The sequence below is a fragment of the Gopherus flavomarginatus genome, chromosome 12 (assembly GCF_025201925.1).
Source record: "Gopherus flavomarginatus isolate rGopFla2 chromosome 12, rGopFla2.mat.asm, whole genome shotgun sequence".
In the NCBI taxonomy this organism is placed as follows: Eukaryota; Metazoa; Chordata; order Testudines; family Testudinidae; genus Gopherus; species Gopherus flavomarginatus.
This window is the reverse complement of record NC_066628.1, coordinates 43251262-43323350: the sequence shown is the minus strand read 5'-3', so window position 1 is coordinate 43323350 and position 72089 is coordinate 43251262. Positions and strand designations below refer to the sequence as shown.

At 44.8% G+C, this 72089-nt stretch overlaps 1 long non-coding RNA gene across 1 annotated transcript; it reads right to left on the bottom strand.

The window, feature by feature from the left end:
* Positions 1-45369: 45369 nt before the first annotated feature.
* On the bottom strand, positions 45370-69184 carry LOC127033007 (uncharacterized). The gene is made up of 2 exons (XR_007768994.1): positions 68372-69184; positions 45370-46027 (listed from the first exon to the last, which is right to left on the bottom strand). It is a non-coding gene; the product is annotated as an uncharacterized LOC127033007 (long non-coding RNA).
* Positions 69185-72089: the final 2905 nt, after the last annotated feature.

Genomic DNA, 72089 nt, shown 5'->3' with positions numbered 1-72089 from the left:
TGCATAAAATCTAGCATCGTGGCAAATGAGTTCCATGATAAAATACATCCTTTGGTTACTATATGTCCTTTAGCAAATCAGTAGACCTATTGTGATAGGCAGGGGAAAGACACTGCATTGTGTATCATAGAGCTCCTCGTGTGAATAAGGGCTACACACATGCTTAAACCTTTGCAGGATTGGGCCTCAAAGTGACTGAAATACAGAACCGTTTTAAAAGCTGAATCGTGAAAACTGGGGAGCCCTAAATGAATAAACTTCTCTTTCCCGTTCTCTGAGGAATTAAACATTTGCCAAATATAATTATAAAATTAACATTCATGGGCAGAGAGGAAGAGAAATATTTTCCATAGTCGTCTCTGTGGGATTTGGATCCACATTTTTGGAGTCTTCCTTGGGGAGCATTTACATGCATTCCAGCGCGACTGTTTCCCTGATTGTAATCCATGATCTATTTAGCAGCAGTGCCTGATGGTTGGAGAGAATTCAGCTCCCTCCATTTGCTCTGGGACGCCAAGCCTCAGAGCGCATATCAAAGGCCTTGGTGGAGAAACCAGTTCCTATCACCCCAGTGCAGCTATGTGCTAGAGATGGGATTGAGCTATAAAGTGCCAAACTAGATTCTCAAAAGTCAGGGATGTTCTGATCTGGGGTATTTTTCTGCTCGTTATAAACATAGGTTGCCGGAGGTGAAATTTGGGTGTGTTTAGATGTGCTGCGAGCCCATCTCTACTGTACTAAGCCGCAGTTTACAGAGCACAGGATTTAGACTCACAAGACCTGGGCTCTAATTTCAGCTCTGCTATGTAATGTTGAGCTAATCATTTCACCTCTCTGTACCTCAGTTTCCCCATCTATTAAAGGGATATTCTCTTTAGGTTCTTTCACCAGGCTCCTCTGGGTGTTTTGTGACCATAATAATACTTACTCTTCCTTTGTAAAATGCTTTGATAATTCCAGGAGAAAACTGCCATATGACAGTACAGGAAAGTATTATTATTCGTTATGGTTAGTTTAAATTTTTCTGTCACCTTTTGTTCCCATTGAAAAGTTGGTTTATGACAAAAGGAATATTTTCACAGAACGTACCTGCTTTTTGTTGGGAAACCCATATCCGAACATTTTCAGTGGGAATCTTCTTGAGTTTTGGCATTTTTGGCCATTTATTTTTATTTTCATTTTTTTGATAAAAAAGTCAAAATTTCCCACTGAAAATTTCCACAAAAAATATTCCCCCCGCCCCACATTTTCATTGATATTTTCCATGGAGTGGGAGGGACATTTTCTGACCAGCTGTGTTATTAATACCACAGGAGCATGTCAGTTTATTTAGCTAGTGGTTAGCTTTGTTGCAGAGCAATTGCTGCAACAAGTCAATCAAAACCAAGTTTCTGTCCCATTGTGGAGCCCATCCTTCACAAAGCTGAAGGGTGACAGGGAGAAGGTCTTCAGTGAGTGCTAGAAGGGAGTGTCTCGTGTCTTCAGGTACAGATGAGCCCTCTTGTTCCTTGCTACTCCCCTGAAGTCCACTCGGGACTCCACTGTTGCCCGTCTAATTATGGTGAGAGGTGCCCAGATACAATGGTGATGGGCAACAGAACAAAACCCAAAGACAGACGCTTAAAATGTTTCTTTTTATTCACAACGCAAAGGCTGCAGATATCATAGAATCATAGGCTTTAGGGTCAGAAGGCACCATTATGATCCCTTCTGACCTTAAAGTCTATGATTATCTGATTGTCCCCAGGACCTGATCCTGCAATGTGAAGTACACAGCCCGACTAGTGCAGCCAGGTGCTACGCTTGGTAGGACCAGAGCCTAATCAGCAAGCTTGTCAGCCTACAAGATATTGTCTCCAGGGATAGATCCCAAAATAGATAACTACAATCCAAGAGAGAGACAGAGTGTGTGTGTATTATTTCCTTACAGATACTGGCTCTTTTCCAATAGCCACAGTCACATGGAACAATCTTAACACCATTCAATTGCCAGAATGGTGGCTGGGTACAGTTATCTAGCGGATGCATATCCCATACACATATTTTTTTGCTTATTTTACCAGGCTTATTTTAGTCTATCTTAAATCCTTTAGGAATCAGACTAAACTTGTACTAAGTCCCCCTTAAAACAAAATGAGTGTGTCCACTGATTTAAAACAAGTGTTTAAAAACTGGTGTGCAACTGTCTTATGTAGACAGTGCCTTAAAGTGTCTTGAGGCTTCATTTGCAAAGATAGGAGCTTCACCAGGAGAGCTAGAACGACCCAGTACTAAACAAACGCCTTTTCCACCCTCTCCAGCCAAAGCAGACAGGTGAAAGATGAAGGATTTGACCAGGAATGGGGCAGGGGGTTGTATAAAGGCTTGTTTACACACAAACTTGCACTGACTTACGTAAGCTGCCTTAGTTAAGCAAGTGGGTGGACCCTCTTCTTTCATTCTGTTTCAGTTTAGCTTAAAGCGATTCCTGATCAACTAACGCTGATGCAACAAGCCTAGGTCAAACTGAACGAAGCGTCCACATGGCCATTAGCACTGGTTTCACTGAAGTGGTTTAAAATCACACCTCAAGTTACACCAGTGGAATCCTGCATGCAGCCAAGCCGTACAGCACCGATTCTCGAAGGGGGCCAAAGGGAGTTAGGTATCTAAATCCCACTGACTGTCCAAAGGTGGGACTTTGAAATCTCAGCCTAAATCTTTCCCATGTTCTCTGTATGAAAAAACAGGCATGGGTGGCAAAGATTAAACAAAGAAGAGAGATAAAGGGCCTGCCTCTGCCTCCCAAATCTCCCACTGCTGGGTTCAGTGTAAGTTTTGGGGATGCAAAGAAAGGCAGAACCAGACCCCTCAGTCTGCAAATTCCCAGTGACAAGCATGGCAGTGAAGAGAGAAGCAAGCCCCAACTTTCTGTCCTAACCCAGATTAATCACAAAATGGAGAAGGAAAAACTAACCTGGAGGTTCAAATCCTGTTGTTCAAGTGAATTCATGGGAGTTGTCAAAAATTGAGAAGAGTCTTGCCTGAAGTCCTGAAGAACGTATAGTATGTTGCAGAAGATTTAATGTCTCGTTTACCTCCAGCGTCAGTGCACCTCAGGCACTGCCAGAGAAAGAGATCTGGCACCTCGATTTGTTAGCATGTTGCATTTGTGTCCCGTGACAGGTTGGGCTGGAGTGGCCAGGTGATCTATCACCTAAGAGCTTTTTTATCCAACCTTGCTGGCTACAGCACAAACTGCTTCTGGTCCTGTCCCATTTCACCAGGGAAGCTGTAGCATTTCATACAGGCAGCAAGGCAGGTGATCCATTGGGGACAGATCTATACTGCAGAGGGTCCCTTCCCTGCAATCTAGAGTGTTTGGTGTGACCCAAGGCTTGGATTTTTGGTTGGGCATCTCAGCTTCACACCTCTGCATGCTTAATCAGTTAGGTCCCTCTGCACATATGAAGGGCGATAGGGGGAGGGTTCTGAAATGACAGGCTGAGGAACAGGAGGTCCTCTGCATGCAGGAGGACCTTCAAAAATTGAAAAATGTGACTTTGTGTGACCTCACTGGCTACCTCTGGGTTGTTTCATCCTCCATGCCCCAGCTGTAACTGCAGGACCAGCTGTGGCAGGCTTGGTGGAGTTGGGACTGCAGGCTCAAGGTCTGGTTAGCAGCAGTGCTGAGCACCCATAGGTTCCATTCACTTCAGCCAGAGTTGTGGGTGCTTAGCATCTTCTTAGCTGAGGACCATGTCAGCTTTACCTGCATCTGGTAACAAGATTGATGGTGGTCGCTCTCCAGTGATCAGACAAGATCCTTTCACATAATAAATTGACAAGGAGATGGGTTCTGGGAATGGGGGTTGCAAACAGGCTTCAGGGTGTAGTGACCTCCCTGCCTTTCTGATACTGCTAAATTGGATGGAGGTCCCAGCTAGTTCCTGGTTAGCTGAGATAAACCTATCTGAGCGTGTCCCAGGATGGAAAAGGGGGAAGACCATTGATTTAGGACAACTGGCATTGTGCTAGCACGTGAATTTCACCCCCAGTGTTGCCAGCTCTCATGATTTTATTATAAGCCTCATGATATTTTTAAAGTCCCAGCTCCTGGCATCCTGTTAGTATGTGAGAATCTCAGCATTCATTCAAAAAAAAAGTTTCTAGCTCTTGTGGTTTTACAGAATAGCTTGAAAACATGACTCAAGCATAACCCAAAAGTTTCAAAGGCCAGGAAACAAATTAAAAAGTTGCCTTTAAAAATAATGAGATTTTTAAGGGGGAAAAAATGTCAGAATTTTTGAGGGCCCAGCTCATAATTGTTGAATGCTTGGGGTTGGCAATACTATGTTTATTTTCTGTGCTTAGATTATTTGTATGGCTTTGTGTGCATTATGAAAAAAGTAGATCACTTTGTTGGACTAGTGCCAAACCAAACTGTAATGTACACTAAAAATTCTGTAGTGGAGTTGAACTGAATGCAAAGGGGGTAAGCTATCACTTCAGCAGTACAGGCAGAAAAAAGTACATTACAGAAGAGGAGAATTATATGGTTTATTGCTTGTGTTTATGGCCAGAAAGAAAATACTATATTTGTATATCTATAGATCTAGATTCCCACTGTATATTGCAATTATAGAACAAAATTGAATTATAAATAAAGTCCACATATGCTGATTTATGAGAGAGTTATTTCTCAACCTTTGAAACGAGGCTTGGCCTGATATTTAAAACTGGTCATTTGCTGAAAGCAAGCCTGTAATTCAGGAAGGGGCAAAATCTGAAGTTTGCTGATTTGACTGCCTGACAAATGCCAATCCCTGCACAGCTCTGTTTCACATGAGCATGCAGGATTTCCCAGCTATGGGACATGAGGCAGGGCAGCTGTTTGGGGCATTTTGGAAAATGCACCTAAAGCAACATTTTTTTTTACATTAATAAAAAATTGAAAAAATAGTTTTGTGTTTTTCCCCTTCATTATTTTAAAAACCACAGTGGCACATCATTAAAATGGAAGAAAGAGTGAATGAGCGTTACACACTACAGCCATCAAAGAGCTCCTCTCCTGACTTGCTGCATGCTGCATACCCCTATAGTGAGCGGGAATCCACAAACAACTGGACTAGAGAGTCTTTAGCTTGTTGGGACAGGATCAGGGCCTATTATAACCTGTTTGTTAAAGGCAAGATTGTGAGCAATTTAGTCGCATTGCATAACTGCTCCCCTGTGTCCCATTAATATCTCGTCTTTTGAGGAGTCTTAGCTCCTCAAAGGTACTTAGGCACCTACATGCTTTTGGGGCTCTGGGCTGTCGGCCTTTTTGAAAATTTTACTGAAAGGGACTTGCCCCAGATATTCTGAGCCCTCACCCAGGGCCTCACCCATAAAACCTCCTTTCTGCCCATGGAAAATAAATTATAACTTCAGAGAGACATGTAAATTCCCAACTGCACAAAGAGATGCCTCTGAGGCTGAGGTCCCGAGTCTGTGGGGTGCAGCATTTGGGGGGGCGGCTGGGGTCTGGGCAGTGGGGAGGGAGCCCCTGGGGACTGGCTGCCAGCCTTGTGCCCTGGGATCTGCTCCCAGCTGTGGCTGCTGGCCGTGGCTTCACTCCTGCCCCCATTTGGCCACCTTACCCCTGTCAGTGTCCCCCGCCAAAAAAAACTCCCCCTGAGACAGGAGATGGGAGCGGCGTAAGGTAAAAAGTTTGGGGACCACTGCTTTAAAGAGAAAGCAAGAGCGGCTGGAATTCTCAGCTGCCGGGGGTGAAATAGGATTTTAAAAATGTAATGCTGAGTCCATAAAGAACCAAGGTTTGGAGTAAGAACTGCCTGTATACAGCGTATTCTGCTCATGATCCAGACGAAAGCAGCAGCAAGCAATTCTGAGTTCAAAGAAAGATATTCACCACTGTAGCCACTTCATCTCTCTCCTATGATGTGCCATCAGAGATTTAAAGGGCCATGGCTGGACAATACCTTGCTTTTACTCCTCCAAATGGGTTGGTTTTGTCTCTTTTAAAGGTTGGTTTGTGGCTTTTGCTACATGGCTATCACAGCACACAGCCCAAGTTTCCTTTCACAATAAATAGATATAAGTTGACTGAGCAGTGCCCCGGGGGCGGGGCTGACACTAGATGAAGCTCTGTCTCAGCACTGATTCGAGCACCTTTCGCTAACACGTTCCATCAGTGCTAGACTAGAGACTTGTCCGGCAGGGAGCAAGCAGTGAGTGAATCAAAGGAAGCATTTACCGTTTGCTCCTGTGAAAAGGGACCAGATAAATCAATAGGAACTAAATTACATGGCCAGTGGCAACGACTTTGGCAACTCTATTAAAATCGGTTGCCTCGAACTTGCCAGAGAACTTGTTTGCACTAAGAGTGAGTCAAGATTTTAAAGTGTGAGCGATGCTCATTTCTGGGACCACGTCAAAAACACAGGTGAGAGGAAGAGCTTAAAAGAGATAAAAATGCTGAAAGAGTCATGGCACATCGATGCTAGATAAATATTGGGGGGGGGGGAAATGAAAAATTAAATCAAATACAACTGAGTGTAAATGAGCTGATTAACAAACAAACCAATCAGTTTTAACCAAAGCAATAGCAATACTGCAGGCAGGGTCAGTAATGTAACTATTGGATAAGAAGCCAAATTAAATCAGCTATTGGAGTGTAATATGCCAGGCAGATATTATCACTGCTTTGTGGGTTGAGCTTTTAGGGAACTGGCACAGTACCAGTCATCCCAAGTTCTCAAAGAATTTGTCAAATGATCAACACAGGGTCACGATGTCCGCCGTGCTTGGTAAACTGAGGCATGGAGCAGCTATGTGACTTGCAAACGTGGTGTAGCGAGTCAATAGCAGGCCCAGGCATAGAATTCAGGTGTCCTGGTTCCTAAACGCCTAGTCTTACACTTGTCCCACATGTTCGACTTGGCTGACAGTGATGTCACAGTCATGTCTGTAAAACAGCTGGTTCCAGGCCCAGGAGAGGCTCCATGACCCTAGCACATTCGATTTGGAAAGGTGGAAGGGCTGGACCAGTGCTGTCTGCACAGCAGAGGTTCGTCCAGCTCTGTTCCAAACCTGCCAAGCAAAGCAGCACACGGAAACCCTTGTGGTGATAGGCGCTGCAGTATGGAAGGTATGTAAACTATGGAGTGGTTTTTGCAGATCCTGCCGCTATCCTGGCTCAGAGGCCACGCAATGGATGTGGGAGCTGGATTCACTTCTTACTGTCTAATCTGCTCTGGTTCCATATTTGGACCTTCCATTGCTATGACTAGGTAGGGTGACCAGATAACAAATGTGACAAATCGGAGGGGGATATGTGGGGGTAATAGGTAGCCTGTATAAGGCAATGCCCCACAATATCGGGACAGCTGGTCCCTCTCTCATGCAGAACCAGACCGCTTGTAGCAGATTGACTGACATCTTGGGGTACATCTACACAGCAAACCAAACAAACAAAACAGCAGCATCGAGTCTTAGAGGCCAGGACCAGAGAGTCAGGTTCACGCTCTGGCGCTAAGTAGAGCCACGCAGCTGTTTTGGCTCAGGCTGGAGCTTGGGCTCTGAAACACCTCCCTGCCACCAGGCCTCAGAGCCCAAGCGCCAGTCTCAGCTGAAATGGCTACATGACGATTTTTAGCACTATAGCATGAGCCTAAGTCTGCACACCCCTGGCTCTGAGATTCACTGCTGTGGGTTATTATTCTGTTTTTCTGTGTAGATGTATCCTTAGTGTTTAGTGCACAGGACTGGGACTCAGGAGAACTGAAGGCTAGCCCAGCTCTGTCACAGATGTCCTGTGTGGTGTACTAAGAACTGGTGGAATTGCAAACTGTCATTTTAAGCATGTGTGAGTGGCGGTGGGAGAGGGAGCGTGTTCCTGGTCCTGCTTGCAGGCTAGGGGCTCTGTAGTGAAGCATTTAGGGAGCAGCAGTCTGAACAAAGCAAGCTTACAGCAAGGTGCGGGATTAGTTATGTCTCTCTGCCAGGGCCGGCGCTACCATTTAGGCAGCCTAGGCAATCGCCTAGGGTGCCAGGATTATTCGGGGGGCGGCATTTTGCTGGGGGGGTGGCAAGCTGCTCTGGTTGACCTGCTGCAGGCATGCCTGCGGAAGGTCCGTTGGTCCGCGGCTCCGGTGGAGCTGCCGCAGTCATGCCTGCGGACGGTTGGCTGCTTGCGCGGCTCCGGTGGACCACTCGCAGGTATGCCTGCGGCAGCTCCACCAGAGCCACAGACCAACGAACCCTCCGCAGGAATGACTGCAGCAGCTCCACCAGAACCGCGGGATCAGCGCGGGGGGCAGCGAAATGGCCATGCGCCTAGGGTGCAAGAAACCCTAGCGCCGGTCCTGGTCTCTGCCTTAAGAACCAGCCTGGTTCCTGCCTCTGTGTTTTTGGGTTCGTGTGTATAATCATTCTGCATTCTAAGAAATAAAGTAGGCTTATGCTGTAACCTGCCACCAAGAGTATAACTAACGTTCATATCTAACGTGTCTGTGTGTACTCTGTGATCATAAAACAGTGTAACTTTGGGTAAATCTGTTTCCTTTTGTATTCAGAGAGGATAACACCACCCTGGTTGGTGTTGTGCGGCTTCATTTACATGTGTGAGAGCCTCAGCTAGAAGAAGCTATAGAAGCATAAGAACATAAGATCTGCCATGCTGGATCAGCCCATAGTTCAGATTACCCAGTATTCTGTCTCCGACAGTGGCTGACACAATGTACAGATAGGGCAATTATGGAATGAACCACACCTGTCTTCCATACCTGACTTTTGGCAATGAGAGCTTTAGGGTCACCCTACACATGGGGTTATGTCCCTGACCATCTTGGTAATAGCCACAGATGGATTTATCCTCCATGAACTTAGCCAGTTCTTTTTTTAACCCAGTTATAGTTTTGGCCGTCACATCATCCCATAGCAATGAGTTCCACAGGTTAGCTGTGCATTGTGTGAAAAAAATACTTCCTCTTGTTTGTATTAAACCTGCTCCTATTCATTTCTTTGGCTGATCGCTGTGTGAAAGGTAAATAACATGTCTCAATTCACTTTTTCCACACCATTCATGATTTTATAGACCTCAGTCATATCCCCCTCAGTTGTCTTTTCTCAGATGAACAACCTTCATCTTTTTAGTCGCTCCTTATATAGAAGCCATCCTTTACACTGGATCATCTTTGTTACCTGTCTCTGAACCTTTTCCAGTTCCACTATATCCTTTTTGAGACAGGGCAACCACAGTATTCAAGGTGTGACCTCACCAGAGAGGTATATAGTGGCGTTACATTTTCTATTCCTTTCTTAATAGTTCCTAACGTTCTGTCAGCCTTTTTGACTGCTGCTGCACATTGAGCAGAAGTGTTCAGAGAATTATTCACAGTGATGCCAAGATCTCTTTCTTGAGTGGTAACAGCTAATTTAGAACCCAGCACTTTATATGTAGAGTTGGGATTATTTTTTCCAATGTGCATTACTTTACACTTATCAACACTGAATTTCATCCGCCATTGTATTGCCCAGTCACCTAGTTATGTGAGATCCTACTCCCCATAGTCTGCTTTGGATTTAACAATCCTGAATAATTTTTTATCATCTTCCCACTTTGCCACTTCACTGTTCACCCTCTTTCCAGATCATTTATGAATGTTTTGAACAGCACAGAGTCCAGTACAGAGCCTTGGGGGACCCCACGATTTACCCCTCTCCCTTCTGAAAACTGACTGTTTATTCTTATCCTTTGTTTCTTCTCTTTCGACCAGTTATTGATCTAAGAGAGGACCTTCCTGCTTACCTCATGGCTACTTAGAATCCTTAAGAACCTTTGGCGAGGGACCTTGTCAAAGCCTTTCTGAAAATCCAAGTACATGTGACGAATTAATAGCAGGGACTGTGCAGTAAAAATCCAGACTGCACATAAAACACGTGCCCTGTCAATCAGAAGAATTTTGGGCTAGCTCTGCACAACAGGTCCGATGTGCACATCATATGGCAACAACTAATGGTTAGGCATACAGGCTGTAAAATCTTCAAGGCAGGGACCTTGGCCAAGATTTTTAAAAAATGACTAGCAATTTTGGGAGCCTCAATTTTTGGGTACCCAACTCGAGACACCTTTAAGGGCTGTGATTTTCAAAGGTTGGATGCTCAGCACTTTCGAAAAATCTGGCCCTTTTAAGGTATCTCAAATTGGACACCCAAAATCACTAGTCATTTTTGTAAATCTTGACACATTTTTTCATATGCCTTTGTACAGCCCCTAGCACATAGGGGCTCCAATCCGGAGTAGGGTATTTGAGCTCTGCTGTGCTATAAACAAACAATAAAAATACTCTTAGGAATGGTATCTAAAGAAATTCTTTCCTACTGAATCACTGCTTGTTTCCTGCAAAACAGAATTTTTTATTTTTTTTATCCTTGAGCAGGTTGTTGTAAACATCTTGAGAAAAGCACTAGCACAGCAGTGTTCATGTAGCACTTCAGTCTCGCCTTTCCTGCAACAAACGAGTGGAAGGTAATTCACTTTGAAGTGGTTTCTTTGGTTAAATTAGCTCACTACACTGGCTTCTTTGTTGTTTACACTTTGGAAATGGAATGTGGCTTGAAGAGCCCAGTGGCAGCCCGAGCTACCCTGAAGTAGACACGTGTGTAGACTGATTTTGCAAAGTAAGGACTGAGACATTGAGGTCAAGTGATTCTGGAGGACCTGCTGATTCTAGGCTGTCTCTTACCTTCAGACTGCCTTTGAGGTCTGATGGTGCTGACCTCCTCCACTCCCTTGGAGGGGAGGAGAAAGTCGTGAGACTGAACAAGAGGTTGAAGTGCTCAGCACTGCACAGAGTTAAGCCCTTAGGGTACGTCCAGACTCCCCTCTGGATCGGTGGGTAGCGATCGATCTATTGGGGATCGATATAGCGCTTCTCGTCTAGACGTGATACATCAATCCCCGAACGCGCTCCCATCGACTCCGGAACTCCACCAGGGCGAGCGGCGGTAGCAGGAGCGGTGCCAGGGTTTCTGACACCCTAGGCAGAATTCAGGGGGCAGCATTTTGTGCGCTCCCCACAGGGCGTGTGGGAGCTTCCGGTTCCACTCCCGTCGCGCCACCGAAGAAGAACCCTCCGCCGAAATGCTGTAGGCGACAGCATCAGTCATTGAGCTGCTCAATTGCCTGCCGCTGTTTTCCACGGCACATCGGCAGAAGGTCCTTCTTCAGCGGCACAACGGGAGTGGAACCGGAAGCTCCCAAGCGCCCCATGGGGAGCGCACAAAATGCTGACCCCCGAATCCTGGTGCCCTAGGCGACTGCCTAGGGTCGCCTAATGGAAGCGCTGGCCCTGGGCGGTAGCAGAGTCGACAGGGGAGCCACGGCCGTCGATCCCATGCCGTGAGGACAGGAGGTAAGTCGAAATAAGATACGTCGACTTCAGTTATGCTATTCCTGTATCTGAAGTTGCGTATCTTACGTCGACCCCCGCCCAGTGTAGACCAGGCCTTAAGAGTTAGCTCCACAAAGGGGCGTTCTGAAACACTGGGCCTGTTCCATGAATTCTCCAAACTAGTTAATATTTCTAAATATCCCTATGTATTACCTTTGTTATGGTGACGCCCAAGTGCCCCAGTCATGGACCAGAACCCAGCGGTGCTAGGTACTGTACAAACAGAACAAACCAATAGCCTCTCCCCCAAAGAGCTTACAATCAAAAGCCAATTTTGATGTTGCTAATGGGAGTCACTTGCCTTACTCCACAACCCTGAATGCTCCATTCTGCAGGAAGAATTAAAACATAATGGAGCAGATGTATCCTGGGGCTACTCCGTTCATTTCAGTGGCTGGATCTGGCCTGAGGTGTCTTCCTCCCATAAGCCATTTCCCAGCTGTCTCCTCAGATCATCAACCTTTTTCCGAATGGGCATTAGCTACTTGTATGTCTGGGGAAAGGCCTAAGAAGCACAAATCTAAAACCTACCTCCCCACAGCCCCCCACTGTGACATTGTTACAGCCACTAACTAATGAAAGGTATCCTAATGGGTTTGGCTACAAGTCCCTAGCTCAAATTCCTCTGAGTTGAAGGTCTGACATCAAGGCTGACTCCACTAGCTGCAATATTGTAGGCTCCTGATGACCTATTACTGACACAGAGAGTTTTCCAAGTCCAGGAGTTGATATTCAGTCCCTTGGGCTTCCTGTGTGCAACTGGAACGGAATTTAACCGGCAGGACCCTGATAAATGCTCAGATTGATTAACTCTACATGGTGGAGCTAGATTAAAAGCATATATGTCTGGAGTCTAAGGCCATGTCTACAGTAGCACTCATGTTAGCAAAATATTTGTTGCTCAGGGGTGCATGTAGGGTGATCAGACGTCCCAATAAAATTGGGACCGTCCCCATATTTAGGTGCTTGTCCCGATATTTTGCTCCACCGACAGCACTTGGCTTTTTTTTCTCCCCTCCTCCCCCCCATGTGTCCCAATATTTTCTCTCTCTCATCTGGTCACCCTAGGTGCATGGCATAAGTTTTGCCAGCATAGGTGCTCATGTTCACAGCACTATGTTGGCGGGAGATGCTCTCCCACCGACAAAGCTACTACCTCTCGTTGAGCTGGTTTTATGATGCCTACGGGAGAGCTCTCTCCTGTCTGCATAATGTGGCTATGTGAGCGCTCTTGCCTCTGACAACAGCACAGCTCGTAAATGTATTGGCCTAAGAATTCCAGTCATCTTGGGGCCTGATCCCATGCCCGGAGACATCAATGAGCTCAGTGGCTGAGGATCAAGGGCCATAGGAGACACACCTAACCTTGAAAACACTCAGTCGGCTTCAGTTCTGGAGCAGCTCTCTCCTGTGATGAGCAACTGTGGGTGCCCCTCTCTGTGCAGGCAAAATGTCCTCACTGGCAACCCTGGTGTGGCCCTGAGAGCAGAATGTTGCTTTCTGTGGAGCTTTGAGAAAATGGGAACATGTGCCAGGGAAACCTCTGCTGCTTCACATGTTTTCTGACTCATTTCTGGTTGTCTCCACCCCATGCTAAAGATGTAAGTCCAGCCTCAAGGAGTTCACAGAAGCTGACAGAAGGGAAGGGAAGGGACCTACCATATAAAGAAAATTGTTCAGGGAGGTGATTGGCCCCATCTGGGTGATACAAAATTATATTAACACAAAGTTATCTGTCGTCCCACGTACTCCTCTAACATGTCATTATCCATCTGCTAGTTTCCCATACGGGTCATGGCGCAGAAGAGGTCTTTCAGGAGGGACTTGAATGCAGAGGGTAGTGGAGTGGCCTGACAGATGAGCTCAGAAAGAACGTTCCACGATAGGAGACTGTGTGGAAGAAGGCACAGAGGCATTGCCATGAGAAGCTGACAGACTGGCTGCTGGGATAACAGGTGTCAGAGCTGCCCGGCAGCCACTGGCTCAGGATGGCATAGGGGGGTGTTGGAGGGAAGCAGGGGCATGATGGATGAGTGGTTGGGGGCTACTGACACCAATCCTCCAGAGGTAGACGGTCCTGCTCTCCCTAACACCAGGCTGGCGCTGAGTCAGGATCCATCATCTGTTCCATGGCAGCCCATCCCACTTTCTTTCACCCAGCATAGTTCAGAGGCTGGGGAAAACTGAGTCCTGTATTTATAAAAGTATATGTGGTTTCAAGGTTAAGTGAAAACCTTCCCAGTTATCATCCCTCGGCCTTATGCCTTGTTTTTGCAAGAAGCAAAGCCCATTGAAAGTGGAGGGGACTTTGGCAGGACTGGAGAGCCTGGGTTCGCTTCCGCAGTTACGTGAGTTCAGCACACAGAGGAGGTGCACAGAGCCAGCGAAGATAGCTCGTCGTGCGGCTGCGTGGAATCTAGCCCAGGCACAGGTTGTGCGACCTTTCAGACCAGTCCATTGCTTCTGCTGCAGTGTTTGTTGGCTGCGATACAGCACCCATGCTCGGAGCCCCCTCCTGGGGTAACTGGAATCTGGCGTTCAGTCCAGTCCATTTTCACAGCCCTCCTGCACCCATGGTTGTTATTAATGCAATATGCAGAACCAAATAGAATCTTTTCCATTCTTAATCTCTGGTTAACAAGCTTGTTAAAATCATTCGCTGCTCTGTTATACCAAACAGAATTTCGTATGCCATATTGGCCAAAGGCTGTGTTTGAAGTAGTTTTTAATCTCAGTTCTAGGACAAACAGTTACATTTTATCAGCTCTGCTGTAGAATAATTTATTTGCTGGTCTATTTTTAGCAACATCTAAGTGCTTCAATATTATTTTAAACAGGTTCTATGGGATTAAGTGGAACTAAATCCTCACCGGTATAGAAGGTAATTTAGGTCCGGATCCTGCAAAGATTTATCCATGTTTTACACATTGCAAGTAGTTGAAGTGATTTCAGTGGGGCTACACAAAGCGTGTAATAAAGCTAAGTGTATGGATGCTTTTGCAGGATTGTGGCCTTATGGTTGTTTTTTTTTTTTGGCCGCTTTATAGGATATTACAGTAGATGATGTGAAAATTTTAGAATCGCATCTCTTCCCCCACCAGGCAATTAACTATTTAGGGCACAGTTGTAAGTATAGTAAATTAAAGTCATTAAAAAAAATCAGCATTTGCTAAAAGTGACTGTATCACAGCATATGGGAGAATGCAGCATTTTGCCTGTAATTAGACTAGGAAATAACTCGGGTACGTCAGATTGTGTAATGTTGAAACGGTCGGCGACTGTCTGCTTTTTAATGGCTACCGGTATACGCTAATTCATTCATGTAACAAGCCACAGGTGCTACATGGGACTTCAAAGGGGTTTTATATGTTCGTGAACATCAGCTCAGATAACTCATTGCTGTAGGGATTAACTTTGCCTATAGGAAAGGCTGCTTTATAAATTGTGTTGCATCCCAGTGGAGAACTGAGAGAATTTCCCCCATGATATCTAACTGGATGCAGGGTGCGAAACCACTATTCCCTCCAAAAAAGGCTTTCAGTGGGGATTTTGAGTCTACATTGATTTATTTGATGGATTATTGGTGAAGCAGCTGATGAGACCTAAGGAGCTGAGTCCTTCCTGGCCTAGACCTCATGTGAAGTTAAACTTTGCCCAGTATCATTTTCAAATCTACTCTTTCCTCCATCTACAGCACCTGATCTTTCCATGTGATTTCAATGGGAGCTGGGGGCACTCAGCATCTCACTGGCTACTAGGGTGGCCAACTTTCTAATTGCACAAAAAAGAACACCCTGACCACATCTCTGCCGTGCCCCTTCCCTGAGGCCCCGCCCCTGCATCACCCCTTCTCTGAGGCCCTGCCCCATTCACTCCATTCCCCCTCCCTCTGTCGCTTGCTCTCCCCTACCCTCACTCGCTCATTTTCACTGGGTTGGGGCAGGAGACGGGGGTGTAGGAGGGAGTGAAGGCTCTGGCTGGGGGTGCAGGCTCTGGATTGGGGCCAGGGATGAGAGCTTGGGGTGCAGGAGGGGGCTCTGGGCTGGGGCTGAGGGGTTTGGCATGTGGGAGGGGGCCTTGGGCTAGGGACAAAGGGTTCAGAGTGCGGGAGGAGGCTCCAAGATGGGGCCGAGGGATTCAGAGTGTGGGAGAGGGTACAGGCTCAGGGGTGGGGCCAGAGATGAGGGGTTCAGGGTGCAGGATAGGGCTCCAGGCTGGGGCAGGAGGTTGGGATGAAGGGGGGGTGAGGGCTTTGGCTGGGGGCATGGGCTCTGGGGTGGGGACGGGGGTGAAGGGTTTGGGGTACATGAGGGGGCTCCGGGCTGGGCCTGAGGGATTTGAGGTGTAGGAGAGGGTTCAGGGGGTGGGCTCCAGAAGTAATTTTGGGTGCAGGAGGAGGCTCAGGGCAGTGGCAGAGGGATGGAGCACAGGAGGGGTTCAGGGCTAGGGGTTGGGGCATGAGAGGGGATGTGGGTCCAGGCGGCTCTTACCTCGGGCGGCTTCCTGGAAATGGCAATATGGCCCTCAGCTCCTAGGTGGAGGCATGGCCAGGCAGCTCAGCATGGTGCGCTATGCCCCTGCAACTCCCATTGGCTGTGGTTTCCAGCCAAAGAGATCTGCGATGCCAGCGCTCGGTGCACGGCAGTGCGCAGAGACTCCCCACCAACTGGACTTTTAACGGTCCAGTCACCAGTGCTGACTGGAGCTGCCAGGATCCCTTTTCAAGTGGATGTTTTGGCCAAAAACTGGAAACCTGGCAACTCTATGCTGAAGCCTACAGGCTTGTAAAACAGAATGTTTGTATTTCCCATTCCTGATTCTACTTAGATTTCAGAGGTCCCCACCAAACAGTTCAATTATGTGCCACTTAACCCCCACTTAAGGCCTATTTGATGTATGGGCCCCATGCAGATCCTATGCCCAATGGTGAATTTCACCTACAGGTGCTTCTGCTTTTCTACTGGGAAAATGGCATGGAATGGAGCAACTCCATAGACAGCTTAAAACATTCCCCAGCTTTTTTGCCGAGTGTCTTGCATGCTTGAATAATGGTTGTATCCATTTCTCTATTAATTTACCTGATAACAGAGATTTCCTCTCCAGGGAGCCAGGTTTTACAATGGGAAATGTCAGTGCCTAATTTGGAGAGAATTGATTTAATCCAGGGCCCTGCAGCATTTTACAGCAGTTGGCCTAGGGTCCTGGCCACCTACATGATCATCTCTCATTGTTCTCCTCATCTGAAGGTGTAAAATCTTTAAGAAGGTTTCGTTGTATCCAAGGGATTCAGTGAAAGCCATTTCATGCCCTGCCTGGCTCGTTGTGATAGTGTCCATGTATAGTTGGGGATGATCTGCATTTTATACCTTTTTTTAATAACCTGAAATCATAACCCATGAGCTTTCAATTACCCAGGAAGCTTGGATCTCAATGCAGACCGAAAAGAATAATGTGACTCAATTGACTGTGAAATCCTTCTCAGAGAGGTGTAATTGGGATCGTAAACATCCATGCTTTAATTTACTACCAGATTTAATCCCTACAGAGGGGAACACTTAGGGCTCAGAGAACAAGTCTGAAAAGAACTTCAAAGGCTGAGTTAAAAGATCACAGACAAGATCCTTAGCTATGGTTAAAGACCATTTGTTACAGATAAGGGGAGGGGCTTCAGTGGTAGCTTTAAACCATCTTTGTGTTTTTCCAACCCTGGGTAGCAATGGCTCCCAGAGACCTTTATGGTAGCCAGGGATCATCAGAGTATAGGGCTATTTCAGCCATGCCCTTTTTTCCCCATGGACCCCATGGACCCCATGCCGGGTCATGATTTTGAATTTCTCAGTTAATTCAATCTCCTAATTGTTCTGTTCCCGAGTGTGGGGTCAGCCTCTCACAGATACTGGGGTAAAGAGTTGAAATCCAGACGCCAGTTTTGCAACTTCAGTCCCATCTCCACTGCGATGGATTGAGAGTTGGGGCAGCTGCCTGGCAGAGGAGCGTGCAGAGGAGAGATGTGGTTTTCTGAAAGACAGATGGATGGGAATTTAAAGAACCCTAAAAGGTCTGAGGCTGTAAGAGGAAGTTGACAGGAGGATTAATGTCACCTCTGTGCTCAGGGCCAGCACCAGGAGCCATTTATGTCCCACTGAAGCTCTTTTGGGCATAGACCTTCTGCAGGAGACGTGCAATGAGGGACAGTGAACAGCTATAAAGACAGACACGTAGGAAGTGTTACAGAGTGATAAGGATGCCAAAATGGTAAATCAAAAGCAGAGGAAGGCTATAAAGCAGCATATACATAGTAAATCTTTTTAAAGGCTGCCAGTCAGACAAGAAGTCATTGAGGCCATCAGGGGGATGTGAACGGGGAGAAATTGCTGAAAACTTCAATTCCTGGCCTTGATAATTAAGGAAAAGAAACGGAAGGTTGCATACTGTATGGGAGCCTGAGAAGCGCGATATTTTCCTGTGTGTGTAAAGGGAGCAGGGGGAGAATATGAAAAAATTTTATGTTTAACCTAAGCAGACGGTTGGGTATCCAGACCTCAGCAGAATTACAACCTAGGAAGCAGAAGAACGTTGGGGAAGGATAGCTCAGTGGTTTGAGCATTGGCTTGCTAAACCCACGGTTGTGAGTTCAATCCTTGAGGGGGCCATTTAGGGAACTGGGGTAAAAATCTGTTTGGGGAGTGGTCCTGCTTTGAGCAGGGGGTTGGACTAGATGACCTTCTGAGGTCCCTTCCAACCTTAATCTTCTATGATTGCTAGGGAGCTAAAATGACCTCTGGCAATGGTATCTGGCTCTCGGTGAAAGTAGCAATACGATAGGATTGATGAGCAGATAGCTTAGTCTCCAGGCTTAAGACAGGAACCCCCCCCAAAAAATAAGTTGTGGAGGAAAAAAAGGGAATATTGCTAAAAGCACAGCAGCAGTCAATATTTGGAGGCCATTTTATGGACAATGGAGGAGGTCATCAAGTACAAGATGAATTTGATTTCTATGAGTATTTCAATAGGCTAAAGATAAACTCTTTGGGGCAAGGTCTGTCTTTTGTTTTGTGTATGTACAGCACCTTGCACAATGAGAGCCTAGGCTATGACTGAGGCTCCTAGGTGCTACCTCAATACAGATACACGCTGTAGAAACCCATGCAGTTCCCCACTGTGACACACTGCGGGCTTACAACACTCCTGCTATGTTCTCACCCGGTCATCGAGGTGAATTCCATTTAAGACAAGGAAAAGGAAATGCTGTTCTTAAGGTTTCAGGTTGGGGTATTCTAAAATACCCATTAAAAAGCTCCAACAACAACACAGGCTTGATTGGCTGTGGAGTCACTCGCACCTGTGCAAAGAGAGCGGTGGCTTTGGAACATGCTGTAGCATTTTACACCCACTGGGCACTAATTATGGCCAGCTGTTGTGTTGACAACTGCCAGTAGTGACAAACCGTCAAATTAAGATTCAAAGCTCCCGGCTGCACTGATCCTTCAGGGCTAATGCCACTGTTGAGTCGTATCCAGGAACAAGTCCCATTTCCCAGTCTTCTACAGTGTGGCCAGATCCTCCAGTTAGCGTTTGTGGGGGCATATCCATGGGTTTCCGTGCTGAGCCGCTCTATGATTTTTCCCCAGAAAATTATGGGAGAATCTGTCTGTCCTCCTGGGCACATGGGGGAAATTGTGGGCTGGTACTGGAGGACTAGCAGCAGTCATGTGATTTAGCCTGCAACCTCACTGCACAGTGGGTGGGTTACCAGCCCAAGTGAAAGTGAAAGCTCTAACTCCTGTCCCAAGCCACCCCTGAAATTAGGTCAGAAGTTTGTGTATGTGGAGAGGAACTAAGGGCAGTACTGGGTAAGAGCCTGAGATAACTGCAGTGAAGACATACACTCAGAGAGAAACATATTGGGTACATTATCTAGGTTTAACTCAACTAAAATGCATCATTGTAAAAAGATCCTGTTGTGTTAAGATGCATTCAGTAATAAGGCAACATCCATTTTGTATATTATCTAGACTGAGCTCTGCTTGGCCATCTGTTGGCTCATGTGCCAGGGGATGACCAAAATTGTTAGATACCTGCCTGTAGTGTTCCTCGTTATTTAAAGTCTCTTTTAGTCTAATATCCCCTGAAAGCCTGCAGGACCAAGGTGTCAGTTTTGACATACAGTACAACTTCAGTGTCTTAACAAATTGGTAATCCCTGTCTGGGATATATAGGCAAGAAAATGGGTGGTGTCTAGAATAGACTTGCTACAATTTTCTAAATTTGCAGGATTTAATATTAACTGATGTGAAACATTTCACTTTACATTGAGAAGTCCCTGGTACCTAATGCCTAAAATATCCTTCACCGTGTGAAAGAAGAGGCAGCAGTTTTCAAAATGTAAGCCACTGTGAAACCCCAAAACTCCAAGTTATTATTTTCTTTTCTTTTCTCAGCTGGTTTCCTGGTTGAAGTCACTTCCTGGTTAACCTGTTCCAATGAAACAATAAAATAGTGGGTGTTTCTAATTCACTGAGTAACAATGACATTCCAAAGCGCCAGCTGCTGCCGAGGGTAGAGGATTCAGTACCAGGGAGTTCATGACACCATTGCTAGGGTTGCTTTCGGAGGAATACCTTGAAGGGGAAGCCAGAGAACAATACTCTGATCCCTTCTGGAGTTGGGTCCTTGACAGGGCAGCCCAGGCATCTGTCATTAGTGTGCCCACAGTCCATGGATTCATCAGAGTGAGCTTATCCTGTACTCTTGGAGAAGCCAAAGACCTGGGGCATCAATTTAACCATGCTCGGTTTGGAGTTTCACAATCCAGATGTGTATCCTAAATTCACATGGTCTTGGCACCGGAGGAAAGAAGAAACCCACCCCTGTCAGAGAGAAGCCGAACGCTTTTCTTTTCTTGCTTCATTCCGGGCCGTTGTCACTGTACCCAACTTCACAACATCTGCAGCTTTCTTCTGGGCTACAGAGGGGATTATGGCTCCCATAATCACATAATAATTATGGATTAGTCACACCTGCCTCTTGGAACAGTTTACACTCCTAGGTCGATCCAGTCCCCATGAAAGTCTGCATGAATCTCTCCATTTATTTCAGTGGGCTTTGTGCCAAAGCATCTACAACTCCTAATGAAACAGGGGAATCATGGGTGCACAGTGTGTGAACTCAGCCCGGAGGCCTTGAATCCTGACTGAAGCCTGGAGGAGTTTTGCCTGAGTTAGGCCTTTAGAGATTAATCCAGGTGATCAATAATGTTGAATAATTTGGCCTGGCAGAGGGTTTGTAGTGTTCAAAGAGGGACTGTGAACTGTAGCGCTGCATCCATGAGCCATTGTAATGCTGTTAACTTGCAGCTCCATGGTAACTCGTGCTGACAAGCATGAAGGGAGCATAGAATTTACTTCAGTGCAAAGCTATCCTCAGTTGTGACTGTCTCTGCCAGTTCCCACTAACACAACAGAGTCCGAACGCAGATTGGCGGGAAGGAACAGAAGAGACCAGATGGCAGATGTCTATCTTTCCAGCCTCTTTCCAACTCAGAGGTCCCCATCCAAATCAGCAAGAGTTTTCTGGACGTCCAACATGGCTGGTGGGTATTTTTAGAAGCCAATCAATCAGTGGTGACTGTTTTAAGTTCAGGCAAGTCAAACACAGCCTGCAAAGTTACACAGAAACTCTGTGTGTAATAGAAGAGGCTGGTGAGCCTGGCTAACTGGACATGCTGTGCCAAAATCCATCAGCTATCAGTGCTGGAGTTTCTTTTAGAAAGATGTCTATGAGACATAGGAGTATAAACAGGCTGCTGATTGTCAAACACACACACTTTTTTTTTTCATACTGAGGCAATAAATTACCATTTGTGCTTCTATAGAGGCCTTCATTTGAGGATCTAAAAGTGCTTTGCGAAACATTAACTCACGCCAGTGAGGTTGTCCTTTTTACAGATGGGGAAACTGAGGCAGCACGTGTTTGTTCGTCAATGAGCACAGCAGGGTCCTGACCCTTGCTAAGACCTCTGGAAGCTACTTTAGTGTAAATGAATAGAACAATATTAATAATTGCACCCCATGAGAGCTGTGGGTGCTGAGCATTCTGCAAATTGGGCCCAACCTGCCTCAAATTGGGGACCCAAAAATTGATGCATCGTGAATTAGTGGCATAATATTTACTTCTTCCTCTCTGTGCCTCAGTTTAACCACCTGGAAGATGGGCTTCCTACGTATTTACCTCACGGTAGAAGTAGTTCTGTTCCTGCCTCTCCGCTTCCTTTTCCCCCTTCTGCTCACAATTGCAAGTCATCCTCCCTGTCTGGAGTCTGCACAGCTGCACAAGCTGTAATGCGTGGCATGATCTGAAGTTTGGGATTAACTCATGTTCCTGTGCCAGCTGGAGGGACCTACTGGGCTTTTGCTGATGCATCAGAAATATATATTTAGGAAGGTTTCCTTATAATTATCACATTATAGCTCCTTCTGGATCTCTCAGAATATAGTAAACAATCGCTATACTTGTTACAGGTCATGAATACATAAATTCATTCCTCTCTGTGAGGTCTGCTGTTAAATAGTGACTTAGTTTGCACACGTTTGCGCATGAACACACAGAGATCAAAGGAACATTCTGACCTTGCTCAAACCAGTGATCCGGTTCTTATAATTTACCCTGCTTTCCTAAAGTTGCTTTTCTGAATTGTAACAATGAAAGAGGCAAAGGACACCCATTGCATTGGCTTCGTTTCGGAGCAAGTGGCGTTATGTCCCATTCTCCAAAATACTTCCCACTTTCTATGAGTTTTACATGTCACTGCCGTGTCTCATTTTTCTTTTGTTATTTATACCACGGTACCGATTAGGGCCCCCAAACAAGGATCAGGACCCCATTGTGCTGTACAAACAGTGTTTGTCCCAAAGTGCTAGGTGTCATCCACGATCCAAGATATGGACACAACGGGCCAATGGGCTGGAGGTGAGTGGGAAAAGGAGTAACAAAAAGAACTGATTTCAGAGTAGTAGCCGTGTTAGTCTGTATCAGCAGAAACAGCGAGGAGTCCTTGTGGCACCTTAGAGACTAACAAATTTATTTGGGCATAAGCTTTCATGGGCTAGAACCCCCTTCATCAGATGCATGGAGTGGAAAATACAGGAGCAGGTACATATTTATTAAAGGATGGGGGTTGCTTTACCAAGTGTAAGGTCAGTATAATGAGATAAATCAATTAACAGCAGGATACCAAGGGAGGAAAAATAACTTTTGAAGTGGTAAGAGAGTGGCTCATTACAGACAGTTGACAAGGTGTGAGTAACTGTAGGGAGAAATTAGTATTGGGGAAATTAGGTTTAGGTTTTGTAATGACCCAAATGCTCCCAGTCTTTATTCAGGCCTAATCTGATGGTATCCAGTTTGCAAATTAATTCCAGTTCTGTAGCTTCATGTTGGAGTCTGTTTTTGAAGTTTTTTTGTTGAAGAATTGCCACTTTTAGGTCTGTGGTGAAAAAAATCACAACTCACCATCCGCCGTATATCTTGTGGTTTTCAGATGCCCTGATACAGAAGACATGCAAGGACAATGCAAAGGGTGACATGTTCCCCACTGCTACATGTGGCTGTTCAGAGGCTCTGGAGAGCTGCAGTACTATCCATCCCAGCAGGGCATGGAAGGCCCACATACTGCTAGATAAAGCCAGGTAGAAATTCAAAGAATACTTTGGTCCACACAAAAATGACACTTAGAGAAGAAACATTTCCGAAAAAGCCAGTTGTCAGGAGAAACCACTGACCATTATATTACAGAGCTACGTGATAAAGCCAATTCCTGTGACTTCGCCCATGGGTTAATTATTAGCGGTATGACTGAGTAGCCAGGTTAAAGAAAGGTTATCATGAACAATGGGACTTGGCTTCTCAAAGAGAGTGGCTGGTGAAATCATACTTCCCAGATGAAAATGTTAACAAGCAGTGGAAGAACTGAAATGTACCTAGCTGAAATAGATACATGAGAATAAAGGCACATTACTCAGGTGAGTTAATCTATCAAGGCTTGACCTTGAAGTCCTAAGTTTAGTGCCTATAGCCATTCTATGCTTAGCTTCAGCCTCGACTGCCACCAAAGGTGCTGGCTGTGGTCATTACTAGCCCTCCTTTACTATCCATTACTGACCTCCTTCCCCATCTCGTACATGACATTGTCAATGGCTCTGAAGAGTAGACAGCAGCATACCAAAAAAACCCCAGAGGTTGAAAGGTGAGACACAATTTATTCCAGCTCTAAAACACCCACTGCTCTGCATTGTAGGATAAGAACATGCTCCTGCTTTTCAGCTTTAGATCTTTATGGCAGTTTGCCTGTTGTCCTGTGTACACATACAGTGCTACAGAAGCCATAAAAATAACTTGATTTAAGAAATCTCCACTGCTGAGATGTGAGCCACATTAGCGTTTCTCGTGGAAATGTTTTGCAGGATTTGATTTATGCTGTAAACCAGCTTGAGCTACTTTTAAGATACATTAGGTTGGACAATATGTCAAAATAACTCAAAGCTCTGAACTCCTCTACCTCCAACATGTCACTCTCTAGCCTGGAGACTGGAGCAGAGGAGAGCAAGCTCTAGTCTAGCGCACACCAGGAAGGGGAGTTAAGATTTTGACATTAAAGAAAAGAGGATGGGCAATTCAGAGTTCACTCTGCCACTTGATCCTCAGTTCATCTACTGTCCCTGTTAGGATCTGTTATAAAGAGCTGCACAGAGGCAGGGCCGGCTCCAAATTTTTTGCTGCCCCAAGCAAAAAAAATTTCCCATGCCCCCCTAGTCTCGCCCCAACTCCGTCCCTTCCTCACCCCATTCCAACCCCTTCCCCAAATCCCCATCCCTACCTCCTTCCCTGGGCTCGCCGCATTTCCCCTCCTATCCCTCCCAGGATTCCCTGGGAGAGAGGGAGGAGAAGCGGAGTGGTGGTGCACTCGGGGGAGGAGACGGAGGTGAGCTGGGGCGGAGCAGTTCCTCTGCCCCCCCGGGTTACTTCCTGTGGCCCTCCCTGTGCCTCCCACCGCTGCAGTTCACCTCCGCTCTGCCTGCTCCCCTGAGCACGCTGCCGCCACTCCACTTCTCCCCCTTGCCTCCCAGGCTTGCCACAAAACAGCCGATTCGCACGGCAAGCCTAGGAGGGAGGGGGGGAGAAGCGGAGCGGCAGCACTCTCGGGGGAGCAGGTGGCAGTGGAGCAGAGGTGAGCTGGGGGGAAGCGATTCCTCTGCCCCCCTGGGTTACTTCCTGCGGCCCTCCCTGTACCCCCCACCGCCACTGTTCACCTCTGCTCAGGGCCGGCTCCTGGCTTTTTGCGCCCCAAGCAAAAAAAACAAAGGGAGCTGGACTGCCACCCCTTGGAAAGTGCCGAAGCACTGGTGCCTAGAGCCAGCCCTGCACAGAGGAGGCCATTTGCAGTGCACATCACCACCAAATGTTATTGCTCCTACAAAATCCAGGTGATATGCTATGCACTACTAGCTATTTGCATATCTGCAGACTGGGACAGTGCCTGCAGAAAATATTGCACAGGTTGGTGAAATAATAATGATGCCTTATGCTTCTATAGCAGATTTCAGAGAGCGCTGCAAACATTCATGAATTCATCCTCCCTACATCCATGCGAGATGGGGATAATGTAATACTGACCTAAGTGGGGAAATGGAGATACAAAATGTTTTTAGATCTTTTTGAAAGCTTGGGCCAGATTATAAGAAATACTCATAAGTTAGTTGTGAGCATTCAGCAACTCTGCAAAGAAATCTCATATCATACTCGGATTCCATCCCTGCCTCAGGCCAAGCAACCACATGGCAAATCAGTGGAAGGAGCCAAGAATAGAATCCAGGTATTGGGGTCCTCAGGCTCCACAAACTCATCCATCCAAAGCTTGTAATGCTGGTTCCATAAAACTGAAGTACAACTTAATGAGCAAAGGCTAAAATGGCAGTCTGAACATCGAGCCCCCTTGCTTTGTTTGGTTTGTGTTGCATGCTCCATGTTGTTTTAATATAGGCTCTAATATGCAATGCATTTTTATTGCTTACTTTAATAACAATGACTGAGTGCTAAGAGCCAAGCCAAACAGGCCATGCCAAAAAGCCAAACACTTCACTTCAACTAGCAGAACGGATGCCTCTTTCCCCTACTCAAGTCTTACTTAGACATGTAAATCAAAGAGCTTACTAGGCCATTAGAGAAAGCAAAACAAACGGCTCCTCTGATGTCTGGACAGCAGCCAATGGGGGGCAGTTTCACTGGACTAGCTGCTGAAACTGCCATGGATTGGGTTGGTCTTTCTTGCTACGTTGCTCTCCACAGGAAAGAGAGTAAGCGACGAAGCATGGCTAAGCAAAAAGCGCCACCTCTTCCCAAGGTGCATAAAATGGAGCTTTGGGCTGATTTTCAGAGGTTTTCAGCCCCTGTAGATGCCTAGTACACCTGTAATAGCAGGAGTCGCTCAGGATCTTTGAAAACCAGGCCACTACTTACTGACTTGTTATTTTCAATAAAATTTGAAAATCCTCCCTCACCTGGTGCAAAATGAGTGTCACTGCATTGACTTAAGTGCATTTATACCCATTAACACCAGGTAGGGATCTAACCCAATTAACATGAGTGGAGTCACACCCGTTTACACCTACTGACTTAAACGGAGCTAGGCCCATTTACACCAGTTGGGGATCTGTCCTTGGCATGTGTCCATTTTTGTTGGCTCCCTTTCCTTATATTTTTCTGCCTAATTTTCCTTCCCCCTCCTTGTGTTACCCTCCCCGCCCCAACATTCTCCACCTTCTATGCCTCTCCTCATAGATGTTCCTTGTCATTCTCTGGGCTCTTCTTTCTCCTTATTTCTTCTCCTCATGCTCATTTTCACCCTTACAGTTTAGCCCTTTTCCTTCACATTTCTCTCCTCATAGATTTATTTTCATTTCTTTGCTCTTTGTTTTGTCTTTTAGGTGTCTTTTCCTTTCCTATAGGCCTCTCGCTCCTTTCCCATGGTCCGCCTCCAGTCCTCTTCTCTGGACCTCCATATAGAGCCCATTTTCTCCACAGCATCAGAAAAAGCCCAGTAGGTACCTCCAGCTGGGGGGGAGGAACATTACATTATATCCAAGAGCGATGGTTCCTGAGAGATGCCAAGTACTGTCCTGCCAGCATTAGTCTGGACTGTTTTCATCTGGATAGACAAGTTGAACCAACCATCTCAAGCACTGACAAGCAATTCACTAGTCTTCAAGCCATGTAATCGATCATTGCTCCCTAGCGATGGAGGCATTTTATTCTGCACAAGCCTGAAAATTATAAGTGCTTCAGCAAAGATGTCACGGGATGTAAACACGCACTCAGGTTTTTTCCTTTGGGATATGCATCCCGTTTTTACTTGTTAAGCTGTAAGCATCTGTAGCTGCCAGCTAGCCATGCTGTGGCCCATATAGAGATGCAGTCTCAGCTGGGACAAAAAATAAACCATCCTACAAGTTACAGAAGAGGCAGTCTGCTACTAATTGGTTCTGCCACTTTTTCCTTTGCAAAAGTTGAGCACACTGTAGGAACAAAGGACCACTGAGTGTTGGCCGTCCTACAGTACAGCTCTGTTTTTGCAGTGTTGGTGTAGCCATGTTGGTCCCTGGATATTAGAGAGAAAAGGTGGGTGAGGCCCAACTTCTGTTGGTGAGACAAGCTTTCAAGCTACCTGCAGAAGAGTTCTGTGTATGCTCAAAAGCTTGTCTCTCTCACCAACAGAAGTTGGGCCAATAAAAGATATTACCTCACCCATCTTGTTCTCTCTGTTCAGTTGTGGTGTATTAACTGTATACCTCAAAGGTCCTAAGGAATTTTCCCTCAGGAGATATTTGGGCTACATTTTATGCAGTAGCTTCCAAATTGTAACACCTCTGCCTTATGCATCCATGCAGCAGCCTGTCTGTGCATCTGTATAGGTTTGGGCAATGATCAGCTATGGGAGGAGGGCTGATCAGTCACTGAAGGAGAAACTATGATCCATTCTGAGTACACTGCAGAGTCGCTTCTAATTTGCCGCGCAGAACAATAATGCCTCAGACAGGCCAGAACTGCTGCATCATTCCTTCACCAGCTGTGATTGAATCTCACACACTCCCACTGCCCCAGTTAATCCCTGACTCATGCTTTGCCTTTCATTAACAATAAAGAAGACACATCTTTAAAAAAAAAATACAGCTGCCCAGTGTCTTGGGGTGTAACATCCCTCCTAGGACTCAGCGTTTAGAAATGACCTTCAGCCTCCTATGTCCACAGCAGGTGGGTAAGGAACTGTGCTATTATGGAAGAAGGTTGGGGACCGAGTACCGTAGCTTGGGATACAATTAGCTAAGCTAGGTGATCAGAGGCAAGACGAAAGCACTGTATGAGTGGTACATTTATGAATATATGCATAGTTTGTGTTTAATCATAGAGCAGTCTCTATCATGCTCAAGTGCGCTAAATATGCTCAAGCTGTGTATATTGTTTTACCAGTATGAGCCCTCGATAAATCACCTGTCACAGCCTCTCGTACATTTTAAAGCATTTATTGCTAATGGATTTTCACAATGTGGTTTAAAGGACGTTGTTATTAACAAACATAACTGCATACAGTAGTAAAATTGATAAGAATGGAAGAGGCATTTATAAATTCCACTTTACTTTCAACAGTTGCTAGGATTTTAATTGATTCAAAATAAAATGCAATTAACCTTGATTTTTCTTTTTGCTAATGCTAGACTATTACAATCTGAAGCTAAAAAGAATTTATAAGCATCATAGTCCTAATTCCGCGTTCCATGGTGCTGGTGAAAATCCAGTCAACTCTAATTGTGTCAGTGAAGTTACCTTGGTGTAAGAGAGCAGAATTGGCCTCACTATCTGCCAACTAATGCCTTTAAACACACCAAAAGCAAGGGAAAAAATTAAAAAGGGATGATTAATATCCCTTAATACTGATGATAACTTGAAAATTATTTATCTATTTCTAGACAACCAGTTTTTGCTAATGGACTGCTCTCCATTTCATTATCATTGCAATGCCTAAAGTACTTTGTTGTGTATAAATTAACTGTGGAATTATATTTCAGTGCCCTGCATCGATAGCACAGAATGCATGCTATTGCTTAAGGCTAGTCTCCACCTCAAGGATGGGGGTCGATAAACATTCATAGCACACAATGACGGGAAGTGTTATGAGTTGTGTTGTGGCTGCACCCTCAAGCTAGCATAACATTAAACGGACAATTGTGAAGTGGGATGTGAGAGGAAAACATTTTCATTTCTGAGCTTTACTAGCAGCCGATCCAGGCTGGGATTCATGTCTCTGGCAAAGGAGACAAGTGTTAATCACAGGAAAGCATTTGTTTGCTCAGTTACCAGAAAGTGTTTGTTAAACAAGGAATTTCTTGGGCTGGTTGGGCTTTCCGTTGAAGACACATGATGTCCACACCTCAGAATAAAGTAGAAAAGAGACAGGGGCTAGTAGCTAGGACACCAGACAGGGTCAGCAGACCTGGGTTCTGTTTCTGCCAATGAACTGTTCTATGACCTTGGGCCCGTTACTTCAGCTTTCTATGCCCCTATTTTGCTTCCCAAGCTTTGTCTAACTATTTAGATCAGGGGTCTCAAACATGCATGTGGCCTGCAGAGTTATTTGCTGCAGCCCATCAAGCTCCCCCGCCCCTCCCTGAGTTATTTCCTGCGGTCGCCAAGCTCCCCTCACCCGCCCCCACCCAGCGTGCCACGTTCCCGCTCCTCTGCCTACCTCCAGGCACTTCCCGCTGCCAAACAGCTGTTTGGTGGTGCTTAGCGCTTTCCAGGAGAGAGTGGGGAGCTGCACGCTCAGGGGAGGAAGCGGAGAAGAGGTAGGGGCTGTTTCATACTATGTATATGTACAGGGCCTCACTCCTCAAGCTGCCTCAGACACATACATATCTTAGTTCTATTATGACACACACAATGTACCAAACCGTATAGTTCTAGGTGAAGTTCACGGTCTGCTCCAGCTTGCACCCTAATGGTGACTGTATTTTATTCATTCATTATAATCATTCACTTTTCTTAATTAATTTCTGCACGTAGTAGGCTATAAATAATCGTTGTTGGTATTGCAAGGAAGCTGTGACTTTCTGAACAGAGAGAACCGAAATCTCAATTTGTCAGTAGCTGGTACAATGCAGCTGTTTTTCTAATTTTTATTGTTTTGATATTTTATAAGCACAGAAAAAAAGTATGACGTTTACAGAAAGTTTCTTCTTCCTAGATTCATGGAGTAATCATCGCTCAGGTGCCTCTGTGGCTCTCTTTGCATTCAGCACTTGTAGGTACTGGATTCTGGCTGATGTAGTTTTGTTTATATAGTTTAGCAGTGTAAATCCCTAACCCCCAGCAGTTCCCCAAAACAATCACCAATAATTTATCAGCTTCCCCCAGGGAACATCTTATTACTGGTGGAAAGGGCTCTGCAATGAAAATATTGTTTTATCCTTCTCAAAGTGCCCCTTGCCAAAGTCAGCCAAGAATCCAGAGGCACTTACCTTATTATGACTTTTGAATCATTAATATTCACCTAACATGCTATGCACACAAGACAGACACAGCCCTTCCTTAGGTTTTCGATTTCTATCGTGTCCAAGAATTGCTACTTCTATTTCTTAAGGCCCAATCCTGCTCCTGCTAAAATCCATGGGCTTGATTTTGCTCTAGTTACTCTGGTGTAAGTCAGGGGGTAACACCACTGAAAATCAGTGGAGTTACACAGATGTAAAAGTGGTGCAAGTGAGACATGATTCAGACTGCGTGGCCAAAATCCCATTGACATCCCTGGAAGCAGACAGGGTTGGATGCACAGTCCACCTGGCTTTACTCTTGTCTTGCATTCAGTGATTCGTGCTTCCACATTTCAGGCTCTGGGCTCTGTGTATATTAAAGCCCCCTGGATGTTCTGCATAACACGGCGAATGAAAAATTCTGCACAAATAGCTTCCAAAACAGCCTTCCCCAATGGATCCCTGCCACAGAGGGCAGAACACAAGGGCAGAGCCTTTTGGACAGTATGGGCATTACAAATGTACAGGAAATGTGTAGATGCTGTTGGGTTTCTTTTTCCCTTGGCTAAAGTAGTCCCAGGGCCAGCAATCAACAGCGATCCTGTGAGCAGAACTGGGCCTGAGTCCGTTAACATGCAAGGCGGGGAGGATGTCGCTCAGTCCTCCAGATTAATCCAATCTGCTGCCAGAGAGCCATTAACAACACCCAGTTTCTCTAGGGCCATCGAGTCTCTCAGTGAACTGAATGAAAAACAACAGCCAACAGCACATTGTTGCCCAGAGCATAAGGGAAACCATAGACAAAACTGTTAAAGGAGCACTGCGAACCTCAGGAGGCATCTGGGGGAGTTAGAATTTAATAGGCCGCGGGTGCCTCCATTGAACATGCCAGCTATTGACTATGCAGGGCCCTGGAGAACTGGGCCCAAGGCTAGTGAAAGGAAATGTTACCCTGACCTGCTTTCTTTATTCAATACGCAAACTAACCAAGCCTCCGTGGGCCTGATTCTGGTTTAGGGTCTAGCCTTGTTAACTAGGAGTGCCTGTGATGGTCATTGGCATTGCTCCCCTTTTATACAAGTAAGAGCAGAGTGAGGCCCAGCAGAAACCAGCTTTTGCAGGCATTTGTTCTTTTTTTTTTCTTTTGGTCTCCTTCTTTGCCCTTCAGTGCAAGAGGGGGATTCAACTTGTGATTTTTTGTTAGCTGGACACTGCCCCTTTAATGCAGAGTTGTGTTTTTCTTGCAATGCCCAGACCAAACGTTAGTGAAGCAATAACCAGGCCTGAAGAGAAGGCCCAGATGCTTGGGAGACGAGGCTGCTTTGCGCTTCCTGCAGTGATGGGGCAGTTCAAGAAGCGTTTGCTCTTTTACTACAAAAATCCAACTCCTGCAATGCTGCCAAGGTCAGTAGGTGCTTGGCCCAGCGCTGGCCAGGCAAGTCCGAGATTCTCAAAGGTGCATTTCACTTACACACCTAACTATTTCAAGATTTCCAAGTATTTTGGAGGGGAGGAGAAGGGGAGCTTGCTCTTCTAGCCAGCACAGTGCTTTCTACAACCTGCTTTTAGACATTAGCCCATTCGCCTGCGGAGACTTTGCCTATTGAGAATGGGAGATTATCTAGGGTACGTATCTGACCCCCACTGCCACAGTATCTGAGCACCTCACAGTCTGTTAGTGTGTATTTATCCTCACAACGCCCCTGGGAGGTAGGGCAGTGCTGCTCTCTTCATTTTGCAGATGGGAAAGCAGAAGCCCAGAGAGGATAAGTAACATGCCCCAGGTCACACAGCACTTCCCTGGCAGAGCAGAGAGAAAGGTGGTCTTATGTTTCACTTGCTGGTGGGGACTTAAAACATTGGGGTTCGTTTCCCAGCTCTGCCACCTATCAGTGGCGTAGCCGTGTTAGTCTGTATCCACAAAACCAACGAGAAGTCTGGTGGCACCGTAAAGACCAACAGATTTATTTGGGCATAAGTTTTCCTGAGTAAAAAACCCCACTTCTTTCCGTGCCTGCAGATGCACCTGAAGAAGTGGTTTTTTTAGCCACAAAAGCTTATGCCCAAATAAATTGGTTAGGCTTTAAGGTGCCACCGGACAGCTCTGCCACTGACTCAGTGTGTGACTTAGGGCCAGATTTTTGTGGGTATTTATTTAGGCTCTGGAAGATCCAGATAGGCACGTAGTGAAGGTTTCAAAAGCCCCTAGCTGGAATATTGGGCACTGGTAGGGAAGGTTGGAACCCAAAGATTTACAGCACCTCCTGCTCCCTGAGCCCCAGAGACCTGGGTGATACTGACATGATGAGTGCCCCCTGAGTGCAGGCAAATGTGGCCTTTTTCCAATACGCGAACAAAAGAAATGGAGGAGGAGTTAGGCACCTAGACGCTCTTGAAAGTCCCACTCGGTGCCGAGCTGCATTTTTAAGCATCTAAAGACCTTTTAAAAAATCTCTCTCTTAATCTCCTTGTGCCTCGGTTGTCTGTCAAGTGAGAATAGCAGCACTTCGCCCCGCTCATTAATGGCCGTGCTGAGATACGGGGGTGGTAGGGGCCAAACACGTAGGAAGAGAGGAGATTGGGGTTCTTTTGCCTTCTCTAAATCACAGACTTGTGAGGCAATTGTGTCCGCCTCGAAAGGATGCCCTGTTAAGGAAAAGAAGCTTTTAACGGAACATGCTCAGTGCAGCCGGCCTGGATGACACCTGAGCCTCAAGCATGGTCTATAACAGGTAGTCGATTACTTTTTGTCACGGTCCCAATGTTCTAGTCAAGGTCCAGACTCTGGAGAAAAAATTACAAAAATAATAATAAGTAAATAAAAAGATTTTGGGGTCTGTTCAAAAGCATCTGGCGGTCCAGATTTGGCCCATTGTCCACCTACTGAATACACCTGGTCTGTAACCACAGATCTACCAGTGGAGAAGTTATCAGCCATGTCGGTCACCAGGGATGTTAAAATGAATGGCTCCAGGTGGTGGTGTAATTGTTGTGTCGTTCCAGGGGTGGAGGCACATGCGTTGCTGTTGGCAAATTAGCAGGTCTCTCACTCAGAGTCCTATTATGAAGCTGATGGCAGCGTGCACTCCGAGTACGCCAGCCATTAACAGTGCCAGCTGTGTTTGATAGATGACCACTCTAAAATGCACTTGCAATGGGGTTGATCTCTAGCTTTTCCATTAAAAACTAAAATCTCATTTCCCTTCGCAGGAGACCTCTGCCACCCTTCAGCCCCGAGCTCTTTGGCTACAAGACTGAGGCTGAGTTGCAGACACTTCTGTCTTGATACGGGAAAACAGCCACATCTACCAGCTCTCAGGGAGCCCTGGCCATGACAATATCTTCCATGCATCCAAGCCGTAAAAGATGCTATGAAGCTCTGTATTCCAGCCTTCTCTTATCCATTCTTTCCCCAATAGCTCCCAACATTCAAACTTCCAGTTCAAGGGCAAATTTTCTATGCCTTGTACCATTGACACTCAACAGGCAGAGTTTCGGTAGTGTAACAGGCTAGCTAAGTGTATGGTGCCTCACCCCTAGTAGCCTGCCCACAAAGTGGATAAAAGCCCACTACTGCTACTAGCCACCAGAATTAGTGCTTTAGCTAAAGTGGGAAAGGCCTGTCCTGGAGCCCCTACAGGTCAACCAATGGTGGTGCTATTACATTAGTATCATGCTACAGCACAGACCCGCTTGACCACTCAGACACAATAGCACTAGAAGAAAAATACTTATAAAAAAAAAAGGGAAGTGCCTTGAAGTTCTTATGCATTCAAGACTCAGGCTCCTTTAAGGGTTTTATTCTGCAAGCTGATGGGCACCCGCTGAAGGCCACTGACCGCCCTGAGCTCCCTTTGGCTTTGGTGAGTGTTGAGAGCACTCAGACCCAGATCCCCCAAGGTATTCAGGTGAGCATTTCAAAGGCCTCACCATCTGTCTGAAAGGGGGCTGAAGACATGGGTGTATGTTTAACCTCTCAATAATAGTTGTAAATGGCAATAAAGAAAGATGCCTGTATTGCGACTTACAGTTTGACAGCTAAAATAAGGTCATGCATTTCCTGCTGAGAACCAGCAGACTCAACTCCTTAAAGATACGAGATTGGCGCAGCTCTGCAGTTGCCTTGCCTATGAATAGATGAGATTCCTGCTGTCCCAGTGAGTAATTCTGACTTCCTCCCTTTGCCTTGCAGAGCTGAGTCACAGGCATTCTGCACTCCAGTCATGCATTACTTACATGGTCTGAAAGGAAACTTTAACACATCCAATGAATCATCCGGGATTGGATCAGTTTTAAAGTTATTCCATTGGTATTTCCCTTCTATTGTAGCACATCTGCCAACACCTAAAACTTTGGCTAATCTGGACTCCTAAATGCATTCAGTTGTTGACATATACAGCTACTAATAAAATAATTAAAAAAAAATTCCTTTAAAATTCCCTTCAATAAACAAGTGATCCTTAGAGGATTGCTGTAGCACTTCAGAGCTGCTAATTTTGTCAGACTGCTTCCTTGTTTTGGAGTTGCTTATTTAAAGAACCCAAAGTTAAAAATGTTTCAATAGCCAGCCTTTAACTACAGAACTTAAACTGCAGGTTTCATGCCAAGACATTATTTGCACAGCAGTGAAGTGAACGGCCCCTTGCTCTCTCGTTCTGTCTCTCACAGAGGCGCACACATTCCTTTTCCGACCAAGATAAAAATAAAATGCCTCCAAAGCAGAGACAAAACCATAACAGTGTTAAGTAAAGAAAACACGGCATTAATGTACTGCCTGCGCCAGGCCGTCAGCTTCACAATGTAGCAACAGCTCCTGAGCAGGACACAGCCGGTTGCTACCTCACTTTTCCCAGGTGTCAAAGCTAAATCCTGTTGGTCCATTGACGGCTCAGTATTTAAAAGAAAAGGAAACATCTGGAAGAGCAGAAAATGCTCCAGCAGAATTTGGGAGAATTTAAATATAAACATAAAACAAATAGAAACATTTCTCTCTGCTGGTCTTGCAATGTGATAGAGTGTAACTATTTTGGACCTTTCACGCATTATTCCCATATCTTCAATCTTCAAACCACAATTTGAAGACTTCAGTAACTCAGGCATAGGTTAGGGGTTTGTTATAGAAGTGGATGGGTAGGGTTCTGTGGCCTGCTTTGTGCAGGCGGTCGGACTAGATGATCACATTGGTCCCTTCTGACCCTAGAATCTATGAATCTATGAACTGTGAGGTGTTATTCGTTTGGGCCTCTTATCACTGAAATCCATCCCATTCCATAGCTCATTGAGGTCATTTTTTGTTTGTCCTTTACATGGCATTTCTCCAATGCTTTTCGTACTAGATGATCCAAAATCTTGTTTGTATCAGTTTATATTGGTAATAAAGTCATTGCTAAATTTAGCAGTTCATTACTGAAATGCAGCCACCTCTGGGGTGAAACACAGCAGCTGGTTTAACAGCCCACAGCAACAGTGTTGACCATTGTTTGCCAACAGTTACTACACAATAGGATATGAGAAACCAGTTTTTACACTGTATTTGGAATGGACTATAACTCTGGTACCTGCTGGCAAATACTGATTTTTTTTAAATAGAGACTACTGTGGTTATTCATGGAGTAGTTTTTACCCTACTACCCCTGTGTGTAAACCCTCTCAGAAAACTAAACATTCCCTACCTGGTGTGTCCTTTTCTTTTTGCCCTCTCATTGGCTACCTACGGAACATGAACATTGCTCTGTTGCCGCGATGGGCATCTTTAATGATCACCCGGGTAGGCTAAGCACAGTACTGGGAATAGGGTTTGCTCGCTCATCCATGCCACTCTGCTTCTCAGACGGCAACCCCTCCCTGCAGCTGAACAAAAGAACCCCAAAACAACACCGCATGCTGATGCGGTGCAAATTCTCAGTAACAAGGGTGGCTTGAAAGCACATTGCTCTTTCCATAAGATGTTATGCTTTGGCGACGTGGTTGGAAAATGGGGAACTTTTTTACAAACATGTTTACCAGTTTCCATCGAGGCTTTGTTTCAGCTGAAATTTTCTGCCCAGGTCTAATCCACTGCCCTGCTTTAGTACCTGACAGTCAGGGATTTCAAAGCCGTTTAGAAACACAAATGAACTGAGCATCACAACCATCCTGGGAGCCAGACAAGCAGTACTGTCCCCATCTTACAAACCAGAAAGCAAAGTGCTGAGCAGTTAAGTGATTTACTGGCTGTCACACACAAGCCAGTGCAGAACTTGGATCAGAACTCAGCTCTCCTGATGCCCGGCCTCAGGCTTTAAGCACTACGCCATGTGGCCTCTCAGCTTATGGCAACATTGCAGCCTGTGGCTATGTGCTTCCCAGACCCATGCTCACTCTGCTCGAGTGAGCTTGCTAAGCATAGCAGGGTGGCTGCTTGGACTAGCTGCCTCAATACAGACTCTCCCAACCTCCAGCCCAGGGTGTATAGTTGGTGGCTATTCCGAGCTGCTGGTACTGCCACACTGCTGCTTTTAGTGCATTAGCTCAAGCTCTCCAAACCTGCACGACATAGGACAGTTTTTGGCCATCAGCCTATGGAAATGAGAGGACTTAAATAGTCATGTCATAAGAGCCTGTTGCACTCTGTAGCGATCTTTTCCTTGGCAGCACGGATAGTATCATACTTGCTCTGCAAAGACTATGCCTCATGACAGTTGTGAGGCAAGCCTATGGAGATCAAGTGTCTGCACTTCCAATTAACTGAGTGATGTTCATTGGGAAACAATATCTTTCCATTTCACCCAAGGGAAACCATGTGGGTGGGAGGCAAATGCCATTGACAGTAACGGGAACTGTGTGTGCATATTGCAGGGGTGATTAAAATAGCTGAGGACCAAGGGACAGTGATCATCAGTGACAAGATTCTGGGAGTTGAGAGTACTCAGCACCTCACAGGATTTGGCCCTTACTAAAGAGACCATGAAGTGCAGTTTGGCTTGGTCGTGAAGTTTACAATAGAAATCACCTTTGAAAGGCGCAGATGAGAAATGATTTGTTAGTTTTTCCTTTATACTGAAGGTCAACTTCCCCTTGTGGCTTGAACTACAAATTCTTATTCCTGAGGTCCATGAAAATGGTAAGTACCATGGACGACACTCCCCGGCCCAGAAAACCTAGAGTAGATACAAGCTGCCATGAGCCACGCACGATGACAGTCAAAGCCCACACAGAGACACAAGATCCACAGGTCTCATGCAAATAAATAAATGCAGAGAGGATGTGGATCACTCACTATTTAGGGTACGGCTGAGTTCCAAATCCCATGTTAGAACTTCAGTGACTGCAGAAGGAGCTACACTAGAGTGAAGCTTAATCTGTTAATGTTTGTAAAGCTCCTTGAGAGCCTTGCTTCATGCTGCTATTGCAGGAGCAATAGCAGCATGAAGTGCATAAAGCCATGGATGAAATGAAATTAAGCATATTCTAAAAGGACTTTTATAGAGCGCAGTGGATAGAAAACAGAATCGCTGATGACTCTGTCCTTCATTTGCACTTAAAAAGAGGCTGGACTCAAGTAAGGGGGTGGGCGGGGGAATCTCCTACCCAGCCTCAAATACACCATTGAGCCAGCTTCCACAAAATGCTCGCTACTTTCAGATTCTCCTTCTAGAGCAATATAGAGTAGGGGCTTGAGAAGATGGGTGAAACATCCCTGGCTTCCCCTCCACTACAGGCAACTAAAAGCCTCCTGCGCCCACTCCTTAGAATCTCCGGCACCCTTATTTATAACCAGGAATGCTGCTGCCTGGAATCTCCATCCTTCCACTCTTTATACAGTAACACACCTGGTTAAGCAAAGATGTCACTCGTGGCTATCTACAGGGGAGTCTGGGCAGAGAGTAGAGGCAGTTATTAGGGGGAAACGCTTTGAAAAATGGGCAGGCTCCTCCTGAAAGCAGCCTGCAGCCTCCATAACTCACATGCAGAGGGACTGCCTGACAAACGTTCACAGGTGAATTTCCAAGCCGCAGAAGCCGGCCTTTAATCCGCTACAACCGACTGCACTAGTTACCTTGGGCTGCCGTATCCCTTCCACTTTTAGTCTTGATATTCAGGAGCCATGGCATACTTGACTGATCTTTTTTTTTAAGTAGCTTATATTGCAGCCATCAAACTCTGGGTCATCGGCCTTACCTGGGAATTTATCCCTGTCTGGCATTCAGCTTGGGGAGATGTAGCCAGCCACAGTGAAACTGGAATGGAATTTCTTCAAGCTCAAGGATTCAGAGGAAAGTGATCATCACAGAATCATAGAAATGTAGGGCTGGAAGGACCTCGCGCGATTACCTAGTCCAGCCCCCTGTGCTGAAGCACGACCAAGGATACCTAGAATAATAAGGGCCACACTTTTCTAAAGCTACTCAACTTGTATGAGGGGGGGGAAGGTACTGAGAGACATTGAACCAAACTGCAAACTTTGTATATGATGGAATCCACTTCAAGACAGGGAGTGTGGCAGCACCCCCAGTTCCAGCACCTATGAAGCCACTAGTGATTTGTGATGCCTAACCTGAGTCTTAAAGGGCCCTGATTTTTTTTTAAAGTGCTGAATATATGCCCTGCAAGGCAACTCAAGTCAGGCACCCAATAATGGAAGCATCCCAAATCACTAAGCATGCGTGAAAACTTGGTCTAATTTTTACTGTCCGCCTACTCATAGGTTGCTGCTCTCCTTCTAGCTCCTATTGCAAATTCCCGCACATGGTAAACATTCTCTGTTTTCACGCTACCAGCTCTGAGCTTACGTAGAAAGAAGAAAAAAAATCTCAACGATCATCGCTAAAGGAAGACTTGGGCAAGTGGGATTTCATCCATCTCCTCCAGAAAGAAGTGTTTAACCTGCTAATAAAATTAAGTTCTCCTTAACAACCATATTTCCTCTGCTGAATAGCTATTTACTAAAGTGTTCCCGCAGCTAACCAGAGTTCCACTGACAGGATCAGAAGCTTTGGCTGTGAAATTCAGGTATTTCCTGCAGCCACTGGCTTAATTCACATCACGTGGCTCATGTACAATTCCTATCTGATTGGATGCAACACAGAAGAGAGCTGTGAACTGGTGGCAGTTGATACTATTACAGAACAGTTCAGCTGGTACCCCCGCAAGCGAGCATTCAAGCTGTGCTTGAAACACATCATGCTAATTCCTCTTCAGTAGGGGGTCTTGGCCTGAAAGCTTTGCTCACATGAGTCAACTCTGTTCTACAGTCCACAGGTTCTTATGCCGCACAGCACTGGCCTATCTGAGCCCCTTCCAGTGGGGTACTAAGTGACACGACGACCCTTTGTCAGGCCTGGTTTGGGCTCGCTCATGCTCTCCTGTTGGGTGGTGAGGGGAAGGGAGAATTGTGTGTGCAGTGCAGGGTTTTGGTTTGGTAAGGTTTTTATGGTTGTCGGTTTGTTTGTTAACGTCCATTCTGCTTGGCAGGTCGAAGAAGCATGCCTCGTGCTTGGAGCAGAAGGCGGGGAGGTTGCCGATGGTCGTTAGTTCCTGGGGTAGTTCATTCCACAGGTTCAGAACGGCCCCCTCAGAAAGCTGTTTCCCTCTCAAACATTGACTTACAGGTTCAAAAGTGACAAGCTATTTTAGGCGCCTCCATTTTGTGTGTCCAGCTCAAAATACCATAAAGGAGCCTGGCTTTCAGAAAACGCCAAGCATGACTGAGAAAATCAAACCCTTCAAAGGCACCTTGAATTGGGCACTGAGAAACCGAGGCACCCAAAATCTCTAGTCACTTGACAATTTAGGCCATGGCCTTCAAGGAGACTTAGAGGGATCTGGGTCCTCCACACACATGGCGCCCAGATCCCATGGCAGTATGGCTCAGAGCAGCAGGGAGTGTGGAACACTGCTAATTGCTGCCAGCCCGTCACGCAAGCAGGAAGCTCCACTATGAACCTCTCCTGTTGCAGAGACAGGAGTGGGAGTCACATAACTTGTGTAGCTGGCATGTGCGGCACAACTGACCATGACTGAGTAAGGTTTTTTGGGGGGAAGGCCCTGTATAGGCTTTATCCAACCTCCTCAGTATCTATTACCCATTGGGGTGACTTGATCAAACTAGAATTACCTACATAGGGAGAAACTATTTGATAGTAGGGAAACTTTCATGCAGCAGACAAAGATGTTACAAAAGCCAATGGCTGGACGTTGAAGTCTGCAGTAAGATAAGAAATAAGATGCACATTTTTAACCGAGAAGGATTAACTATTGGAACAGAGTGCCAAGGGCTTTTTACCAAGACTGGGGGGTCTTCCTGAAAGACAGAATCTAGTTCAAGCCCAAGTTGCCCGGCCAAAGGCAACAATCACTGGTTATGTCTACAGTGCAGCCAGACACCTGCAGCTGGCCATGCCAGCTTGCGGGACTCGAGCTGCGTAATTGTTTCACTGCAGTGTAGAACTCCAGGCTCATGCTGGAGCCCGGGCTCAGGGACCCTCTCACCTCACCGGTCCTAGAGCCCAGGCTCCTAGCCTGGAAGTCTACACTCCAATGAAGCAGCCCCACAGCCCGAGACCAGCTGTTAGTGCCTATGTTAGTGCTGCAGCCCTAAGCAGTTTTGCCCTGGCCTCCATGTTCAGGAAACGAGCATGCACGTACTCTCAAGCGAGAAGCATTACCCGAAAGTTACCGTTGGGGCTAGGCAAATTTTGTGGTCAGCCATTTCCAGGAAACCCCCCCCACCCGAGGGTGGTAATGAGGCACCTGTAAATCTCCTAATTAGGAGAAACCTGGCCAAAAAACTGAACACGTCATTACCCTTATAAATTGCCCCACCGTGCAAGGGTGGGCAGGGAGAAAGAAACGCAGAAGCCCGTACCCGTAACCGAGCCTGATCAACTCGAAGTCTCCCTTGGCTCCGTGTTCTCAGAAGCCTACCCGTCTGCCAGTGGTAATGAAACGTTTGTGGTTTGTGTGTGTAAGTATGCCTAGCTGCTAATTTTGCTAATTCTGCTAACTAACTGAGCCTGTAATCGTGTTGTAAGCCGGAGACAAAAGCCGATCTCAGCCGCCCCAAGGCTCCTACTAGGGGAAACCCGTTGACCAGGAAACCTTGAACGCAAGGGGGATTGACCAGAGTCTCACGGCAATCTTTAACTGTCTTATTGCATTTTTTTTACTTAGACGAGTAATTGCATTTATGCTTAATAATAGCACCAATAGCACCTTTACTAACCCTTGGAAGGACCTGAATAACTACTGGGACTTAGAGAGGTACCAGGGTCAGCTTCTGTTTGTAATTGCAGTATTTTTATTATTTGTTCTAGTATTATATTGTAGGCCCAAGTTGTAACTAGTATTAAGTTGTTCCTCATCCACACTTGTGACCCATTCAATAAACCCTCAATTTTAACCCCACGACTCATTGTTTGCGTTATCCCCATTGCTACCTTCAGGGCACTTGTCACCCCTCCCGAGGACATCCAGTGATCGAGCCTCCGCCCTATCCCAACGCTCATTACCCGGTAGATAACGGGCACCTTGTGACCATACCGGTGGAGCGAGGGGCGAGAGTAATCAGTGATCAACACCAGCGAGCCTAATTCAGCTGGCACGGGACACGCATGGGTTTTTTTACTGAAGTGTAGACATAGCCAGTATGTACACTCTATGGCTTGTGTGATGAAGAAGGTTGGATTAGATGATCAGATTGGTCCCTGGCCTTAAGCTCCAGGAATGTTTTCTCTTTGGAAGGAGTGGGGTGTGAAGGGGGAGGCTGGGGAGAATCTTTCAAAAATTACAAAAAATTTAGTTTAAAATATAAACATTCCCCTTTAACATTAAAATGCTTCAAAACAGTAACTCAAAACAATCAATAAAAAAGGTCCATGTTTGTAACCGTGCCTGGCCTTTCCTGTTTTCAGCACTAACAATGTCCCACTGGAGTAGCTTTTTGGTCTCCAGCCTATTTATTGGTGTGCTAATGCTCTCTGTGCTACACATAAGAATCAAAGCAGAAAGATAAAGCTAATCACATCCACAGGCCTTGCCAAGGAAAACAGGCACCCCCTTCCTTCTTACCTCGGTACCAGGGGAAGACATTTGCAGTTGTTAGAGGAGGAAATGCTTGTAAATCAAGAGAGTTCTGTGCTAGGGATTCTTAGGATGTGGTATTGTAGATATCAGAGGTGTCAAAGCAGGAAGCGCTGAATCAAACTGCTAACTACAAGAGCAACGAGTCTCCAGGACAGGCAGTAGAGAGGAAGGATGATTTTGCGATTAAGGCACTCGACTAGGACTTAAGAGCTCTGGGGTGAATTCTTAGCTCCGCCACAGATTCCTTGGGTGACCTTTGGAAAATCACATCTCTTTATACCTCAGTCCCTAGTCTGAAAAATGGGGATAATTCACATTCCTTTCTCCTTCCCTTGGTCTGTCTATTCTATTTAGATTGAGAGCTCTTCTAGGGCTTTTCTATACAGGGAAATTTACCCATAACTATTCTACTATTGCTGTTCCGGAATAACTCCCCAAGTAGACATGCTTATTCCATAATAGCTATAACACTGTCAGCTCACACCCTGTCTTATTCCAGAATAACTTCTCCATGTAGACAAGCCCTTATCATGTGTATGTACAGCATAATGGGGCCCTGAACTCAGTTGGGGTTTCTAGGCAGCACTATAGTACAAATAATAATTCAGAAGGCATGAAAGAATGAAATGACGGAGCTGAATTGTTACAAAAAATAGCGTCATTAAAATGGGCTAGAAGGTAGCAATGTCCTTATTTTTAAGAAAGGTGCTCAGGGTGATCCTTAGAATAACAGAGCAGTAAGTCTTACCGCAAAACCAGGTAAACTGATATGTAAAAACAGAATTGTAAAACACCTTGTTGAACATGATATAATAGAGGCAAACCAGCAGGGTTAATGCTGAGGAAAACCATGCATCTCTAATCTACTAGAGCATGGCATAGGCTTCTAGTGGCTAAAGAAGAACTAACTGATATAAATTATATGGACTTTCAAAAAGCTTAAATGGCAAGAGGCAATCACTGTAGAACTCAATAAAAACCTTTATTCAATGCACAGAAGTGGTTAAAAATGCAAGTAAACCATTCGAATGTATAAGAAACGAATGAAGAATAATACAGAGAATATGACAATGCTATTTTATAAATCAATGAGAAATCCTCACCTGCAATACTGCCTTCTGTTCTGAGCTCACAAAGGATGCAGCAGAAACAGAGGAGTTCAGAGAAGGGAGACAAAAATGAGCAAAGGCCTGGAAAGATTTCCGTCTGAAGAGACGGTAAAGATTGGGGCTGTTTGGTTTAAAGAGGAGATGAATAAGAGAGGACATGAGGGAGGTATACAAAACAATGAATGGTATCGAGAAGGGAAATCGGATGCCAGTTTATCCGCTCTCATAATACAAGAACAAAGGCCTATTCAATGAATTCCAAAGGCAACACATTTACAACTGAGAAAAGGAAATACTTTTTTATATACCATAGATCGGGGTGGCCACATGCAGCTCTTTTACCGTTAAAGTGCAGCTCACAGAGCCCCCACGTCTTCCCCATTCTCCACCTACCTGACTGGGGGTCGGGGGAGCTCAGGACCTCTGTCTTGCAGTGGGGTGGTGGGCTAGGGGCTTCTGCCCAGCAGGGAAGGGGCGTGTCTCAGGGCTTCTGCCCAGCGAGGATGGAGGGAGTGTCTCAGGGCTTCAGCCCCGCAGAGCACACCTGCTTGAGCTTGAGGCTTAAGCAGGAGCAGGGCTGAAGCCCCAAGTCCTGGCAGGTGTACCCCAGCACTTGAACTTCTGAAGATTGTTGTATGCAGCTCAGAAGGTCAGTAAGTTTGGCCGTCCCTGCCATCGATAATTAGCTGGTGGAACTCATTGCCACAAGATGCTATTGAGGCCAAGAGTTTAGCAGCATTCAGGAAAGTATAGTGAATTAGGTGCATAATGAAAACATTCACAGTTAAGTTAAAAATAGAAGAGATATAAAGCTTCTTGTCTTAACATGTAGGCCAGGGGTCGGCAACCCCACCTATGGAATATGTGTCAAAGATGGCACGCGAGCCGATTTTTAATGGCATGCTGTGTGCCATTAAAAATCTGTCCTGGCCCGCCCTTCTCTGCCCTCCGTTCCTCCTTCCCTTGCAGGGGCAGGGGGCAAGGGCAGCAGCTTGGTCCTGCTGGCTCCCCTGCGTCTTCCCATAGTGTGCTGGGTTCCTGCCCCTCCTCCTACTCCTCCTCTCCGTCCCTCCTTCCCTGCCGGCCGATCAGCTGATGGCCCTTGCGAGGGAGGGGGGGTCGGGAAAGAGCAGAGTCAGTGCGCTCTGTGCTCACTGCTCCCGGCAGAGACAGAGAAGAAGCTGGGGCAGGACCTTGGGGAAGGGGGGTGGTGGAAAAGAGGCATATCTCCTCCAGCCTCCTGCCCTGACCCCTACACACACACACACCCAGCCCTCTGTCCTGACCCCCCCCTACACACACACACCCAGCCCTCTGCCCTGACCCCCTCTACACACACACCCAGCCCTCTGCCCTGACTCCCCCTCACACACCCAGTCCTCTGCCCTGAGCTCTGCACACCCTCCAGGCCCATGCCCTGAGCCTGGTGCCCCCTTATACAAACCCAGCCCTCTGCTTGATTCATTCACACAAAACCCCACGACCCCAGCCCTGACTCTGGCACCCCCACACATACCCAGCCCCCCTCCACCTCCTGCCCTGACACCTGCACCCCCCTCACATGCCCCCAGCCCCTCTGCCCTGATGATTGCAACCCCCTACATCCCCACCCTCACCCCTCACACCAAATGGGAGCTCCTGCACCCCTTGCACCAAATGGGAGCTGCTCAGGTAAGTGCCCCACACCCAAACCTCCTGTCCCAACCCTGATCCCCCTCCCTCATTCTAGCTCCTGGCCAGACCCATCACCCCCAGCCCTGTGCTCAGTGCACTCCCACCCTCAGCTCAGTGCAGAGAGAGGAAGAGAATGGGCCAGAACCAAGGAGAAGGTAGGTACCCACTGTATGTGGGCAGGGCTGGGACCCCAGACCGGCAGCGGGCTGAGCAGGTCCAGCAGCTGGGATCCCGGCTGGCAGGAGCTGGCGGATGGAACCCCTGAGCAGAAATGGGCTGAGCTGCTCAGCCCACTGCTGGTCTGGGGTCCCGGGCGCCGGCCCTGCACAGCCCATTGCCGGTCTGGGGATCTGGCTGCCGGACCCTTGCCGGCTGGGGGTCCTGGCTGCAGTCCCCACTCAGCTCGCTGCTGGCCTAGGTGAACAGAACCCCAGACCAGCAGTGGGCTGAGCCGGCGGGCGGCGTAAGATCAACATTTTAATTTAATTTTAAATGAAGCTTCTTAAACATTTTGAAAACCTTGTTTATTTTACAATATAACAATAGTTTAGTTATATAATATATAGACTTATAGCGAAAGACCTTCTGAAAAACATTAAAATGTTTTACCGGCACGCGAAACCTTAAATTAAAGTGAATAAATGAAGACTTGGCACACCACTTGTGAAAGGTCGCCAACTCCTGGTGTAGGCCAACAGGGGCAGCATGGGGATTAGAAAGAAATATCCTTGATAGGTAGATAATTCCATACTTGTCCACTAGGAGGTTTCTTCTCCTTCCTCTGAACAGTATAGTACAGAGACAAGATTCTGGACTTGACTGACCCTTCATCATGAAAAAAGTGATTAACTGCCTCCTCATGGAACTCTATTGAATTCACATTCGACTGAGCTCCTCTGTCCAGAGACGGGTAGAGAGTGGGGAGCTGGTGCCCAAACTTGGCATTGTGGCCAAGCTCTGACCTGGAAGGTCCAGGATTCACGTTATTACATGTACCAACTCATTTCAAACGCGTTGTCACTTGTGTCTTCAATGCTGGAACTGAACTTCAGGTCCACTCGACCCAGCAACAGGGAAGCACTGCTGTGTGGAAAGAGCCTTCCTAGGCTGGGTGAGCAGTGAAGGTCCTATATAGTCTCCAGGGGAACTTCATGGGAGTGGGGCCCTGTGGGTCATTAAAGGGATAAAACAAATTAGATTTCATGGAGCTGTGCAAGAGGAGAGCAGATTATAAAGCACGGGCTAGAAATCTTTCCTTTACGGAAGGTCTGACTCCAGGTTAGCTCCTGGAAGTGTGCAGGGTAAGAAGCTGGGCTGCCAGCAATAGTATATAGAGAAGGTAAACATTAAGGGAATTGTCTCACTGACTTCAGTGGGGCCAGCCCTTCGCCTAAGGCCCCAGGTCACAAGGGTCCTGATCCTGCCTTCCTTGAAATTTAGCTCAAAATTCCCATTGATTTTCATATGAAGGATCAGCCCCAAAGTTCTTAGGCACAGCATAATTATGTCTCATTGACTTCAGTTGGACTAGTCACGTGCTTAAAGTTAGGCCTAGGCTTAAGGTCCTGGCTGAATCGGGGTCTTCATTTAGCTTTTCTCACAAATTTGCCCCTAAGACTTCTACTTCCAATTAATATTTCATCTTGAAGCATGTTTCCTTCTCCTCCACTTTTCCTGACCAGGCTGCGCTGTTGGCTGCTTTCATTTCAGTATGGATGGCAGACCCAGGTGCTGGGAGGAAGGGCAGGGACATTTCACCCCACAGGAAGAATGGTTTGGTGGCTGGTTCTTTTTGGCTAAGGCGCATAGTACTTCCAGATGACTGGGGAGCATTTGTTCAGTCTGGTTTCTTGTAAGAATCATTCTGAAGTTGTTAAAGTTTGCAGGGAATCACTGAAATGTTTATAATTTATTAAACAGGAAAAAAGCAACCAGAAGGCCACATTCGTTTGTGAAAACACATTTGTATGCTGGGTACTAGCAATATCGTATGCTCTGAACATTTTTTTAAATGCTGGTAATCTAAATCTATTAGGTGAGTACATTCGTTTGAAATTTCATAAAGAGACACAAGCATAAGTATCTGCAGGATTGGGCATTTAAATCTGAAAACTCACTGGTAAGTTGAATTTAAATATCTGTAAACATTTAAGGTCTGGATCTTTGGCTAATTTTAAACAGCACAGTTCTGTTACAGTCAATGCAGATATGCCAATTTCTCCCAGTTGAATATCCAGTCCCTGTGGCACCAATCCTGTAAAGACACATGCACATACATAATTTCATGTGCGGTGAATGGTCAATGGGATGACTTACAGTGTGTAAAGTTAAGCATGGATGTGTGTCTTTGCAGGTTTGGGGGTTTTCCCCCCACACGAGTTTATAAACATCAAGGTTACTAAAATAAAGGGCTTTGTTTGAAAATCTTTTGAATTGTATTATTAATCCTTTATGCTATTTGTTCATATGTTTCATTTCGCTCCAATTAGTTAAGGGGGAAAAACAGATTAGCAAGTTGCAATTTAGTTTCTCATCAGTTTCACTGCCAGGCTCTTACGCTGTAAGCACGATATTATTCTTGTTTGGATGCTGAGTAGAAAATACATGCTCTGTAAGACAATTCATGACAACTTTCCGATCCAGATTTGCTTTTGCAGGACCCCTTCCTCCTGCCTTTCAAAAAATAATAAAGATCCTAGTTGACCATATCCCTTTAAAATGAGAACACAAACAACCACTCGCTCAGATGTCTTCATTCCAGGGGCTGATACTTACCTCGGAAAGGCCTCCCAGTGCTGGAGGTTCTAGACGAACATTGCAAGAACAATAAGGATTTTTAGGGGCATTATGACTGGGTTAGTAAAACACAGCTGCCCCTGAAAGTCCCTCATTTTTCTTGCTGCCTCTCAGTGCCCTCCAGGTCCCTGTCAGCTAGGAGAGTTGACAGACTTGCTTCACTCTGGCTTGCTTGTGCTGTGTAAAACGAACACAGGAAGGCTTCGGCAGCTTTCCCAGCCCTACTCTCCCGCCCCAGCAACAGCTCAGAGAGCCCAGCAGTGCTGGAGGTGCTTAGTCATCATAAGCTTTGCCTTTCAAGCTAAATATTATAACAATGTGGTTATAGGCTGCAGCGCAAGCACACAAGCTTTTTGTCACTAGCCCCCTTTAAGCCAATCGACATGCCACCCAGCAAACCCTGCCAGATAGCATTTTTACCCTAAACGACGGGAGCATCGAACAAATAGGATTCTGTATTAAGAGCACACAAGGAACAGGCAATCAGCTCAGAGTTGGCATGTTTGGCTGGGGGAAGGGGCTTTTCTCCAGCTCAGAGAGCCCGATCTTGACAAGGTCATTCCACAGATTAGTACCGCATGCGTTCATACAGCACGCATGCCGTAATCAGAAGATAAACCCCTGTACGCTAACGGAAGGTCAGCTGTAACAATCAACTGTCAGTGGTAGGAATCCATACACAGCTTCCCAACAGCATCCGTTACTTTTGATTTATTAATAGAGGCAGGACGATTGAGATTTATGTTAGTGGACTATTACTGATTTTTCTAGGAGCCCCAGTCATGGCCCGGGACCACTCTGTGCTAAGTGATGTACAAACAGAACAAAAAGCTAGACCCTTCCCCAAAGAACTTCCAAGCCGAGTATATTTTAAAGAGGCCTACAGGATTTAGGTGCCCCGCTCCTATTAAAAGTCTATGGGAACTAGGTACCTTTTCATTCCTTTGAGAAAGCCCACAGTAAATCAGCAAATTCAAGACTGCCCAATTTTGAGTGAGCAGAGCAAGGCTTTTTGTAAATTCACCAGTAATTAAAAGCTTTAGTAGGTGGACTCAGCAGAAGTCCAGAGGTGAGCCCCGAAATACCTCATTTTCCATTACATCTAAGGTGCTTACATAGCCCACATCTCCATTTTCCAAGCACCTCGCAGCCTTTAATATATTTAGCCGCATGATGCCCCTGTGGGGCAGGGAAGTGCTATTAGCCCCATTTTAGGGATAGGAAAGTGAGGTCCATAGAGACTAAGCGACTTGCCCAAGGTCACATAGGAAGCCTGGGACAGAGTGCGGAATTGAACCCAGGAGGCCTAAGTCCCAAGACAATTTCATAACTACTGACCCAGCCTTCCTCTTGTGTTAAAGATGGTGCAAACTTTTCCCTGTTCACTTCTTGGTAGTAGGCTAGGAAGAACGTCACTGGTTTGACAGCCCTTAAAATATAGTGAGTCTCCGCAGAGCAACAGCCAGCAGCCCTCTAATCGTAAACAGAACAGCCTTTTGCTGTGCCCCCTAGTTGCCCGGCACTGTGTTGGATTCAGTTTCCAACAGGTGTGTTAACATTCATCTCCAAAATAAAGTAAGCTAAGCTGGCACATTCAGCTGCTTTCTCTGTACAGAACTGCATCTTGTTTGGAGCTGCTGAAGCGCCAAACATGTCATCACCACGGATCCAGCTGGTAGGGTAGCGATTCCGCTTTGCATGCAGTATAAATGACTAGATTTTACACACTCATGCAGATGCCAATAAGGTGTAATATTAGATTTATATCTCCCATGTCCTCTGGTGGGAGACCACATTCTGCAGCTGCAGGCAATGAGAGTTCAAAACGGTCCATAAAACCCTCGTTATTATTTATACAGATCCTTTTTTATTTTATTGAGATTTTTTTCCCCAGGACCTGATATACAAATAAAAAGGAGTTCTTGGTCTGCATGTGCTAATAAAACACCAGCCAGGCTGCGATCCAAAAAAACGTATTTGCATCTTTTAAAAATTATGACAGCAGTTAAAAAGAAAAAAGTTATAGCTACGGGACGACACTGGTGTCCTAAAGGAAGCACAACGGCAAGATCTGGTGCAAAGCAAAGCAGAGTCAGAGCAGCAGAAAGTGGCCCCACTTTGGAAGAAGCCTGGCCAGCTGGTTCATTCGTTTACGGAATCTGATCTTTTGTAATGAACATCAAGTAGTTTTTGGACCCAGGTTAGAAAACTGCTCTTATTATTTGCAAAGGTTTGAGTTGGGTTTTCTTTATTGATTAAAATAAGCAACCTTCTTATTATTCTGGGAGTGCCTAAGAGCCCCAGTCCAGGATCATGTCCTTGTGCCAGGTGCTGTACAGACAAGAAACATAGGAGACAGTGTGTGCCACAGAGGGCTGTCAATCTAGACATTAGACAGGACACAACAGGCAGATGAAGCGGCCAAATAGGGTAACAATAAAATGAAGAGAGTTTAACAGTAAAGCAGAAATCACAGCGTGAGTCTGAGAAAGCCCAAGAGTCTGAGAAATCCCGGAGTCACCAACATCAGTGGGGACAGAACTTCACTCACAGGTTATTATTCATTTAGAGCATTATCTGCTAGGTCAGAGGTCAGCAACCTATGGCACGTGTGCCAGAGACGGCACGCAAGCCGATTATTAATGGCACGCTGCTCCCGGCAGGCAGCAGTGTGCCATTAAAAATCCTGCCCAGCCCGGTGCGGCCTGCTCTTCCCTGCCCTCCGTTCCCCCCGCCTTCCCTCCCTGCGGGGGCAGGGGGCAAGGAGCAGGAGCTTGGGCTTGCCAGCTCCCCTGCCTCTTCCCGTAGTGTGCTGGGTTCCTGCCCCTCCTCCGCCTCTCCCTCCCTCCCTCCCTGCCAATCAGCTGATGGCCCTTGCGAGGGAAGGGGTCAGGAAGGAGCAGAGTCAGTGCGCTCTGTGCTCACTGCTCCCGGGGGAGGCAGAGAAGAAGCAGGGGCAGGGCCTTGGGGAAGGGGGGGTGGAATAGGGGCATAGTCCCTCCAGCCCTCTGCCCTGACCCCCCCCTTACACACACAGCTCTCTGCCCTGAGCCCCGCAGCCCCCCCCCCAGGCCCACGCCCTGAGCCCTGTGCCTCCCTCATACACACCCAGCCCTCCGCTTGACTCCTTCACACACACCCCATGACCCCAGCCCTGACTCTGGCACCCCTACACATACCCAGCCCCCCCCGACACCTGCACCCCCCTCACATGCCCCCAGCCCTCTGCCCTGACTCTTGCAACCCCCTACATACCCAGCCCCCCCACACCCCTCACATCCTGACTCTTGCACTCCCCATATCCTCACCCCCACCCTGAGCACCAAACGGGAGCTCCTGCATCCCCCACACACACATTCCCACCTGCACCCCTTGCACCAAATGGGAGCTGCCCAGGTAAGTGCCCCACACCCAAACCTCCTGCCCCAACCCTGAGCCCCCTCCCTCATTCTAGCTCCTGGCCAGACCCTACACCCCAACCCCCAGCCTGCTCCTTCACCCCCAGCCCTGTGCTCAGTGCACTCCCACCCTCAGCTCAGTGCAGAGAGAGGAAGAGAATGGGCCAGAACCAGGGAGAAGGTAGGTACCCACTGTATGTGGGCAGGGCTGGGACCCCAGACCGGCAGCGGGCTGAGCGGGTCCGGCAGCCGGGATCTCGGCTGGCAGGGGCCGGCGGATGGAACCCCTGAGCAGCAGCGGGCCGAGCTGCTCAGCCCACTGCTGGTCTGGGGTCCCAGCCCTGCCCACATTCAGCCCACTGCCGGTCTGGGGTTCTGCTGCTGAACCTTTGCCAGCTGGGGTCCTGGACGCAGGCTCCACTCAGCCCGCTGCCAGCCTAGGTGAACAGAACCCCAGACCAGCAGCAGGCTGAGCGGGTCGGCAGCGTAAGAGCAACAATTTAATTTTAAATGAAGCTTCTTAAACATTTTGAAAACCTTGTTTATTTTACAATACAATAGTTTAGTTATATAATATATAGACTTATAGAGAGAGACCTTCTAAAAAACTTTAAAATGTATTACTGGCACACGAAACCTTAAATTAAAGTGAATAAACGAAGACTGAGCACGCCACTTCTGAAAGGTTGCCGACCCCTGTGCTAGGTGATTGGTTCTTCCAAACGCTCAAGAAGGACAGTCCCTGCTCCGAGGAGCTCTCAAGCTAAGAGTTTTGGGATTGAAAATTCCTCTTTGGCATTGCAAGTCCAGACAGAGCCGCACTATGCCAAGTGCCCCAGAAATGGAAAGCAAGATCCAGCAGTTTAGTTTCACTAGCCAAGGCTCCAAGTCAACAAAAGCATTTAAGCGTGTGCTTAGCTTTAAGCAGGTGAGCAATCCCACTGTCATTCAGCAGAGCACTTAAGCACATGCTTAAATCCCACTGACATCAGAGGGACAAGTCATGTGTTTCAAGGTAAGTTTACATGCTTTGTTGGCTCTGAGTCTAAGCTCAGCAAAATGCAAAAATAAGACAAGGCAAAGAAAAAAAATCATCAAGCATGAGAAGTAAATTAGATTTTTAAAATTCTTTGAGCTTTAATCATCTGAAGGGGTCGTTAATAACAGACGAAAGGTTGTTTGTTTAAAGCGTGACTTTTACTTTGACAGTTTCCTTTCCAATGCAAAAAGTGAAAACAAAATGTTCTGTACCCCAAATAAAGGCCCAGCTCCTCAGCTGGTGCGAATCAACAGAGCCAATGGCCCAACACCAATTCACACCAGCTGAGGAGCTGGCGCTTTAAACTGCAGCCCCTCATCCTGCTCCCGCTGGAGTCAATGAGAGCTTTATTGCTGATCTGAAGGGCAGCAGGCTCAGAACTTTATTTTAAACTAGACCCAGTGCAGTTGAAAATACGTTAATCGTCTGAGAAATCTAAAAACACATTACAGTTCTTAAAGCTGAATCTGGTTGTATTTAAATGAGCCAATGGACAGAACATCAAGAAAACGGCTGACGCTCCAAGATGTGGCCTTGGAATTTATTAACATCTTTTGAGAGATGCTGGCAATACATGCATCCAAAAATCAGTTATTTATGGTATTTAGCCTCTAGAAGAACATACTATCTTTATGAATAGAGCCTTGTCTCCGATTTGTTCTTGAAATTATGATTGGGGCTGAGCATCATCTTAGAATGATATTACAGATCTCCAAGGAAATATTAAATCAGTGACCTCAGAGTACAAATAAACGCATATAACTTCATGGCCCATGTTATGTCAGCCATGCCTCATGCAGTGACTCAAGCAATGTGCAGTTGTACCAGATGTGCAAGATAATGCAGACAGCCATCAAGAGGTTACTAGCTCAGAGAGTCATGCAAGTTACTAGCCACACTAAAAGGCAACTGTTTAAAAAGAGACTGCCAGGCAGCGTTGATGATAGGTCTGAAATTAGACCCAACCATTTTGGTTTGGGGTGGGAGGGGGGACACAGCATGTGTGCTGGCTGCACCCTCCTGTCGCTCTGCCCAAACCATTCTTGTGAGCAAAGCCAGTGGGAGGAATGGAAGGTCAGACTCCACCCTTTCACTGCTACAGCTGGTATCTGGCAAGATCATCTGAGCAACATCAATATCAACCCAAACCCTTTCTTTATTCTTCAGATTCTTCCAGTAGCAAGCTCAGGGTCTGATCCTGCAGCTCACGTGAATATGGGTTACAGGACTGAGCCCTGAGGTGCCACATCTTATCATGTTGACTGTCCAGATAAAACAACACATGAAAGTTACAAAAGGAACAGAAACCACATACTTCATGCAGCACAGAGGCCATCTCTCCTGCTGCAGGAAGATTCAACTGCCCCTTGCTACACCTATCTACCTCCACTGCAGAGAGCCCAGTTTACTGTGCTAACTGATGCATAGATTCCTTTGAAAGATACAACTCTTGAAAGGGCAAGTATGTTATATGGGAGCACTAAAACATCCAAGAGCAGAGAGTACGTGCAGAGGGAAGGAGGGGCAGTACCAGTGCTGACTGGAAAAACACCCAGTCCCCAGGGCTGGTTAGGAGCATTTAGAACCATCTGCATTTTACTTGCTTTGATGTCCTCAGTTTGGAAGAGCCTTTCCCCCTCCTGTATCAGAAGAGCTGGAAAGCCCAAGTTATTTTTAGGGGAGAGTACATTTGAGGCCTATTAAGCTTGCCAGGGTCTCTTTGAAACCTGTCAGGTTTGGAGAATCAAACACACCACACAGATTTTCCATGGAGTCTACTTGGAAAAACAGCAACCCAACAATGCAAAGTTCAACTAGTAACTTTTAATGCTCATCTAACACTTTCACCCCATTGCAATGACCTCACCGTTACTTATGTGCAGGAGACTCGCATACCAGAAGGACAGAACAAGGCACCTACAGTACCTGACTCAAATTACATTAAATAAAACAGTTAGTCACCATAATAAACAAAGAAGTCTTTCCGACAGCTACTGTATTACACCCTCCATGAGTGGGACGAAACTGGCCAATGGTATATGGCTGCCAATGATCACAATGTCGGCTTTGCTGTTCAGTAGGACTCCAGACACATGCCAGCATCATCATCACAGAACTAAGCTAAGCCCTTAACCCTTGACAAAGATAAACCACTAAACCAAGCACAGACTTGGGGGCGGGGGGAAGTGTTGTGGGCATGAGAGCTGGGGTACTACATTGCTTGGGGAAAAGAGAACAGGAGGGGAAGTGCTGGGAATCCATCACTAGCACGAAGGCACCAGAACTCTGCGGTGAGGATTCTGGGGTTATGCAGCTCCCTTGGGATCTGCAGAGGTTGGCACCAGCCCCTGCAATGCCTGACTAATTAATTGGGGAGAAACTCCCCAAGGGGTTCTCCTCTTTGGGTTACTCTAAATGAAGGGTGATCCGGCCCAATGGGCTGCTCGAGGAAGTTTTGATAGTGAAGATTGTACCAAAGGAGCTATAAAATGGGAGGTTAGAGTCTGTTAAACAACCTCAGGGCAGGCCAGATTCTGATCTCAGCTACACTTGCATTAGGCCAGAGCAGCTCCACCAAAATCAGTGATTTTAGCCTGGCCGTGCACAGGTATAACTGAAATCAGAATATGGCACACAGAGTCCCTGTTGCATTTAAGAGACATCAGACATTTATTTAATATTTATTTGACTTAAAGACACCCACCTTAGTATCATAAACACCTGCCTAGGATATGTATTGTGCTTACCACAGTGCGATCCTATCAGAGATGTGTCGACTTAAAATTGTAATGGAAACAGTTGCTTTTAAACCAATGAAGAGTCACCTAAAGCATGTAAGGCCCTGATTCAACAAGACACAAACATGTGCTCCACTTTAAACATGGGCTGAAAGATTCAACCACTGCAGCACTAAGAACCTGACAATGCAGCTGACCGCCACCAGCAGAGCAACAGCCTTCAGTGATGTGCCTTGGCCAAAGTGCCGAGCAAGGCAAAAATAGTAAGCAAAGATCAGGAAAAAAGGGCCAAGCAAACTAGATTTTTAAAATGGTTTTCCTTTTAATTAAAGAAGGAATTATGAATAATGCCAAGGAACACGTTCTATTTACAACATATGGGTTTTTAAGCGAAGGACTGGCACTGTCGTACCATTGACATTTAATGAGATTTGGGTGCCTAACTCCCTCAGGTTTCTTTGAAAACCCCAGCCCAAAAGCACCTTCAGATTCACCCGTTTATCACACACACCAGAACTTTTTAGAATTCCCAGGTGCTGATATGGCAAAGCACTTAAGCCCAGGAGTAATTATGTGCTCCAAGTTAAGCACATGCTTAATTAATTTGCTGAAGAGAGATGGGATTACTCATATGCTTCAAAGTTAAGCATGTTAAGTGCTTTGCTGAACCAGAGCCATTAATCTGATCCAATGGGTCATGTAAATTCCCCAATTCCTTGAGGCCCAATAAGTGAAGTGAATTTACTAGACATCCGTTTATTGACAAGCTTTGATAAAATACACAAGGTTCAACATGAGTCTGATTTTAGATTTTAAGTGCACACTTTTCTTACAAAATTATGTCTAACATCCTTAGTTTACCTGGAATGGCTATTACCAAAGATTAGTAACATTAATATACCATATACCTTTACCTATTGTCTACTAGCACGCTTTCTCATGCCGAATATTCTGCCTTGTGCAACGTGAGTGTTCAAATAAAAGCTTAATTTGATTTCCATTTTTTAAAATTGCCTCTAGAGCCTGTATTGATATCACACAAATAGTTATACGACCTTGGGGGACTGTAACATGATAGGAAAGGACCATGTGCTGAAGACAGAGGATCGGTACTAAGGAGTCTGCACTGGTAGCTCTGACTCTAGGCTGTGCAAATTACAAGCCCTGCAGAAAGGGAATAATGGTTATTTCATAAGGGTGTTAGGGGGATTAGTTAGCTTGTATTTGGGAAACAATCCTCCAAAGAAAATGTGAAGTATTGTTATTACTAGCTGAGGGCCCATCACATGACAGGGTGCAGTCAATAAATCATGGGTCAGGCCTGGTTATTTGTGTAAAGTCACATTTTATTAGCCAGAACATTACAGGATGTTTGAGTGTTTTTCTTGTTGTATCGTTCTGCCTCCTCAGCACAGAGTTATTCCCAGCTCATAACTGCAGGAAAATCAAATCTCCTTCATTTCTAGAAGGTGAAAAAACTGAAGGGAGTCAACACAAAACTCCACTTCTTGAAACATAACTGCTACCATTTATGGTTTTGCAACAGAAACTCATGCTCAGGCAAGTTGGCTGAAATAAACAAACTGGCTTCTCAATAAGGAATCCACATGACCTATCAGTAGTGCCAGCTGGACCAATTTGAAAGGGGGGGGGGGACTCCCCACCCGGATCAAAACCTCTTTTAACAGTGACAGACCAAGAGATTTCAATTAGCGTGTAGCATGTACAAATCAATTTTCAATGGCCAACCAAGACAGCAATGATTTTGATTATAAGGATTAGAGAAGAAGGTTGTGTCAATTCTGTAAGAAGCATCTGCCTTCATGAAAAAAATAGCTACGATAATTAATAAATTGTGGCTACCACTTTCAACCAATCCAGTCACATGTTGTTTAGTGTCAGTAAATTCATGAAAGAGCACATTTTAGTCACCAGGGAAAGTGAGAAAGAAAAAAATATTAGATTGCCAGAAAGATTTCACATGGAACCCTAACATTGTCTCTCCTTTCACATTGTTAATAGGATAAACTCTCTCTTTAAAAATGTGCAGCCTTTGGCTTAAAGTCTCAGTGTTTTTTTGGGCATTTACATTGATCTACTATTAAATACAAGAAAACCTTCCTCCAAAAAAAAAAAAAGTCTTTTATTAGACAGTATCTCTGCTTAGCTCAAACGCTACACGGCTTTTATGTACTGGGGAATTTGTAAACGGACTTTTTTCCACTTTGATCTCACCCTTGTAAATTGTTTAGAATGTCTAACGATGGGAAACAATTGCTAGACATACTGTAAGTGATAGTTGGACACATGCTATATATTTGGGGGGGGGTGTCAATTTTGTATTCAAAAGCCTGCTTGTGTGAGTAAAGGTCACAGGAGCAGGTCTCTGATTTATTAAATTCCATTAAATAAGCTAGAATGGTCAGCAACATAGAGTTCATATTTTAAACATTGTCCTTTTTTCTGTTGCTCACACATACGATCCATACGAGTAAAGGTTATCATCGTTTATGGGCAGCAGTAAAATCCCAACGTTCAGTCTGGCCAAGACGTACACAATCTATATGCAATGTTGCCTATAGGGACTGTATTTGAATATGATCTCTAATGATTTGTTAGCCAATACATATATGTTAGGCGTAGTATGAACCACATTAATGGGTATTATGTGCACAGGGTTAATATAAGTGTTGGGAAGTTACTTTAACTGAATGTATTATGCCCTTCCCACAATTACGTTCACTCATGCTAAGTATCCCATAACACTTGGCAAAGCTGATGTCAGCTTTGGCACTAGCTAATACAGAACTTGTTAAATGCAAAACATATACGGTCTATGTCCTAGCATAGGTATTTTCACAGGCAACTGGTTTAGAATATAGTATCCAAAAGAGAAAGAAGAAAAATACAGAACAAAACAAGTTAAGGAACTGTTTCAAATTGATAGGTTGGATTTTAGTGATGTATAGTACGCTGTAACTTGTAAAACCCATACTATAAACTTATCTAGGTTAAATGCATATTTCCAAAGCACACTTCTATGTCAGGTGACCATGCTGTACGACAAGAATTGCTTCCCAGAAGGATTGTATGTATGTCTCCTTTTCGTATTGTACTGTTTGTCTTTAGACAATACATTTGGCTAAGTTCAGTTATTTAGTCTCTTGAATATTTTTAAGAACGAATTGTGACTGTAGTCAAACAATTGACTACGCCTTTTACTCAAACAGTAAAGCAATCTGTTACAGTGGCTGCTTCGAATGTCCATACCTTTAAAAACATATGAAAAGAAAAAAAAGTGTCTGTAAGACCGATATAAAAGTTAAGCAAATCTGTGTAATATTCTCCAGACAAAATGTGCAAAGGATAACATTGTCAAAAGTGCCTAACTGACTTAGGTGTCTAAGCTCCACTTTCAAACTCAGGGCTGTGTGAATAACTGAGTATTTGTTTTGTTGGACAAGCAAAAAAAAATTTGGGGGAAAAATTGTTTCAGGTTGAAATGATTTTTTTAGGAGAACTGAAAAAGTTGAGGGCAAATTTCATTTTTTAAACCTTTTAAAAAATTAAACTGGAAGTAAAATTCCAAACAAAGTCATTTCAATTAGAAAAATCAAAACTTTTGGTTTAGGAAATGTCAGAACACGTTTCAATTTTTTCAGATTTCATTTTTTACTGAAACAATTTAGTGAATTGGATATAAATTCACAAAGTGTTTTGGTCAATCCAAATCTGCACTTTCCAGAGGAAAAAAAGTAAAAGTCCTGTAAATGAGTCTTAGATTTCTAAGTGACTTAGGAGCTTTTGAAATTTTAGTCAGTATCAGCATATATATTTGTAATGGCTTACTCTTCCCTACTCTTCCCAAGAACTGCACAGTAAATGACTGAAAAAAGTAAATTTATATTTTATACATCATAAAACTGTATTTATAAAAATGTGGCTTGATCCTGTTTCCACTCAAGTTAATAGGAGTTTTAGTATTGACTTCAGGGTGGCAGGATTGGGTCCATAGTATCCTGTTTGTGCTTGATTCTGCTCCCACTGAGGTCAATGTGGTGGTCTTCCCCTGGACTTTAATAGGGTTTAGCGTCAGGTTTATTGGTTAATGCCTGCTGTCCTGAATCCTGCATTGTATAATAATAAAATAAACAGCATACATAATTATTGCACAGCTAGAACTCTGCTGAGTTTGGAAAACTTCTGCCCTTCCTACCTGTGCTGTCCAATCCCTTTTTGTGTTTTCCTCAAGCTCAGACAATGAAAACAGCCTGCTCAGTTTCACTTTTGTTTAAAGCCATTTTCCTTCCTGAGTCTCACACAATAGTTCAGTGATGCTGTTCAGGTCTGCAGCACTGCTGGGGAGTATTGGAAGTTTAAGAAACTTCATGAAAACAACTCTGTTCAGGGCAGATCCTCAGATGGTGTCAATCGGCATCACTCCAGTCAAGTCAGTCTAGTGGGAGTTTACTTTTGAAAGCTATTTTGGGATGTTTACACCATATTGTATCTAATCCAAAATGGACTTGTGACTCTCCAAGGAAAAAAAGTACCTTTGTTTGTAGATAGCTGGGTCAGATCCTCAACTGGTGTAAATCGGCATAGCTCCACTGAAATCAACATCTATGCCCATTTACAATAGCTGAGGATCTGGACCATTATGTTTTGCAAAAGCGTATTTATAACTTTATTTTTAAACACTGACATCTGTTTACAGCCTGAAAACGGCTGACTGTCATTCAGTGTTCATGCAACCCTAGTAGCTAGTTATAAAATATTTGTCTTTTGAAAATGTGCTTCAAAATGATATCTCCGAGCTCTGATTTTAGCAGTTTCATATTGATAATACAGCGCAACATCATTTACAAACAGTTCTTTAGCATGGAATATTCATAACAACGATCCAGGTGAAAAGACTCTCCAGATGTTTGTCAGAAAATATTACTGTTCATAAAAATTACACCTCAGCTGGGGTAAATCAATGTCGCTCCATTGACTTCGGTGGAGCGAAGCCAGTTTACACCAGCTGAGGATTTGTCGTAACTGCTTACAGCCGCAGCACTATTTCCTTGGAGAGTTGCAACTCCATTCTTGGTTACATACAATGTGGCATAAATATAAAATCCCAATTTATCGTTCACGATTAAACTCCCACCAGATGTTTTGAAATAAAACTACAGATTAAAAATAATACAATATCCCAGTGTTAAAAAATATGTCAAAACTTTAGACAAACTATATTATATAACACCCCATATTGGCTAGTAAGCATTTTCCTTACTCTTTGCAATGTTAACACTTTAAAATAGGGTTGTATGAAACAACTGCTCCGCTCACTGCAATCACCACAAGATAAAGTCACTCCATAGAGAATTTTGCTGAGAGAAGATTATTGCTCTATTTGCAAAGATCTCAGTGGAGAACCACTGTCAAAAAAAGCCTCCATTTCATTGTGACTAGTAGCTTTTAGTGAGTGGCTCTTGATAAAGAAATTAAATAAAGTCCTTGGAGGAGGGAAGAGATAGTGTTAGTTTTACAGCCTCAACATATGCAGAACTTCCAACTGCATATAGCACTAATGTCATAAATGTGTGTGAATGTCCTCATTCAGACTATAATTTATCCCCCAAGGAGATGCTAAACTAGCTCAACACGAACCAAACTCTCCCAATGAAGTGAGTGCAGTATATGTATCCCAGCGCTAAATTTAGTCTGAGGCTTTCTGTAATTCTAATCTCAATTTACCACTTATAACTGCAACAGACAAACATTATAAAATGATTCCGTGAAGTCTGTTAGAGTCGGTAGCTATATTGGGTTAAGTTCTAAAAACTCTTTATTAACTAAGATTGGGGACATTTATTTGAAATTTACGCCAGATAAGTTACTCAGTGTACTTGAGAGTTTGATTTTTTTTAAATGTAAATTATTTTCTAACACTTAATATTTTCAGGTTGTTTTTCAGGTCTTTAGGGCGGACTAATTTCAGACAGGTACTGTTAATATACAAAAAATCATTAACTGTGTTACTGAAAACATCACAATGACATTAAAAAGACACGAGCTGTAAATATCTGAATGTGCTTTTCATTATTGTGACATTTGTTTACTTTTATGTATTTTGTTCACTAAAAGTAAATTGATCAATTCACTTTTGTTTAGATTAGTTTTCTAGTTCTCATTTTGTACATGGTTGTTGCATTTGTATTTGAATCCCTTTTTTCCCTTCCCCAAAATGTATTTATTGAAATCAGTAAGAAATAACATTTATAGATTACACATTTATATTCTTATTAGGTTTGGTACAAAATAATAATTTTAAAATACAACCTAGATTTAAAATTTCATTAGCGATATCCCTTGAATTATAAACGATATATTTAAAAGTGGACTAGAGGACATTATTTCTTCTAGGACCTATCAAAATAATTTTAAAAGTGTTTTTAAAATCAAGCTCATTTAAACTGATCTATGTTCAAATTGTTGTTTCATAACAAAAAATCTTTTGATTTGTTTCCCCAAACAAGATATTTCGCTACCACCCAGCCTGGAAAGCTCCAAATATGTTTGCCATGACTTATTTAATAGGAATAAACTCCATTATATGTTAAGAAGTCTATTTCCAACAAACTGAGCACTGCCACCAGACCTTAAGGCTGCCCATTGATCATAGCTGGGAAAGTCTGAGTTTTTAAAAAGCGATTTTGCTGCTGTTTTTAAAAGAGATTGTGGTCAAAATTACGATTCCTGACAAAGTCTTACTCTTTCACGCTATAAATTCTTAATTGGTTTTCCAGCATTTGTAGGTTGCTATTAGCTCCATTCTTTCACATATCAGCCCATCCTTGCTCTTCCTAAAAAAATTCCTTTTCGTGGAAATATGGTATTATTCCAGATGTTTCAACATACAGCAATTCTGCTTAACTCAACCTGATCGCTGCTCTGTAATGAAGCCGAGAGTTAAATAGCTTCTGGAACTTATTCGTTAAACTACTGCGCTTACATATTTGAATTTAACCCTGTGGATAGCATAGGAGTCAAAAGCCAAGTCCTTTGTAATACTGCACAGATCTGACTAAAGGTTTTTCCATATCCACAAAACCTTTGGTTCAAGAACTGTTTTAGCTTGCTGTCTAGTTATTTGCTGAATAGTTTTGACAGACAGCGTATCAAATTAAATTTAAACATGTTTCAAACTGTGTTCTTCATCGAATTATAAAGGAAAGTGTCGTTTCTGAAAGAACGCTATTCTGGCATTTTAGTTCTAAGAAATTCCTAAAACAGAGAAAATTGACAATGCAGTTTAAAGAGATTCAAAATATCTAGCTTTTAGCTCCACTGTAGTTAGTGGGAGCGTTTCAACTAAAGTGAATGAAAGCAGGATCAGGCCCATATAGTGTTTTTCCTCACTAGATCTCACAGCTCTTTACAAAGGAGGTCGGTATTATATTCCCATTTTATGGAAGACTGACCCTGTCCCAGTCCCCAGAAGTTATTAGAATAATATCAGTGTTTTATTAGCTCTTTTAATAGGGTGCATTTCATTGTTATTTATTATTATTGTTACATTTTTATTGTCTGTTGTAGGGCCAGAAGCCTTGGTCACTTGGGACTCTTTACAAGTAAATAAATATCTGTGACCAAGACCAAAGGTCCCTATAGGAGGTGCTCATAATGGGTGCCACAATAGCTAATCTTACTGGGGAATATATTCAAACCAGGAGCAATGCAATAGAAAATGAGAACGGACTGTCCCATGATAGAGGACCCTGGGACACTTTTAAGGAGGTTCTCCAAATTATCAGGGGGGTCTGGAGAGAAACAGGATGTCCCCCACACTACCAGCATGTGTAAAACATAGGGTTCCACGACCAGAACCTTTGGATCCTCCAGGATCCACACAGATCCTGTGGAATCCACAGCAGCTCTGAGTCATCTCTCTTGGGCCCTGGGAGGGTAACCATGTGAACTACCCAAAAACTGATCAGACGGGTCATGAATCCTTAACCTGTTCATTGGACAATATCCTTTTGGGGGTTCCCATAGCAATAAGTCAATTAACAAAGTAAGAAAAATCACAAAAACTCTCCAGCAAGCAGAGCTGTTATCCCAAAACAGGAGAAACACCAGAGATTGAAGTCCATGGGGACTGGCTATTGCTACTGACTTTACATGAAGCTGCTCAGATACTACAGTGATGGGGGTTGGATAAAACCCCAAGACAGATAGAGCAACATCCAGCAAATTGCGATGGGTCCTAGCCATTCATCCACCCCATCTCTTCCATTTGGAATCGGTGACCTTTTGCTATTCAGATACAGGTGGGGAGGGAAGCTCTGATCAGCATTAACAATTTGGAAGCACTGTCTTTCCTTTATCATTCAGAAATGTTTAAAAGAAAGTGCAAACATTCCTATCGTAGTTCGTGACTATGTTTCTTTAAGAGCTGCACTTTAGAAAGAGCTTATGTTATACACAGCAGGCACGCCACATGCGCTGCATTCACCATGGGGGTGCACAGGGGCGCCAGATTCTGAAAAGAGCAGAGCATGTTGGGTACAAGTGGGGTGCTTGGCTCTTGTGAAAATCTGGGCCCTCTCCTGTGCTGAACGGCAGAGCAAAGAGCCAGACACTCGATACAGAATGTAATCCAGATTGAAGACTCCTGCAGTTACATACATGTGTAAAACAGATTCTCCAGGCTCATTAGGGTCCAGACCCCGCTGTAACTCTTCAGACTATCAGCTTTTGGGATTCCCTATCATGAAGGTCTCTATTTGCAAACATCGAGCCACAGTGGTTCCTAAACCCTGCAAACAAACATTCTGCTTCTCTCTCCACAGTTCAAGTAGTGAGAATCCAGCACGAACCCCACCCCTCTCCTTACTCCTCAGATAGTTTTCTTTCAGGGCTTATCACAGACAAAACACAGCCCTTTTTTGTGCCAAAGGAATAGGACCTGCCAAATATATACCAACTCTTTCAGAAGGCTGGAAATGTCAGCCTTACAGTGTAATAAACTTCACAGTAAAGGTTCTGACTAGAGAAAGACAAGCAGCTCTGCCCAGAACTAGGTTATAGTGGGGTACATGCTGTCAACTCTGACTGCTGAGGAAAGTCTATTTGTACACCGAGAAAGATTAGCAAAAGAGGCGCAAAGTTAAGAAGTGAAAATAAAACAAAGCCCCATTATTAACAGGGAGAAACCTCACTGAGCCTGCAACCCAGAAAGCATAGGACGTTATGAAATACAGATAGACAGTAAAATCAGTTAAGAAAACTGCCCATCAGAGCAACCACTTGCAGTAGAAGTTTGAAACATTTACTGTTACAAGGTGTTGGCTGGGCCATACCTGATGCCTAGTCTAAATATGCTTCATGTCCAATTAGGAAGAAAAAAGGTTATTATTTTGACTTTGTAATTTGTCAAAATCACTTCGGAGTTGAGGGAATTTTAGATTCAAGTCTGATTTTTTAATCCAATCAGAATGGTTAAATCGAACAATTTAATGATGCCAAAAAATGTTTTCCATTAGCCTGTATTGCTCTTTGGGGAAGGGATTATGTTTAGAATGTGCCTCGCACGTTGTGCGTGCCACTGAAATCTAAACAAATATTAATAATGAAGATGAATGGGAAAAATACAATTCCTAATATCAGCACGTCTGTCACTAGAGTTCTCTCAGTGATAAACAGCTGCATCCACTCTAGTTCAAAACATGGATTGTGCTTGAAAAAGTTTGTCCTTTCACCTTGATGAATGACATGGTTAAAGAAAAAGCTTTTTAGAAGTGACGAGTGTTTTGGGATGCTCAAATCGAGACTCTTAAAGGAGCCTGATTTTCCGAAACAGCTGAACACAACCTCTGAAAATGAGTCCCTTTTAATAGGTTTCAAACTGTGTACCCAAAATTTGGAAACCCAAAGGTCATTTTTGACAATTCTGGCCTAAAATGCACCAAGGGAGGAGAGGAAAAAAAAAACCATTGCTGGAAGTAAGGTATTTCAGATAGTTATAAACCTGGCAAAAGCTAAACCTGGCAGCTTATGGAACTTTATAAAGCAAACCACAGGAAAGAAACTCTCCTTATGAAAGAAAAACTTTAGCTGTCTCATCAGATAGTCCCAAGAGACTGAATAGTGAGAAATAACATGTATAATCTTGACTCAAAATTGCACTTCCCTTGAAACAGAAAAAGTGATGTCCAAAAAGTGGGATGGAGAGGTAGAAAGACGACAAATATGGATTCAGAAGTGATTTATGCAGCAGTAGACATCTCTCCCACATCTCCACACTACAGGCTACAACATACCATCAGTTTTTAAGCCTAAATCCCCACTGAAATCAACAATCCCGCATAACACTTGATGGCAGGATACAGCTCTGTACGCCCTATGTACTTTTACAATGTGCAACCTTCACTCGTCTTGCTGTAGCTCCCATATGTTTCAGGGCAACTGATTAGAATCAGATTGCTGTGATTTCATTACAGATTAATGTAGTTTAAGGCTAATGATCCCTAAGGAGGAGGGGTGGCATACAGTCTTGAGACAGAACTTACTTTCTATAAACACACCCAGTGTGACAAGGACAACATTTATAATCTTGGGGCAAACCCACCATTTTAGATTTTTGCCTTTACTTCTTAGTTTCATATACTTTTCTGTCAAAGCGAGGTGGAAAACTGGTGGGATGGGGAGAAATTTGAAAATAAAAAAAGTCCCTTGAAATTTTGTTTCAAAGAAAGTTTCCCACCCAGCTTTTCATACAATGTTTTATAAAAATATCAGGCCCAATCCAGCACTCACTGACTTCAGGGGCAGCATGCTCAAGTCATGAACTAAAAACATCAGAAATGTGTACACATGGGCAACAATTCTTTGTGGGTTAAAACTAATATGCCTCTGATACATTCTGGAAGATTATTATTTGATTGTGCAATGTACAATGTCAGAATGCAAATGTTTTAATCTTACATACTCTGTGTGTGTATATGTGTAATAATGTTTGCAAAGCACTTTGGGATTCTTCAACAAAAAGCATTATGTACATATTAATAATTATTACTGTTATGAATGAGTCCTTTAGAATTTGATAGGGATGAAACTGACAGGGGTCCTCAGAATCCTACAGAAAACTCAAAATAGAAGTTATGATTTCTATATTTATATATAATCATCCTTATATAATTCTGGAGCAGAGATATTAAAATGAGACATTACCCATTAAAAACAAAAATCCATTAAGTTCTATGGGATGTTTCAAAAATCCCAAAGAAAGGTGATCGTTCTCAATTAAATTCTATACAATTTGTACACAGTTACTACTTGGCCTTGCTCCATGTTCTATTTCAATATTCTAGCCTTTAAAAAGGAGAAGTCAAAACTCTTTAGCCATCAAAATATTTCCTGCATAAGAACTTGAGAAGGAAAAAAGTTAATGGGAATGCAGAAGGGCATGATCATTTTATATATATATATATATATATATATATATATATATATATATATATTAGTGATTGTGCCCTTCTGCATTGTTTGTATATATATATCTATAGATACAGATATACAGAGAGAGAGAGAGAGATACAGTGTGCGTGTGTATAATATATATATACACACACACACAGTGCAAAAGGGCACTATATATATAGTCATACATGCACACCCATATATATATATATTCATAGACACACACTAAAAGCTGGGTATGAATAGGCAAGATTTAGAGCTGTAAGGAGCATATCATAAATTAAGGACAAACTTTAGGGCAAGTTTTGGGGGTTGGTGATAGAAAAATATTAACACGAAGAGATATAATGGGCCAAGCTATTTAATATATGAATAAGTTACCGGGTTTAGAAAAATCTGATCAGCTGTGTTTTCTGAAAGTGAAAGTTGGAAGAAACAAGCCCTGTGAGCACACAGACAGTTCAGGCACTTCTATACTACTGCAGAGAATTCAGATTTTGTAAAGAATCCCAATGCTGACAGTGCACTTAGCTTTAAAGTGCTTCCCCTAAAATACGCTTTCTAGAATTATGTGCAAATTGTGCTAGTACAATGCAGTCAAGAATCATGGGGCCTCAAAGTGATACAATAAAGTCAAAATTAATTACAACAGAAACTGTTCACCACATGCAAATGTCTGGCTTTTTCTTGAGGTTCAAGCAAAATGCATTTCAAAATTCCCAGAGTGAAATTTTTATGGTCCGACTCTTCTTTGGCTTTACAACATCCCAGCTAGTATAAAAAGTTAGTGGCCTCTCCCTCCAAGCCAGACACCACTGACAGCCCGTTGCTGATAACCCTCCCGTTAAAAAAACAAAAACAAAACCTTCTTCTGAGCTTTCATATCTGAATAAAGAAATAGATGATAATAAATTTGCTTAGGGGGATCTTGGATTAGATACACTCAGAATATAAAAGAAGTGAGTTGGTTTGTTTTTTTTTCCCCAGGGGTGAAGAAATACATGTAACCATCGTCCAAAATGAATTTTTAAAATTCTATCCCCTGGATGAGGAGCAAACTCAGAACTCGCACATCTAGTACCTGGAAATCTGTAAAACACAACGAGGGTGACCAGATGTCCTGATTTTATAGGGACAGCCCTATAGGGACTTTTTCTTATATAGGTACCTATTACCCCCCACCCTGTCCGGATTTTTCACACTTGCTATCTGGTCACCCTTAACACAACAGCCCTGATGCTGATCTGTGCAGCTCAGAAAGCCCAGGCAGGACCTTTCCCAACAGCACAAGGCCAGGGTGGGGACGCAAGAGTTAATAGCCCTCAGAATGATGATTATTTTTTAAAACCAAGATCTCCCCCCTCCCCAACTTTCAGCTGTTGTCATTCTTCACTTGTTTCACTGCCCTATGGCACTGCAGGTCCTGGGAGCCGAGAACTGGGACTTTGTAGGCCAGTTGAATCCACAAACCTCTCATCTCGCCCGCAAAGACCCAGCCCTAGACTCGCCCAATCCACCCGATCGGACACCGAGAGCAAAACACGGGGTTTAAAGGGTTTTGTTTTGTTTTTAAATAGGGAGTTAGCACCTGATCTGGCCTTTGGAGATGGTTTTAAAAAATCACCTCGCAGCAAATTGGCATTGTCATAGCGGCACACAATCCAGGCATGGGAGCCCCTAACTTTAGGAAACTCGCCTTGAAACCACTGCCCCCCCCCCCCCGCGTGGGAGGAAATCAAGCAGGGCTTCTGCTGCAGGGACTGAAATCCGCCCCAGAACTGCTGCGACTGGCAAGTGTCACAAACTAAGCGGGGCAGCTGCCCTGCCCGCTGAAATCCGGATCCGGGGCTTAGCCCCCTCGCCAGCCCGAGGGTTACCGCTTTGCGACGGAACCCACGGGGCGAACGTGCAAAGCCGCTTGCAGGGCCGAGCCCCTGCACCACGGAAGAGCATCTCTGACTAGGCAGTGTCTGCACATGGGAGCCGAAACGGAGCCGCTTTTCCTACAGAAAGCAGAAGTTTACACAAGGGGAAGGAAGGGAAAATCGTTTTGAAAATCCGGTTACCTTCTCTCGGGGTGGTGGGCACAGGACACGGGGGGTGGGGGGGCTCTTCGTGCCCTGCCCTATCCTCAGACAAGCAGGTCTCCCAATTACGGACGGCAAAGACTTGACAATGAAGTGGAGAGAAGCAATGGGTAACCCCCTCCCCCCCCGCCCATTCGCTAGAAGGCGGATATTTAAGCTGGTATTTGACCACGTTGAGGATTTTTTCCCACCCTTCCTCTTTGCCCTTGTAAAAAAAAAAAAACATCGTGCAACCGGGACGTGACAACATTTCCCATTAAAAACAAAAATCTGTTACATTTGCCCAGGATATGGGGGGGGGGGGGGCGAAAAATCCCAACCCGACAAGTAGAAGGGGGAGGGGGGAACCACCCCACCAAACCAGAAAGAGGCGACTGGATCCTTGCACCATTCAGAAACGTTTCCGATTCCGCGGAGTTTCCGTCCAAGTTGGAGACAAATACCCTTCGAAAGTTCGCACGGCGCAGCCCCACGTGCTAATGACACATCCAGGAGGCGAGCGGCTGCCTCTCGGCTGCCCGGACGCCGCGGCCACGGGCGGACAGGGGAAACGCACCCTCCTGTGCCCAACCTCTCGCGCGCTCCTTGCTGTTTAAGGAAGCACCCTAGTCCCCACCCCCTAAATTAGACAGCTCTTGCTGCAAGTTAGCTTGGCAAATGTGGAGGCTGGAGGCTTTGCGTCGCTGCCACCCCCCGCAACCCTCTCGCCTCTTAAAAAAGAGCTCGTTTGGTCAGTTAGGGTTGGCACAAGACAGGAAAGGGACAGTCACAGCTTCGAGGGTTTCCCCCTAAATCATTGTGCCCTCTTGTTTCCAGTAATATTCCTCTTTTTTTCCCTTTCTCTCGGTCTCCATTCGCTTCCATTTGTGCAATCCAAATCGGATTTTTTCCCCTCTAAAATAAGGGACAGAGAGGCCCCCTAGTGGATCTCTCAGCTGCTACTGTCTAGTGCTGGAGTTTTCACCCTAGGGTACTGCAGAGGTCTTCCGGGGGGGACATCAACTCGTCTAGATATTTGACTAGTTTTACAACAGGCTACATAAAAGCACTAGCCAAGTCAGTACAAACTAAAAATTCATACAAAGACTTGATACTGCTCTATAATCTATATCTTGAAATGTAAGTGCAATATTTATATTCCAATCGACTTTATAATGTTATGGTAAAAATGAGACAAGTAGCAATTTGTCAGTAGTAGCGTGTGACCCATTTGTATTTTTATATCTGATTTTGTAAGCAAGTTGTTTTAAAGTGAGGTGAAACTTGGGGTACACAAGACAAATCAGGCTCATGCAAGGGGTACAGCAGTCAGTTGCGAGCCACTGATCTAGATCTCATGAAGCACTGGCAGTGAAGGGGCAGGGGATTACCTGAGTGTCAGCCACATTTTCAAAAGAGGCCACGGATTTTAGTGATACCGCAATATTTCAGGGGCTTGGACTGTGAGAGCATGGGCCTGATTTTCAGAGGAGGTGCGGTGGAACGGAATGAATAGAATTTGTGGTTGCTCGGCTGTTCTGAAAATCAAAGCCAAGGTCTCAAAGTTAGGCAGTCAAAAATCAGTACTCGTGACTCAAAATCGTGGGCCACATCTGCTGCAATGAGTAGGTGCTATAGAGTGATGGTAATAGAAATCCATTCAGATTGGAGCTGTGCACCTGTTGTTTGTCCAGTCCAAACCAATCGGACTTCGGTGAGGCCAGAATCTGAGAACTGATGTTCTTCCTGAAGGTTAATATTTTACTGGATACCTGTGTATGGTACCTGAACTTTGTGCCTGGATGGGTTCTACTTCTACGTGGCTGTCTTGATACTTGCATATAAGAGTTCTCTTATCTAGTTTTCTGTCTTTATTTTAATCTGCGTATGTTAGTCCTGTGCACTTTCTTAGGTGTCTGTATTAATATTTGTATAGGGGTTTTCATGCTAATATTAGCTATTTATGGGGCTAAATTTCACATGCTCTTAGTGAAATTTCATATTCTATGGTACCTCAACTTTCCAGGGACTATAACATTGATTCGATCTCACATCAGTTGGGGCCTCCGATATGTCGCCCTAAAGCATTTATGTGTGTGTGTGATTCAGGAAGACATGGTATATTCCCGTTTCCTATTTACTGGGTTTGTCACTCAGGTTAGGGCAATACAGGAAAAGGGAGTATTCCAGATGATCTAACAGGTCTTCTTCAGCTCTGGACTCTGCAACTGTGCAATAAAGTCACATTGATTGTATTGTGAGACCCACCATCTAATTCCAGCCTCATCATGATCATGAAGCAGAGTCATCAGCTGAAAACCAGGGACTGCTGATTCATTCCTCTCCTACTCTAGTCACATCTATTGCTACCTCACTGTACATTTCTTGTTCAATGACTGCAGGCTAGCATTGGTGTAGGGAATGACCATGGTGGCTGTGCAGAGGGCCTAGAGACAGAGCATTGGATGGGCCTAGAGACAGAGCAAAAATTCTGTACAGCCCCAGTAAGAAATTTGAGAGAGAGAGAGAAACAGGCCAGTGCTTTCAACACACTCATTCAGGGGGCTTTAAAGCCAGTGTAAAATACATCCGTGTTTTGGTTTAACAAGAAACAATTTTAAGTAAAACTGAAAATTATTTAATTGCCCGAAGATCATACTTTAAAAATATTTCACATGCTCAATTATTCTAGACCTGTTTTACAGAAATCCTGAGCACCATAAACTCCTCTTGAATTCAAAGGGAGCTGTAGGCACTCAACACCTGTGAAAATCTGGCCTTGTGTTTGTACTGCAAAAAGAAACAAAAAAGGAAAATCTTCCAAATGTAGAGTACTTTTTCTGTGCGCATGTGTACACACACACATGGTAACTTGCCTTACATTTATGCATGGCAAGATGACATACACAAGATGGGTACACAACTGTCCAGTGCCATTTTAGTTGTAGAATCAATTATTCCCACACTATCTGCTTAGGAGAAATATATCAAGGGACGTTTGTATCTTAGTTTTCATGGGAAACAGTAGCTTGAAGATTTAAGGCCTGATTGCTCTGGCCTATGACTGTCATCATCTTTAATGGTCTTTGTATTACATGGGTCCAATCCTTCTCCCATCGGATATGAATAAATCCTGTTGACTACAATGGGAGTTACCCATACTCAACACGGTGAGATGAGGGCCCCAGACAAGCCTGTAAATACATCAGAAGTGAAAGGAAATGAGGACAGTGCATCTATATACATCAGAAATGACTTAGACAATCAGAATATAAGTGACTTGTTACTTTGGATGCTGTAGTCTTAGTTGGTTAAAAAGTCCATGTGTCTTGTAGTAATGGAACATGGAGGAGGTCAGACATTATGGTGTTGAGATTAGATAGACAGATTTATTTCACAGAATTCCTGGAGAAGAAGCTACTGTGAAATGTCATTTTGTGCCAATTTGGGATGTGGCATGTTTTAGATTTATATAGAGGTCACTACCCAGGGCAATGCAAAGAGTGATCATTTATTTGTTAAATTTTGGTGCTGAGTGAAAGCTGCCCAAACATCTCCAAACCACAAAGTGAGGTAAACAGTTTGACATAATATATGTAGCAAAAACAGCCCTTAGCATTTCTCTAGGATCTTTCCTCCAAAAACCTCCAAGTGCTTTGTAGAGGCGAATATTTTATTCATGGGGAAACTGAGGCACAGAGAAGTTAACTGATTTGCC